Here is a 72,089-nt window from a genome sequence, read left to right as displayed (position 1 = left end):
TTTTTCTCCAGTGTGAATTCTCATGTGAGACTTAAGACTTACTTTAAAACGAAATTTCTTATCACACTCTTGACATTTGAAACTCTTTTCCTCTGAGTGAATTATAATGTGTCTGTTAAGGTGTTTTATGTCCCGGAAAGTCACACCACACTGATGACATGTAAAACAGTTCTCTTTGGAGTGCATTATCATGTGGGAAGTAAGAGTTTTCTTACGTTTTAAAAACTTTCCACATTGTTCACATTGGAACGGCTTAACTCCTGTGTGACTGTTCATGTGATACTTAAGGTTTACTTCTGCTGTAAAGCTTTTTTCGCACAGTTTGCAGGAGTAAGGCTTCTCTCCGGTGTGAATTCTCATGTGCCTGCTGAGGGTTCCTTTTTGAGTGAAACTTCTTCCACACTGTTGGCAGCTGAAAGGCTTCTCTCCATTGTGAATTCTCATGTGGGCTTTAAGGGTTGCGTTTTTACGAAAACCTTTTCCACACTGTTGACAGGTGTAAGGGCTCTCTCCATTATGAATTCTTATGTGGACTTTAAGGCCGCGATGTGGTTTCTTATACCAATCTTTGTCTTCCATTTCATTCAGTACCTCATTCTCCTCTTTTAGCATCATCAGGTCTAGGGTGAAGAGAGACAAATACAAGTTAAAATCTCAAACCCTGTTGACAAAATGGGCCAAATCAGACCTACTGGGAGATGTGACATGATTCCTAGAAAAAGAAAGAAATTAATTTGTCGCATTCATCGGGCATTTATACTTTTGTTAAATTTGCCAACCCGTTTCATTCTCAGGCTTTTCACAATCAATGCCTCCATCCATTCAGTCTTCTATGATGGACTTAGTCTTGGATTAACTTCTGCCACAAGTAGACAAGAGTTCATACAAATACATAAGAGTACACCTGCAACTGCCAACAAGTTGTTTTTAGGATAAATCTTTCAGACGTGGACCCATGGCAAACTACCAGCTATACTATATAAATATATCTCTTTCTTTTTATTATATCTTTGCTTGACAACAGTGTCCAGCAGATAACAATGGAATCATTAACCTCCAGTAAATTAATGGTAGCAACTGCTAAATGCCAAGTATGCCCAGTAGCCACAGTATGCAGGCCAATTTGAGGAAGAAGATCTGCACAATATATCGGATTGCATCCTATGAATTGCCCTCAGGAGCTTCAGTTGTCAGATACACAAGCTGTATGAAACAGAGAGGACAAAACAAGCTAAGAAGTTGGAGCTCATAGTGATGCTTAAAGTCACGCTTAATGTTGACTGCACTGACAGCAATGTCTGTGTCCGAAATAATACCAGGTTTCAGCCCCCCCCCCATAGCACAGAAACTGCACTTGTTAAAATTACAAATGACTTGCTTCTTGCGCCAGACCAAGCCTGCATCTTATTGCTAGTTTTACTTGATCTTAATGCTGCGTTCGACACCATAGATCATGACATACTCATAGATAGATTACAAAACTATACAGGTATCCAAGGGCAGGCTTTAAGATGGTTTAGATCCTACCTGTCCGATCGCTACCACTTTGTTTATTCAAATGGGGAGTCATCTCATTTATCACCAGTAAAATATGGAGTACCACAAGGATCTGTCCTGGGTCCTCTGCCATTTTCAATATACATGTTGGCCCTTGGTAATATCATTAGAAAATACGGGTTTAGTTTCCACTGTTGTGCTGATGATATTCAAATACACATCTCAACAAAACCAGATGAAACTTCTAAATTATCTAAGCTAACAGAGTGTGTTAAAAATATAAAAGATTGCATGACCAATAATTTTCTCCTATTAAATTTGGATAAGACAGAGATATTACTTATCAGACCAATAAACAGTAGACAAAATCTATTGGATTAAAATTTTAAACTAGACAGATGTACGGTTACTTCCTTTACAGTCAAAAATCTGGGTGTTATATTAGACAGTAATTTGTCTTTTAAAAATCATATTTCCCATGTTACAAAAACAGCATTCTTCCATCCTAGAAACATTGCCAAGCGACGAAACATGTTACCTGTTCCTGATGCAGAAAAGCTAGTTCATGCATTCATGACCTCTAGACTGGACTATTGTAATGCACTGCTAGGTGGTTGTCCTGCATCCTCAATAAACAAGCTACAGGTAGTCCAAAATGCAGCGGCTAGAGTCCTTACCAGGTCAAAGAAAATATGATCATATTACCCCAATTTTACAGTCTCTGCACTGGCTACCTATTAAGTTCCGTATCAGTTAAAAAATATTATTACTTACCTACAAGGCCCTTAATAATTTAGCTCCTGCGTACCTAACTAGTCTTCTACCACGCTACAACCCATCACGCTACCTAAGGTCTCAAAACTCTGAACTTTTGGTAGTACCTAGGACAGCAAAGTCCACTAAAGGAGGTAGAGCTTTGTCGCATTTGGCTCCCAAACTCTGGAATAGCCTTCCTGATAATGTTTGGGGTTCAGACACACTCTCTCAGTATAACTCTAGATTAAAAAACACATCTCGTTGGCCAAGCATTCAAATAATGCATCTCAATCTTGCACTGCAGTTATATCTGATCAGACACACATTATTATTCCTTAGCTTGGGTTAAACAAATTAATTTTACTTGGTTGGAACAGCAACTACGCTAATAATGTCTCTATTTGATTCTCTGTTTCTGCCACGTAACTAGGATTTACACAAGCTTCAGTCTGGATCCAGAACACCCGAAAAGAGATGATGCCAACCCCTCAGAGGACCTCGATGCCAACCCTGAAACAACATACAGAACTACCACATTTTGCTATAGGTTTGATTGTATCATATAATAATTGCTGTTAATAGTGTTCATCGTCTGTTTGATTACATCTTTAATTGATTTTTCCGTACATTTCTGCCATATGTACATAAACTGACAGTCACCACAAATAAGCTACTACTAAATATTGTAGAAAATACACTTTCTGTAAAGTTGCTTTGCAACGATCTGTATCGTAAAAAGCGTTATACAAATAAACTTGAATTCAGTTGAATTAATCAAACAACAAAAGACAATGAGATGATAGATCACTGCCCTTGACAGAATTTTTTGTAGCTTTAACAAGGATCAATCAATGTTATACCACATTTGATTACTCGATTTCTGTACAGAGAACCTAGCTGAAGAACTTATGTTTTTGTTCTATTGTATTTATTCGTGGGATCACTTGTAATTTTATTTGTTCTTATTTTATTACTGACTGTTCACTTGTCTTTAATAATGTTTGGATTTTATATTAATTAGGCCAGTAGAAAAACTTCGATCACAGATTAGATTAAATAAAACCAAAAGCAGAAGATTTTTGTGGTGTAGCGTTCATCAGTGTCTTCGCAAATATACACAAACACTACACTATGTGACAGACAGAGATTAACCTACTTCTTTTGTTTCTATACACAGAAAGACATTAGCATAGATCTGCAAACATAATCACCTCATTTTGTAATTGCGGCAAATTACATTTCCATTAGGTACCCAGTTTGCACTTCAGTAAAAAGTAAACAAACAGCTTACATTCACAAAATGAACTTACAATAGCATTTATGCATGCTATTATTTCCATATATTCTGTTCTAGTTTCAAATAATAATCTCAAACTGGATTTTACATGATACTTTTGTAGTGTGGGTTTGGTAAAGTGAACTAAAAACAAACATTTTCGTGTGTTTCCTCCAAACTGACCCACCACTTAATCAGTTTGTATTTAAATAAACTATTTCAGCAGTATTACTATTATTATTATCTTCATTTTCTTTGTAGATGTATGTTTTTTCAATTGAATGTGTATGTTATGATTCTTCACAAATATCATTCATATCTGTAGGGACATTGTTTTAATAAGGATCAAATCAGTTCACGTTTAAGAATGGAAACTAACCTGTTTGTTCCTCAGTATCTTCTTGTTTCACACTGAATACTTCTTCAATCTTCATGTCTTCACTTTCTTCTTTAATAAACGTCATCTTTGTAACAGATTTTCCTGTGTGTTTGAGACAAATAGAATAAGAAAAAAGGAGGAAAAATCTAACTAAATCTCTAAGTGAGTCTCAGTCAGCTCCCTAGTTCAGCAGCCAGTGCACCCCTTGTGGAAATTAACCATGGTTTTACTACAAATTAAACAAACTAAAAAAAACCTTGGTTACTATAGTTAAACTATGGTAACCAAAAATTAGCCAAGGTTTTGCTACATTAACCATAGTTTAACCATGGTATTTGTAGTAAAACTGTGGTTATACAAATGGTTATCAATATCCAAAAAAAAAAAAAAAACCTTGGTTACTACACTTTTACTACAATAAAACCATGGTTAATTTTCGTCTTAAATAGACTGATAAGCCAAGCCCACTTTGTTCAGCACGTGATGCTAGTGCTTCTAGTGAGCTATTTTGCGAAGTAATTAGTTCAGTTGACTCAAAAACCCCAGTTTCTCCCATCACTACTTATATAGAGTACTACACCTTTTCTGCAGACGAGCTTTAACGTTATTCATAAAAATAATGCTCCTTAGTGACAGATAAAACACTGCACTATTACATACAACAACTCCGTATTCCCTTCATTGTTACTGTAAAAACTGTAAAATGACCCGAATTGTTTGCATTGACTTATACTTTAAATGCTTATATACACAAACCTTCGGTCAACAAACGAACTAATGTTGCGCGGCGCAGCCTTATGTCATCACGTCGCCACACCAAAATAAAAGTCCTGTCCCGTTTTCACACACACAGATGGGCACGAATACACAAAAAAAAAATTTTACAAAAATCACACATATTCTCATAAAAAATATATAAAATATAAAAAAATATAAAAAAAAAAAAAAAAATAAAATATAAAAAAAAAAACAACAAAAAAAAAAGAAAGAAAATGGTTTTATCATAATAAAACAACTTAAAAGCTTCACACAGAGACCTAGTGCATTTTGCTTTACTAATTTTTAGACCAATTAGTGACTCTATATGTTTCATTTCTATTGTAAGTAAAGTTTGTTGAGTTTTCCTTCAGCCCATTTTTGTTTATGCATATTGTATTGTCCCATAATCAGACAGAGATTGACAATAAAGGCCACATTTGGTATTTGGTAAAAAGATAATAAATAAATAATTAAAAAAAAGTATACAGAATGCCCTCAAAGTCAATTTTGTTATAAATGCAGATAAGAATAAGTGGACAATATTCTCTGTTTCCAAACCACAGACATTTGGTACATTTGGTAAAAGTGCTTTGGTACACCAGATAAAGTATTTTAAAATGTATCTCTTATCTTGTTAGTTATACAGCACTTTTTAGGCTCAAACATGGATATTTCTTTCTGGAAAAATAACAGCAAACACTGCCACTACAACTAAACAAAGTCACTAACTTTGAGAAAATGTTGGAGAAATGGGTAAGTTGTTTACAATCGCTGGGAATCCACAGTTATAGAGATGTCCTTAACAAGGCCAGACATTGATTGAGTGAATGGACTGATTATACAAGTCTTTATGAGCTGCTATTTGTGAATGGGTAACAAGGTTTAATTTAAATAACAGACTCATTGTGCAGTGTAGAGAGCTTCATTGATTATAACAGAACTCAGTAACAGCTTTTTAGTGATTATAATGGAAGCACTCTTTGCTCACTTACAATCCATTCAGATTTCAAATAAAAGTTTTGTTTTATTTGAGCCTGTATTCTTTGTCTGTCTGTTTTCTGGCTGCCTTGTTTGACCTAGTTTTCCTTAGTTGCCCTGGTTAGTTAATTCTGTTCACCTGTGTCTTGTTAATTAAGTCATTTAGTCCCCCCAAGTTCTCCCCATTTCTGTTCAGTCCTAGCCGGTTATTGATTATGTGAGATGAAGTTATGTTGGTGTTTTTCTACCCCTTGTTCCTGGATTCCTTCTGTAGTGATGGCGAGATGAAGCATTATGAAGCATTGAAGCTTTTCATGCAAGAGGTTCACAAAAGGCTTCATTTGCTCACAATACCACCTGATGGCCAAAGAGTGTAAAACAAGCAAATACATTTCAAATGACCTGATGTGATACACTGTATTTTTGCGCCAGTTAAGGCTTAGAAATAATAGTGAAGGAAAAAAAATACATTTCCACATAGACTAATATGTTTATATGAATATAATGTGTATTTCATAATAAATTTTGTATAACATAATAACATAACTGTGTATTAAACGTACTGGCTTGAAATGAATGGGGCAATCAAATGTGTGTAAATCAGCTATTTGCTCATAATTGTTACGGTTGAGCTCTGTTGCAAACGAAGGAACGAGGAGACGAGGATAAACTTCACATAAACAGTCTTTTAATAATCCAAACTCAAAACTCCAGGGAGTTTTGGGACAGACAGAGACACACAGGAACACAACATTGGCGTTAATCGCAGACACTAGACTCAGGGAAACACAGGGCTTAAATAATCAAATGAAACAACACAACTGGATTCAAATCAACATAATCAGGACAGGAACAGGAAACTAACCAAATATGGGCATAAACACTTGGACACAGGGTACACATGGGGAAAAAAACACAACACAAGCCTGACATAACGCCCCCCCTCCAGAAGGCGTGTCCTCACGCCATACAACATCAAAGGGGTGGGAGGGTGGGCACCTTGGAGATTCCTCTGGATAGGCTTGAACGGGATGGGATGCCCCCAAGGCGGTCCCAGATCCAGGCACCATGGGGAGCAGGCAATTCAGGAGGCCATGGAGAATGACATAACGCCCCCCTCCTGTGGACAATACTTCCTTGTTCCTGTGGACAATACTTCAGGGGACATGACTCGACTCCGGTCTGGGACTAGAGCCATCTCTCGACTCTGGTCAGGAGCTAGAGCAGACACTGGCGCGGACTTTCGAGGAGCAGGCACTGGAGGGCACTACTGGAGGGTAAAAAGACAGTATAAGTCAACGGTCAAGTTTCCATCTGGTCCTAAACAAGAGGTTATTCAAACCAGTTTACACATATCAGGATACAGGCGCCCTGGACACACGAAGATCAGTACATAAACAGAAAAAAAAACTACCATTCAATTAGTATGTGACCATCTGTGCAAAATGACAACTTTTGTTGTAGCATGGCCTGGGAGTACACATGATTTTAGAATGTTAGCAGAAAGCAAAAATGGGAGAGATTTTGAAGCAAAAAAATATTTTGAAGCTAAGTTAAGTTGTAGGCTTAAGTGTAAAAGACTGCATACTTTCATCAGATCTAAATTTTTACAATGTAAGCGCACAAAAAATTAACTCGCATGCAATTCTTTCATGCACTAATTTACCTTCATATTATTTATCTTAAAGGGGTCATATGATGTGATTTAAATTTTTCCTTTCTCTTTGGAGTGTTACAAGCTCTTGGTGCATAAAGAAGATCTGTAAAGTTCCAAAGACTAAAGTCTCAAATCCAAAGAGATATTCTATATAAAAATTAGGAGTCAACCACACCTACCTAAATCGGCTCATTCTTACACCTCCCCACATGTCTACGCCACAATGTAGAAATACATGAAACATACCAAACAAACATTCAAACAAAGAAAGAATAAATAACATTCACTCCCTCCCCTCCCGCCCCATGTCACATGTCATACATAAGCTGTTTCGTTGTGTTTTAGTTGTATTATTACTCTTTTGTTAATATATGTATTATTATAATAACAAACACAACACTTTAAATCTCTAATAAAATATTATATTTATTCATCAATTGATGTGATTGTTATTTTGTGAAAGTGAAAGTCATGACATTTGCCAAGTATGGTAACCCATACTCAGAATTGGTGCTCTGAGAGAGCGCTGTTCATTCACTCCCTCCCACCTACAACTCCTGCCAGCACCGAGACTCGAACCTGCAACCTTCAGGTTACAAGTCCAGCTCTCTAACCATTAGGCCACAGCTGCCTAGTTTGCCACAGCTTTCACTTTGTATCTGCAAAAGTTTGTCTTTAAGAATTATGTTGTAAAGCTCTTGATTCTACTTCCAAATTAAGATGTTAATTCATTTGGATTAACTAAATTAACAAACAAACACAAAGACCATCACAAGCAGGAACAGTAATGGACAGTGATGCCCCTTTTTCGTCTTTTGGCTACATCAACTAGATAAACAAATAAACTCAAAAACCATCACAAGAAGGAACAGTAATGGACAGTGATTCCTTTTTTTGTGGTTTGGCTAAATTTGTTCTTTTAGGTACCTCCATGTTTCTTGATCTACCTGTAAAGTCCTTTTATTGAGGGCCTGTGGTTCTTTGTTCAGACACACTATCTGATTGTCAGCATACCAGCTGATATCTTTTCTTGAGCCCTGTGTCCTGACATTTTATCCTACCCGTCAGATTTTCCTACCAGTGTTTACTGCGCATGCGCACAGCAATATTGCGTCCTTTTTCTCATGCTAAACAACAAAATTTAATGTATGTGCATCGCTGTAAGGGTAGGTTTAGGGTTGGGGTAGGTTTAGACTTTAATAAAACACAATCTAATAGGTAGAAAAAATATATTTATTGTTGGTTTCCTGTAAATGTATACCTTCTAGCTTCAACCGCGAATATAACACATAATTACTGTATTTGCATTACTCTAAGGGTCGGTTTAGGGTTATGGTATGTGTAGATGTTAATAAACCATAATTTTATCGACAGCATTTTTTGTTGTCGAATTGTACTACCCGCTGTTTTAACGGGAGGTAGGAAAATCTGACAGCGTGGGACAAATCGACAGAACACCGGTCAGAAGAACTTATTGATTCCACTGCAATGCATGCAGTTGCCCTGTATGTTGTCATCCTCTACATTCATGATGATGCCAGGGTAGTGATCATCATCATATTTCACCATACACCACCTGCCAACATGGTTGATTGCCGGTCGGTTGCCATGAAGTTGTTGGAACCTTTGATTTTAAATTCAATCCCACATCAGCATAAAGGGTTGCCTCCATGAGACTGAAGCATGGACAGTCCATGACTCCCTGCTCTCTTTGGCAGAGACAGGTTATGTTTCCATACTGGATTTTCCCTGGCAAGGTACTAATCACCTGATGGATTTTCATGGTTCCCTTCACAGCAGTTAAGGGGGGCACCTACAAAAAACAAAAAATCATTTTCTGGTGAGTGTAGTTTTTTGTGTAATTTATTGTAATACTGTTCTTAGTTTGAATTAAAGCCAAATTACTGCGATAAAATTACACTTACCAACAACATTTCCTTCACTGTTTTGTCCACACTGTTCTTACTGACAAAGAACAGCTCCACAACCGATTCCTGGAGCTGAAGCTTGTTAAAACGCGCCTCTGCATCAGGGATGTCCTCTCCTAAGCACACTAGCAAGTCAGTTCACCGAACACCATCCGGTGCCCCTTTGCCATGATTCACCTTGAAGAAATTCCAATTGACATCAAAGCCTCTTTTAAAGGGCTCAGTGGAAAGAAGAGGGAAGCTCCCTTCTGTCTGTTCTGAGTTGCTGGCCTATCACTGAAGAAGTGTAGCCGAGCCACCTGGGGAAACCTTGACTGGACCATATCCAGGACTGGATCCAGGTGTGCCCAGATTGCCGGGGGATCATGTCTCCATGTAGGGGAAATGGAGCAGAATGTTATAGGATTCTGTGCTGCTGTATATAATACACCAGAGTGCAGGGTTGCCTGCTGATGGGATCCCCCCAAATGGACAGACTGCACTTCATTTGCATATTTGCACAAATAGTTTTCACTGAAGTCCACATGAATTAAACATTCATGGTCCTTGAGATCTTCTCTAACTGCCAACGTATGTTGAATAGATGTTGCTTGAATTTTACCATTTTTCCTGGAATTGATCAACAACTTCATCCTCAGTCTTGGTCAGTTCTTTTTCTTGACAGTTATTATCGCCGCCTTCTCCTTATCGGATGTGGATGTCTCGGTTGACCACTGATTGAGTAAAATGGCATTGTTGGAGGCAGGTCTCACCATGTTCACAGCAGTAGTGCGGCAACTTAAACAGTCGCTGTATGCACAGGCTTTTGAGTCAGGGTTGCACACTGTCGCATCAGCCATCTCTTCAAGGTTTTTGGATGATAAAAGCCCACATTTAAACAAGGTACTTGGCCATTAACCCGATATTTTCATGGGTTTTACTTTCAGTGGGGGTTACAACCCAAAATGGCCTAAGGGTACAGAAAAGAAGTTTTCAGAACAGAAGTTAACAGAAGTTTTCTGTGTGTGCTAAGATCAACAGAATGTGTCAAAATTTTGGCAAGTTGTGCACGAGCGGATTGGCTCTCACCATTGGTCTTTGTCTGACTCCATTGCCACCTCTTCTTGTATTTCTCTTTTTTTTTATTTTCCTTTAACAAGGGCCATTTTAAGCTTTTCAATTTCTCTTTGGAGTCTTTTTTTAATTTCTACTTTCCTGACGTTGACCTTGCTGTCTTTGCCTAAAACACAACAATACAACACAATATGTAATTAAAGTCTTTCGCCTCTCTTTTTTTTTCCCTCCATTTTTTTTGTCGGGCACACTTTTCACCCTCGCTAAGGTCTGCCACTCGTTTCTTTTTCCCTGTCTCTCTGTCTTGCTGCCATTTCTCTCTCTCTCTTTCTCCAGATACTTTTCTCTCCTTTCAGGATCTGCATCTCTCTTTGCTCTGTAGCGATGCTGCATCTCAGCTGTGGTGATGCCATTTTCTAACAAATATTTTTTTATACTGTAACAATTTCACAGTTACTCTACAAATAAATGTAGAAACAACTTAAAGACAGTATATTTTAAATATTTGTTTAATTGCAATTTTTTATGAATGAAGGCCAGTATCACTGATACTAATACTGCTACTGATTTTTCTATGAAAATAATGAAATATAATTTTTTACCATTATACACATTCACATTACAGTATAACTGTGATCAACTTCAACATTTATTAGGCTTTGAAAAAGAACTTTTAAGTTAAGAAAAAATGGTTCTAAACAGTACCAAATTAGGGTCTTTGGATTTTTGGTGCTGAATAGAGCCCTTTTTTTCTAAAAGAACAGTGCTTTGAAAGTTCTATGTAGGACCTAGTTTTACAAATACCATTTTACTGTCACGATGTCTGTTCTGTGTCTCCCTGGGTGGCCACTAGAGGTCTCACTTCCCCTTATTGTCACCCCCTTCAGAACTACATTTCCCACTAGCCTTATCTGTTCATCACTGTTCATTGGGTTCAGCTGTCACCACTTACCTTGTTTGCACCTGTCTTTAAATACTCTGGTTGTTCTGTCATTGTTACGGAGTCCTTGTTGAATGTCACCCTGCGTTTTCCTGGTTCCCTGGTTTTTCATGTTTCTGATGTTGTCTATGTTTCTTGTTTTGGACGGATTACCTGGATTTTGACCTTTGCCTGGCTGATAATGAGATTTGGATCACCCCAATAAAACACTGCTTTTGGATCTACCTGTCTGTGTGCGTGTCGTGACAGAAGGACTCCGTCATGCCTAGATCCAGCGGTATGTTTTTTTGAGGTTTTCTCCCCCAGCCATCGAGCGGGAGAGAAGGATAGAGTTTGAGGGAACCCGCCTGGTCATTTTTCGTGGGACCCGGGGAGGTCGCAGAGGAGTGAGTGGTCGAGAGGAGGCTCAGAATCGCTCTCAACCATGGCCCCCCTTCGATCCGGGGCTCGTGTGGGATGGATCAGAGCCACTGTCTCACCATGGCGGACGGAGAGGGGAGAAGAAGCGCACGTCCGCCATGGTGGCGCCACTGCCCATGATGCCACTGCCAGGGCCAGCGCCACGAGGCAAGATGGACGCCAGCTCAGCGCCACAGCACAAGGGGGTCACCAGTCCCACGCCACGAGGCCAGACGGCCGCCAGCCCCAGCGCCACTGTCCAAGATGGCCACTGAGACATTTTTGAATTACTTCTCCAGGTTGAACAAGATCCTAGAGGTTCCCAGGAGTGTTCACGTCACGGCTGCTGAGCCAGCGCCACAGTACAAGATGGCCGCCAGCCCGGCGCCACAGCACAAGATGGCCGCCAGCCCAGCGCCACAGCACAAGATGGCCGCCAGCCCAGCGCCACAGCACAAGATGGCCGCCAGCCCAGCGCCACAGCACAAGATGGCCGCCAGCCCAGCGCCACAGCACAAGATGGCCGCCAGCCCAGCACCACAGCACAAGATGGCCGCCAGCACCACAGCACAGGATGGTTGACTCAACGCCTAAGTCTTCCGTCAAGGAGCCACCGGCACGTCATCATAGAGGCCGCAGGAGGAGGAGACAGGCGTCAGCCTCTCCTCAAAGCCCGGAGGACGTTCCCGAGCAGGCCGCTGCCGTCCAGGAGGACGTTCCCGAGCAGGCCGCTGCCGTCCAGGAGGACGTTCCCGAGCAGGCCGCTGTCGTCCAGGTGGACGTGTCCAAGGTTCCCGATGCAATGCACGATGCCGAGGCGGTGCCCGGTGCCGAGGCGGTGCCCGATGCCGAGGCGGTGCCCGATGCAATGTCCGAGGCCGAGGCGGTTCCCGATGCAATGGCCGAGGCGGTGCCCGAGGCCGAGGCGGAGGTGGTGCCCGATGCAATGTCCGATGCCGAGGCGGTGCCCGATGCCGAGGCGGTGCCTGATGCGGTGGCCGAGGCGGTTCCCGATGCAATGTCCGATGCCGAGGCGGTGCCCGATGCCGAGGCGGTGCCCGATGCCGAGGCGGTGCCCGATGCGGTTCCCGAGGCGGTCCCCGATGCAATGACCGAGGCGGTGCCCGAGGCGGTGGTCGAGGCAGTTCCCCGATGCAATGCCCGAGGCCGAGGCGGTGCCCGATGCCGAGACGGTGTCCCCGATGCCGAGACAGTGCCCGATGCCGAGGCGGTGCCCGATGCGGTGCCAGAGACGGTGCCCGAGACGGTTCCCGATGTAATGCCCGAGACCGAGGCTGTTCCGGAGGTCGAGGCGGTGCCCGATGTTGTTTCCGATGCCGAGGCGGTGCCCGATGTTGTTTCCGATACCGAGGCTGTGCCCGATGCCGAGGCGGTGACCGATGCCGTTCCGGAGGTCGAGGCGGTGACCGATGCTGTTCCGCAGGTCGAGGCTGTGCCCGATGCCGAGGCGGTGCCCGATGCCGAGGCGGTGCCTGATGCTGTTCCGGAGTCCGAGGCGGTGCCCGATGCTGTTCCGGAGGCCGAGGCGGTGCCCGAGATGGTTCCAGAGACCGAGGCGGTGCCCGATGCGCAGGCCGAGGTCGTTCCCGAGGCGGTGCCCGATGCGCAGGCCAAGGTCGTTCCCGAGGCGGTGCCCGATGCAGAGGTCGTTCCCGAGGCGGTGCCCGAAGTCGAGCCCGAGGCCGAGCCCGAGGCCGTTCCCGAGGCGGTGTCCTTGTCCGAGGTCGAGCCCGAGGCCGTGCCCGAGGCCTACCCCGAGGTCGTGCCCGAGGCCGTTCCCGAGGCGGTGTCCTTGTCCAATGCCGTTCCTGAGGCCGTTCCTGAGGCGGTGTCCTTGTCCAATGCCGTTCCTGAGGCCGTTCCTGAGACCGTTCCCGAGGCGGTGCCCGATGCCGAGGTCGTTCCCGAGGCGGGGTCCTTGTCCGATGCCGTTCCTGAGGCCATTCCCGAGGCGGTGCCCGATGCTGTTCCGGAGGCCGATGCGGGGCCCGAGATGGTTCCGGAGGCGATACCCGTGTCCAAGGCCGTTCCTGAGGCGGTGCCCTTGGCTGAGGCCGTTCCCGATGCCTTTCCCAATGCCGTGACCTGGCCATCGCCACAGCCTGCTCCTTACTGGCTCCCCGATTGGCAGGTTCCGTTCGGGCCACTCAAATGGCGAATTCCTCCCTGGCCGTCTGCACAACGAGAATGGACTGATCCACCGTGGCCACCTGAACTGCCTGGTCCCTCGTGGTCCCCTGAACTTTCGGGTCCACCGTGGCCACCTGAACTGCCTGGTCCCTCGTGGTCCCCTGAACTTTCGGGTCCACCATGGCCCCCTGATCGGACCGAGCCACCTGGGCTACCAGGGGAGCCATCGCTGCCGGTCCCAGTTCCCCAACACGGGCCTGGCCCGCCATCCCTCCCCCTGTTCTGCCTCCACCAGTCCACCTCCCTCCTGGTCTCTTTGTTTTGTGTTTATTTTGTTCTGAGGAGCATCTGGAAGCTGCTCCTTAGAGGGGGGGTAGTGTCACGGTGTCTGTTCTGTGTCTCCCTGGGTGGCCACTAGAGGTCTCACTTCCCCTTATTGTCACCCCCTTCAGAACTACATTTCCCACTAGCCTTATCTGTTCATCACTGTTCATTGGGTTCAGCTGTCACCACTTACCTTGTTTGCACCTGTCTTTAAATACTCTGGTTGTTCTGTCATTGTTACGGAGTCCTTGTTGAATGTCACCCTGCGTTTTCCTGGTTCCCTGGTTTTTCGTGTTTCTGATGTTGTCTATGTTTCTTGTTTTGGACTGATTACCTGGATTTTGACCTCTTCCAAACTTATAATGAGATTTGGATCACCCAAACAAAAAAATAACATTTTATCTACATTAATGTGTGCGTGTCGTGACATTTCCCTTTTAAATAAAAATGTATTTTCATTAATCAGTATCTTTATATTATTTACAAATATTATTTTTTAACAAATTTAAAGAAATAAATAATTTACCTATTGAGAGTACGTTGACAGTCTGTCTTGAGCTCCAGAAAACCAGTAATGATGTGGCTTTGACAGTTACAGATTTGAAAACCAAAAAGGCAGGAAAAAATAACTTTAAACTCTAATGCAAAGAACCATCTCAGCATATGAGCTACATAAAGAACATTTAAAGAACCGTCTTTGACACTGAGTGTAGGAAAATATTTATTTAAATATGTATAATATAATATAAAATAAAATAATACATTTATACTATAATGTAAATATTTACATTTATTATAAATAAAGTATTCAGAAATAAAGTTATCAAACACTTTACAGTCTTAACTGCATAAATTATAAATTAAATATAGACTAACTTATATTATAGCTACAATTATCTCTGTTACCTTTGTTCTTTGATTTCTTGATTCCTTTGTTTGCTGCTGTGACTTTAAGACCTGCCCCTGCTGCACATGGTGCAGATCTGATGCGCATCTCATTTTCTCACAACTCTTTAACTTCATCTGAGATGTTATTTTACTCATTTAAGACTGCGCTGAGGAAACTCATCCTCAAGACAAACAAGAATGCGCTGTCTGTGAATGTCATGTTCTATGTCATATGTTCTGTGTTTAAAAGCATTTGCTTGAATAAGAGTGTCATCATATAATGTAACGCTAGACAAATTATGATGGAAAAAATGGATGCTGCGTTAATTGTATTAAATATTTTAATATTTCCCCGCTCAGCCTAGTGGGTGGTCTTTTTTTTACTTCCAAGCTCGAGTTCTCTACCAGTGGGTTCTGCACAGTGGAAAATTTTGAGCTAAGTTAGCCATAGCTCTTTGAGTGATCAACATTTAGCTAGCTAAACTTCTACAGATTAACAGAACTTTTATAACTATGTCAGATCCTCATTTTGTACATTTTTTTGATAGGACAAACATTCTCCATAATATAGCCTAAAAGGGTGGAATTAATGGTGGGACAAGCAGGATAACATTTCAAAAAATAAAAAAAAAGTTAGGAGTGAGAGTTGAAGCTTACCTCAGTTTGTACAGTTGAATTTCCAATGGGAAAAATAAATGATGTCACTTCTTGAAAATGGTCTCAATGAAATCGCATTTGGTTTTGGAAGACGAAAAAGTATGTACTAACAGGGTGGAAGATGACTTCAGGGACACTGTAATAGAAAAAAAATGTTTAAAAAAAATAACTATATTTTCACACGATTTATATGTATGATTAGAGGTACTTTAGCCAAGTCTATAAAATAATTACAAAATATTTTGAGTTTTTTTTATCATTTCATGGTTTATATTTCTTGTGGAAGTTGATTACTTTGCACTGAGAACACAATAAAATTGAATGCATATTTTTTTAATAAAAAGATGTGTAAAATACAAAATAGTATTTATAATGTCTATTATCTCTGTTATCTAAGTGATAAAGAAGACCTAGAAATACAATTTAAGCCATTTCTTATAAATATTTGACTCATTTTAGAGAAAATATGAGTAAATAAATCACTGAGACATAAAAGTCACTGTATAACAGGAATGACCCATACGGCAACAAATCATGCTTTACACTACATGGTGCGGTGAAGATAATACAAGAAGTGTAGAGCCTAGTAAGTTAGCCGTTTGGTTTCACGTGAACTAAGTTTATTTATACAGCATATAGAAACAATAGAATTTCATAATGGCAAAAAACTGGGTCACTGTCGTGAAATACTTAACTGTTTCCCTTTACTAAGGGAAGTGATTATATGCAACACCCTTAAGTCATTCCCTTAGGTAAGGGGAAATCATCTCATACTTAATGGAGAAACCTAAGATGGCACACCCCCCTGGCTGTATGTGTATTTTGTACATATTATTATTATTTTTTTTGTTTGTGTTTTATGCTTTCATGTGTATTATTGTGGTCCTAACTGTACTTTGATTGTGTTTATTTAAGTTTAATTTTAAAGTTTTTTTTTTATTGCACAGAATTACACAATCCATACAGTAACAATAACAATACAAAAAAGAATGCTTAGGGGGAAATGTAAACAAAATTATAGGAATACATTAAAAAGTGTACATGCTTGCAAAATTCGAATACCCTTTTGTTTCTTCGAGGGTAATATAGATTCAATATAGTATTTCACATAATTTTTAAACGTTATATATATATATTTTTTTTTTACCTGAAAATTTACATTTATGGATATGAAATTTAGCCATTAAAATAAAAAATATATATATAAAATAAATGCAGGTCTGTTTATCTTTGGAGTTTACAGTAACGCCTAAAAGAACATCTGGGGAAAAACTAAAGGTGCTTTATTTTGGTCCCGCGAAATGACGTCATAAGGCTGCGCGCGCTCCCGGTCTGTGATTCGACTGAAGGAAGGTCTGTGTGTTTGAGCTTTGAAAGTGTTTAAATATATGCGTACTTTTCAGGAAAAAATTTAGTTTTTACAATAACTGAAAACGAATTGTTTATCGTTTGAATGTCATATTGTAATGTTTTATCTAACCAATATTCGAACATTATTTTTTGTCCATTTCGCTCGCTCAGCCTGAGTGGGTGGTCTTTTTTTTACTTCCATACGCTCGAGTTCTCTACCAGTGACCTGGGAGCTTAAGGGTTCTGCACAGTGGAAAATTTGAGCTAAGTTGAGCCATAGCTCTTGAGTGATCAACATTTAGCTAGCTAACCTTCTACAGATTAACAGAACTTTTATAACTATGTCAGATTTGTTTTTAAAGTTTTTGATAGGACAAACATTCTCTATAATATAGCCTAAAAGGGTGGAATTAATGGTTGGGACAAGCAGGATAGCATTTCAAACAAATTAAAAAAAAAGTTTTTTTTTTTTTTGGAGCAGTGAGAGTTGAAGCCTTACCCTACAGTTTGTACAGTTGAATTTCCAATGGGAAAAAATAAATGATGTCACTTCTTGAAAATGTTCTCAATGAAATCGCATTTGGTTTTGGAAGACGAGAAAGTATGTACTAACAGGGTGGAAGATGACTTCAGGGACACTGTAATAGAAAAGAATTGTTATAAAAATAACAACTGAGTTTTTTTTTATCATTTCATGGTTTATATTTCTTGTGGAAGCTGATTACTTTGCACTGAGGAAAAAATATTCTGAGTTTTTTTTTATCATTTCATGGTTTATATTTCTTGTGGAAGCTGATTACTTTGCACTGAGAACACAATAAAATTGAATGCATATTTTTTTTAATAAAAAGATGTGTAAAAATACAAAATAGTATTTATAATGTCTATTATCTCTGTTTAAGTGATAAAGAAGACCTAGAAATACAATTTAAGCCATTTCTTATAAATTATGTGAATCATTTTAGAGAAAATATGAGTAAATAAATCACTGAGACATAAAAAACACAATATAACACAAAACACCCACACAACAACAATTTTGTCTTTACACTACATGGTGCGGTGAAGATAATACAAGAAGTGTAGAGCCTAGTAATTTAGCCGTTTGGTTTCACGTGAACTAAGTTTATTTATACTGTAGCATATAGAAACAATAGAATTTCATAATGGCAAGCAAAAATCTGGGTCGCTGTCATGAAATACTTAACTGTTTCCCTTTACTAAGGGAAGTGATTATATGCAGCACCCTTAAGTCATTCCCTTAGGTAAGGGGAAATCATCTCATACTTAATGGAGAAACCTAAGGGGTGGCACACACCCCGGCTGTATGTGTATTTTGTACATATTATTATTTTTTGTTTTGTGTTTTATCTTTTCATGTGTATTATTATGGTCCTAACTGTACTTTGATTGTGTTTATTTAAGTTTTTATTGCACAGAATTACACAATCCATACAGTAACAATAACAATACAAAAAAAGAATGCTTAGGGGGAGATGTAAACAAAATTATAGGAATACATAAAAAAAGTGTACATGCTTGCAAAATTCGAATAGCTTTTTATTTTCTTCGAGGGTAATATAGATTCAATATAGTATTTCACATAATTTTTAAAACGTTATATATATATATTTTTTTTTTTACCTGAAAATTTACATTTATGAATATGAAATTTAGCCATTAAAATAAAAAATATATATATAAAATAAATGCAGGTCTGTTTATCTTTGCAGTTTACAGTAACGCCTAAAAGAACATCTGGGAAAAAACTAAATGTGCTTTATTTTGGTCGCGCGAAATGACGTCATAAGGCTGCGCGCGCTCCCGTGTCTGTGATTCGACTGAAGGAAGGTTTGTGTGTTTGAGCTTTGAAAGTGTTTAAATATATGCGTACTTTTCAGGAAAAAATTTAGTTTTTACAATAACTGAAAACGAATTGTTTATCGTTGAATGTCATGTTTTAATGTTTTATCTAACAATATCGAACATTATTTTTGTCTCATTTCGCTCCCTATATCATGAATGCTGGCACTGGTAAATACCGATGGGGGAAACGGATCTTTCTCGAGTCAACTAAACGAACTGTCTCCCAAACGTATTTACTTGTGTATTATGTTGAAAGGTCGTATATTTGAGGCTGCCTCATTTCAGTAAAGATCATCGAGGCGCTCAAAACACGGCGCGCTGACGACATCTGCTGTTAAAAATGCTGTAATTGGAACAAGAACAACGGTCCATGTACTTCTGCGTTTATTCAAGACCTTAACTGGCGTATGTGCAAGAGAAGTGTGGTCACTATACTGGCCAGCGACGCGCTCGGAAACCCTTCATGTCAGACCTCCACAGTTATAGGCTTTAGCTTAGTGCAACCCAACTCATGCACCTAAACAATTTCTTCATATAAAGCAATATAAAACATAATATTTAACCACAAGCAATAACTTTAGTCATTCCACTCACCCTGAATTATTCTCATTTCTCAGCAGAGGGTTTACAATCCTTGTCAATAAATAGACACTAGAAGTTGAATTAAATTTAGCATTTTTATACATTTAAAAATCAAGTTGTTATTGATTCTGTTTTCTTTCTGTTGATTATTCTCATTTTAAACATGACAATGTCCAAACACACAGGGGGAAAACTCCTGGTGAAACAGTTGAGATCCTCATGCCTTATAAAGATGGCGCTTATGAAAGAGGAGAGTGAAGACGTGAGGATTGACGAAGCATTCAGATTCAAACAAGAAGATACTGAGGAAACAGGTTAGTTTTCATTCTTAAAGCTGACTCTAAATTTGGTCCTTATTAAAATGTTGACCTCTGTAGAAATTAATGAAATTTTATGACAGTGTCATATGAGTGGCCTAAAGCAGTTTTATTTGACACGGAACAGGTCACCCTCATTAGGACAGACATGTGAAGATCACATGACCTGCCAAATACTAATGCTGCTCTCAGATGCACCTGGGGAGCTCCTACTAGGTGAACTGAATTGTCCATAACTGATGAATTTTGCAACATCAACACTGTTATTCAACTGGACTAAATCAACAATGGACTAAGTCTTATTACCAGGGGTGCACATCATTTTTTCAGCCTGGTTCTCATATGTGGGAAGTCGTGGCCTAGTGGTTAGAGAGTTTGACTCCTAACCCTAAGGTTGTGGGTTCGAGTCTCGGGCCGGCAATACCACGACTGAGGTGCCCTTGAGCAAGGCACCGAACCCCCAACTGCTCCCCGGGTGCCGCACTGGCTGCCCACTGCTCCGGGTGTGTGTTCATGGTGTGTGTGTGTTCACTGCTGTGTGTGTGCACTTTGGATGGGTTAAATGCAGAGCACGAATTCTGAGTATGGGTCACCATACTTGGCTGTATGTCACATCCCTTTCACTTTCACTTTCATATGAGAACCTGGAGATTTGGTTTGGTCCTCACACGGCATTTGATAGTCTGACCCATCAAATATAACTATAAAAAAAATAAATTAATAATAGTGACAATATTATTGCCAATATTATTATATATAGCCTATAAAATAATAAACTAAATAATAAAGTGTGATAATACTATTTTATTTTCAGATAAAAAGGGATTATTAAATACAAATATAATTATTCTATAGTAAACTTAAAAATAAAATGATAATATTTTTATTATTATTATTATTTTAATTTGAACTTTCAACTTTTTTCAAACTGAAAATCAGCAAGCTTTTATTTTGGCGGGTTGCTGGCAATTAAGTATATGCGCTTCTGGGTTTAGCGCTGGCGACTGTAGAGCGTCAGTGAATGAAATGTCACAGTTTTGCATTGTGCTTTGAAAATGGTAGTGGGTAGCCTAGATTTATGCTTTCAGTTTGAATAGAAATCTTATACAGTACAGTTTGTCAATCTAAAATGGTAATTGTGCATTAACAGCAGTCAACCATGTCGGTATGCAAACGCGCTCTCTGAACTTATTTACACAACGCATTTCTTATTTTGGTCGCACATGCGGACCACTTATGTGCACCCCTGCTTATTACATTGTCATGCATTAAATTAGGAAAAATATCACTGACACCAATATTACTGATGTCTCTAGGAAATAGTTATTTTTCTTCCTAATATTTAACCATTGACTATAGCCGTTCAACATTTTATAGTATAATTGAGAGCTATCAATTTGAACATTAGACTTTAAAAAATAGCTCCTAATTTAAGTGAACTTAAAACGGTCATCACAAAAACCTATTATAATAAATGCCATATTTAGCTGTGCTCTTCAGCAAGTAGGAAATATACAGAAATTAAAGTTATCAAACACTAAATTCTAAATTAAATATAGATGAGTCCTTAAAGCCTCAAAAGTTACTGGTTTCCTTTTTTCTTTTGTTCTTTGATTAACAGACATCACAGCAGCTGGGTTATTAGGGTATTTGGCTGCTATAACTTTAAGAGCTGCTGATCTGACACGCATATTCATAGTTTAATTCACGCTTTAATTCACATTTTTTTTAGACGAGACGAGACAAGACTGGGTTCACGAGAACGAGACAAGATTTTAAGATTTTTTTAAAGAAATCCTCAATGATGAAATATATAGGGAAAAACTGTCAACCTGTCAACTGTGCATTTTGAAATCAAATTGTACTTTATGAAATTAAATATGTATTTTAATAAATTTTATGCAGGTATAAACAACATGTAAACACTGTAAAAGATTTTGCCACAAACTCAACTAACAGGCAAGTAATTGCACAAAATTATATAGTATACATAAAAAAAAATATCCCTTTAAAGTAGCAGTCAGTCAAGTTTATTATTTAGTAAACTGATTTCCACTTTAATAAAAAAAAATGTTGTTTTCCATTTAATTTTTCTCAACTCCTTTTTAATAGTATATATATTTTCACATCAATTTATTAAAAGTTTAACAAAAATTACATGTTTAGGGCCCTATGAAATGTTTTATTTTTTTCTCACCATATTATTTTTATTTTTTATTGTTACCAAATCATGTGTTTTAGCATGTCTAACTATTTGAATGCATAACACAACTTAATTTATTCATTTTTTTTTTTCTTAAAATAGCCTTATGAATTTTTCTGGTTATCAAATGAAGCCATAAAACATTAATTTTCATAATTTATCATTTAATTATTGAAAATTAAGCAAACTTTATTTTTTGGCAAACAAAGGGGATTTACTATTAAAATTAAAACATGGAAGGATTGTGTGATTATTCCTTTAAAATAATGTTTGTTTCATTTTAGTAGTAGTATTAGTAGTAGTAGTAGAATTTTATTGTTGTTATTTCAAACCGGACTTTTATTTTAACGGGTTGCCGTGAATACCTTTATAGTTCTGTTTATGTGATATGACCCTGTTTTTATACAGTCAATGGATATGATGCTAGTTTTACGCAAATCAAATGGTAAACTGCTCATGAAGTGGAGTCCTAATTTAATGATACAGCAGATGCTGAAATTACCGTGAGCGTCACGTGCACTTCCGTGTGTGTGTGTATAAACCGCGCGTCTGCGCCATTCATTAACAGAAATAGGCAGAACATGCAGGATTCATATTTAATTCATAGTGCCATGAGATCTCTTAACACCCCTAAAAAATAGTCTTTCTGTGGGTCTCACCTCCTGTGAGGACCCGTTACTCAGTTCCATCACTCCGTTCCAACACTTGTCTGAAGTTTTTATGTTGACCATGTGTCCTATGGAGAAGCACTGATCTAAACCAGCATTGCATTGATCTCATCCCAACCTTGGTCCTGAGCTGCATTCCACTTCACTTCAAGCATTTGAGAACTTCCCTGTACACATTTTCCTTTGGGGGAATGCGTGCCACCATTTTTGGAATTATGTTCCACTTTATTAAGTGGATTGAGCCTTAACTGCTCAATTTTGACCAAGGGGACAAGTCTACTCATATGCAGACTTCAGGCAGCTGTAAATCCCAAAATTATGCCGCATATAGCACTGACGTACTCCCCAGTTCCTCGATAAGTAAATTGATTATAGACCTCATTGATCTGAGCTTATGCTTATTTTGAGTGAACATTGCTAAAATTATCAGATTAATGAGGCCTACAACCAATCCGTTCCAAAAAGAAATACAAAACCTGTGCTAATTCAAAGCAAACAAGTTGACAAAGAATGAATGCAAGATTTGGTGATAATATAGCATAATGGGAGATAAGTGCAATCTTTTGATTGGTTGTTATTTTTATTAATTAATTTATTATTTTGCTTTGTGGACTACTGTGAAATTCAGTTTATTCAGGGAACTACTAAATAAAAAATGTGAAATGTTATGATCCCTCTTATTTTCTTAAAATTGTTAGCTTTCTGCAGATTCTGCAAGGTGTATGTCAACTTGTAACTTATATAAAAACAGGTATCATCAGCATAACAGTGAAATCTAATTATAATGTCTCTTGGGAGAGGTATACAAGGAGAAAAGCAGAGGACCTAATACTGAGCCCTGTGCCACTCCATACTTGTGTTTGATTAGATATCTCTTCATTTACATAAAGTGGTTGCAGTCATGTAAAAAGGACCCAACTGTGCTAATGTTTGTCCATAACTTCGAAAATATTTCTCAAGCTGTCCAAAAAATATCATGGTCAATGCTGTCTAATTATAAAGAAGAGAGATGTAGCCATAATGAACACTGTTCCTATGCAGTATTTCTTATATTCTAGACATTAATGTCAGATTTGATATCTATAAATGAGGTCAATAAATGACCAATTCCCCTGGGTCAAGCTGTGTGTTTTTATATGTAGTTTAATATCTGCCAGCTTGGCAAGGCCTAAAGAAAACAGAGTTAATATTACTGGGAAAGCCTCTTTCAGTATCTTATTTAGTTAATTTTTAAAGCTTTCTTTTCCCTATTGTTGCAAGTCAGTAACCTGAGAATAACTTGTATTTGTCTCTTTTCGTCTTAGACCTGATGCCACTAAAAGAAGAGTTACTAAATGAAAATGAAGCCAAAGAGGAGAAACATGATTTCACAACTGGAGAAAATTTTAGGTGCTCACAAACTGAAATTACTTCTTCACAAAAAAGAGCCCAAAAGACAGGAACTAGAAATTATTTCACCTGCTTTCATTGTGGAAAAAGTTTCAATCAACATGAAGAACTTAAAGCCCACATGAGAGTTCACAATGAAGAGAAGCCTTTCACCTGCCAGCAGTGTGGAAAAAAATTTAATGAAACAGGAGGCCTTAAAAGGCATGTGAGAGTTCACACTGGTGAGAAGCCTTACACATGCCAACAGTGTGGAAGCAGTTTCACTCAAAAAGGAAGTCTGAAGAGGCACATGAGAATTCATTCTGGAGAGAAGCTTTTCACCTGCAAACTGTGTGGAAAGACCTTCTTACACAAAGGAAATCTAAAGATTCACATGAGAGTTCACACTGGAGAGAAACCATTCACATGTGTTCAGTGTAAACAATGTTTTACACGTAAAGAAAGCCTTAAAAACCACATGAGGATTCACTCAAGAGCCAACTGTTTCGTGTGTCAACAGTGTGGTAGGAGTTTCCTAAACAGTAAACACCTGATAAGGCATGTAATAACTCACACTGGAGAAAACCCTTTCATGTGTCATCACTGTGGAAAGAGTTTCACTCTTAAAGGAAACCTCAAGACTCACATGAGAATTCACACTGGAGAGAAGCCTTTTGCATGCCAACATTGTGGAAAGAGTTTTAGACATAATGTAAGTCTTAAGATTCATATGAGACTTTACACTGGAGAGAAGCCTTTCACATGCCTTCAGTGTAAGAAGTGTTTCACATATCAAAGAGACCTGAAACGTCATTTGCAAACTCATTCCGGAATGAAATTGGACAGTTCTGAGTGTGACAAAAGGTTTAGAAAAAGGAGACATTTTAAAAATAACCTGTGCAGTCACTCTGGAAGAAGGCGATTTAATTGTGGTAAATGTAATAAAAAATGTATTGTGCCGTCACACTTAAAGATACACCTGAAAAGTCATGCAGATGTGAGACGCTACTCATGTCTTTGTGTGGAAAGGCTTTTAAATGGCTTGGCAATTTAAAATGGCACCAGAAAACACGTATCTGTGTGAAATTAAGGCTGCGTTCACACCACAAATAAAAATGAGCTGATTTTCTGCTAAAGTAAGATTTATTTATTTATTTTTTTGGTCAAGCTGTTGACATTAACTTTTAAATGCAGCCTGTATTAAATACAGTACATGTCTGAACAGGTGATGTTTTTACAATACTTCTCTTGTCTTTAATTTGCATCCTATACATACTAATTAAAAGATAAATAAAAGGACATTAACTGAATGAGGCAATGAAGACTGCATTGCTTATTTAATTCATATTTAGTTTTAAAGGGTTACTCCACCGCAAAATACAAATTTTTCACTTACATGTCGTTCAAAACCTGTACAAAAAGTATTCTCTTCGCTTCATAACGTTACGATTGAATCACTGATGGCAGATTGACTATTCTGACGATGCTTTTCATACTTTCCTAGACCTTGACACTGTTATTTGTTTGGCAGTCTATGGGACAGTCTTAATCCTCCCTGTTTTCATCAAAAAATATCTTAAAATGTGTTCCAAAGACGAACAAAGCTTTTACAGGTTTGGAACGACATGGGGGTAAGTGAATAATGACAAAATTTTCATTTTGGGATGGAATATCCCTTTAAAGAAGGTACAAGTAAACATATAAATATGGATTTGAATATGGCTACTGTTGGGGGTCATCTGATGACATCTAGTTGCTGGTTCCAGCTGCAGGTGTTTCATCTGCTGATCCTAGGTGTTTTTAGCTACCGTATTTTTCGTACGTTAACTGAATATATTTTACTACCTGCAATTTGTAATCTGCAGAATAGGATTTTCTTTTTGGGGGCATTTTGTTTGCATTCAGTCTTTCTCAGTTGTCTTTAAGTTAATATTTCAGTTAACAGTTTTCAGTTAATGTTTTCAGGGGTATGCAACAGGAGCACTGAGCAGCATAGAGCACCCTCTCACGGCTGTAGACGGTAATGTTTTCTCTTGGTTCATTTCTCTTGGTTCATGTCAAATTAATTTTGATAAATAAGTCGCACCTGACTACAAGTCGCAGGACCAGCCAAACTATGAAAAAAAGAGTGACTTATAGTCCGGAAAATGCGGTAATTGAATTAATCAAATTGATTTCATTTTCAAAATAGCTTTATAACAGGGCTCTGTATATTATTATATAATATATCCGAGGTATATTATTCCCCGATAACAACTGGTAAAAGCTAATAACACAGGCTCATCTTGGTAACTGCTATTCGCATACTGGGAACATTTTTTCTTTGTGGAAGCTTTGTTCTTTGTACAAATATTTAATCATGTCATCCTGGTATTGTGGACTAACTCTGTCATTTCATATAAATGCAGCTGCTGCCATTTTGCGATGTTTGTTTTGTACACTGTTATCATAGACAGTAAAAGAAATGGACACAGCGACCCCATTGGATTCAACGGAGACAAGTGAAGTCAATTAGAAGCACGCACTTCCTGGGAGTCGAGCGTACTGCGCAGACTCAAACTAAGCTTGATGACGTAGATGTGACGTGAGAAACCTGTCTGACAATTGTAAGTCTTCTAATAGCTGTTCCAAGAGAAATCTGAATCACCCACCAAATCTTTCAGAGACGGCGAGCATGAACAGGAGCAAATTTTGGTAAGTATTCTGATTAATTATTTTGTCATTTTGCATAATCACAATCCCCCCGATTGCCTCATAGACAGTAAAAGATTGCCTGCGAGCTTCTCCTCCTGTCCATACGGTAAATTCTCGACTGTGTGACAGAGAGTCGCAAGTTATGACACAATCGTTAACCTATTTTTACAAAAACTGCTTCTACGGGGCCATAACGTAAGATACAAGGTAATGAAGCCTTTTATGCATTTTCATGTTTCTTTAGAAATAATGAATGGACAAATGGAGTCTTTAACGCCTCAGATGTAAAGTTATTCGCTGTCAAAGTGACGCCAAAATGAATGGGAGTCAATGGAATGCTAACAGCAGGTGGGGGTCCGCTAATCAATGGCGGCCCCCAGGGATGCTTCAATAAAATATGAAACCCTGTCCCCCTGACTGTAATGGATTGTAAGATAACGGTTAAACTGGTAAGATTTTAAAAGAGTTTCATCTTAAATCAATATATTTTATCTTTACAAAACAACAGGTGTCAAGAATGCTGCACTGGTCTCTTCATGTAATCATTGGTGCTCTTTGGATATTTGAGATGAAATACTCCAAGGCACTCGTATAGTGAAAATAAAAAGCCTTTAATTTTAACTTTAGGCTAAGTCATTAAACCAGTTAAAAGTGCAGATCTATGCGTTTCAGATACACAGCTTTTTTTTTTTAAGCCTGTTCTTTATGCTGTGTGGCAGGAGAAGTTTGTGGATTAGTCTTATTATCGAGTCTAGGAGCAGTAAGAAGGTTGTGCCATTTTCTATGTTAAAACGTGTCTTATGTTGGTATAGTAAAGAGGTTTATGGGGGGTGTAGGGTGACCATATTGGGTTTGAACATTTATTAGTGTTAAAAAAAAAAAAAAAAAAGGACAGATGGGTGGGTCGGGGTTGGGTGGTGTTATTGGTTGGGGTTGAGTGGGGTTAACCTGTAGAGGGGTTACAGTCCCACATATGGGATTTAGACTGTTTACGTCACATAACTGCCAAATTCAAACTGCGCTTTCACACTTTGGCTGATGCTGAGACGCCACTACATTTGTCTTAAAAACACTGCATAGTTGTGATTATAACTAAATAATGTTTATTTTAGGTTTCAGATATTTAAATACACATGCTAGTAAAACAATACATTTAGAGTTAGTAAAATACAAATGGATGTTTATATGGAAGCAGCAACAATCCATTCAAATATAATTTGCAGACGTGTTTTATTAATATCAGATACACATAGTGTAAGTAACTATAAAATTCACTCTGTTCTTCTCCCAGTTCACCGGCCACTTACTTATATGTATTTTAGGAGAAACTGATACATTTATGTGCCGTAAATCTGACTGATAGGACTCATGGCAGTGTCACATTATAGATCACGATCAAGATCATTCAGAATGGTTTTTAAATGTCAAAACACTCATTTACACATTTTTGCAAAAAAAATATCAGATGAGATGGTAAGCAAGTTTATGAATATTTTGAATAAAAAAGGAAACACAAAATAAAAGCGATCCATCTGTCATACAGTGTTATTGTGGCCGGGGTGTGTCACAATAAGGGGAAAACGTTCTAAAATAACAGTCGCCTAAAAAAAATTAACTCTGGGGGACCATTTGAATATTTTAAACTCACTAGTGAAAGGGTTAAAGGTCCAACACACAGCATTATTCTATGAGGCGACAAAACTTCAACCAAAACACAAAAATAAAAAACTTACACACACAGCAACCACAATTACCGTAAACACATTTTGTCAATGTTTAGGAGCACACTGCCTTATATATAACCTTTAGACTAACGTATTGATACTAACACCCAAAAAACTTTCATTTTGATTTCATGGGGACTTTAAAGTAGCCCCCAAAGTAGTGCAATGACCATATTCCATATTAAAATTCAAACTATGACATTTCCATACCTAAAATACATATTTTATAGTCACCATTATGCAGATGGATCATAAACAAAAAACAAACACACAAAAGGCTTCCTACCACAGTGGCCATTCTTCACAAAACTTAACATTATCATACGTGGATTGCAAAATGTTTCAACACAAGCAGTTTAGTCAAATGTAATTTATGCAATAGCCTATTTCAAACCTTTAACCCACAGGAGAAAACCAACCTGCACTGATGGTTTAAAATCAGACCAATTCCATGGAAAAAATGCAGATTTGGTAACCCTACATGCAACACAAGCTGCATCCAAAGCGATTTAAATACTCCACATATTGATAGCGGCCCCCTGGTGCACGAGAATTATATTCATTTCAGAGTGTTTGCGGGAGCAGGCAGTAATGGTCAGAAATTCAGTGGGATTAAGAAAACAGTCCCACGCAAGGCTTTCTCATTTTGTTACAATTAATCTAAAATTGTTCACACGTAATATACTTTTCTAATGACTCAAATTTTTTATACTTTTTTTTTTTTTAGGTATTTGGGGCAGAGCTTCTTTGCAAACAAAATCATCCACTAACCTTGGTGCATTTGTCAAATAAAACGTCTAACTCCAGGTGCTCAGTTGATGTCCAAATAACCAGCTCGCAGCTCTGCAGCCCGGGCACATAATTGTTAGCTGGATCTTAAAGAATAAATGTAAAATAAAATGGCTTACGTTTTATTTTGATGATGGTTCAAAAGTATCTGTTGCATTAGTTCACGTATTAAAAATAACTATATTTTTCACCCACCTGGAGGTAGTGTCCACTTTGCCAATTGGGAAGGATGAGATACTTCCCATCACTTAAGCTTCTGGTGTCACCATTTGGCCGACCAAGAAACTCTTGAGTTCATATTTCCATCTGGGCTGGCTCCGAACCAGGTGTGGTCAGGATACACCACCAGGCCTCCACAAATTGCATATCAACAGTTGCAAACTGATAATACAAAACTCATTGAAAAAAAAAAAATCGAAAATCAAAACAAAAACGGCAGATGGGCTGAATGAAACACAAATTCACTCTCTGACAGCAGGTGGCACTTTTTACCTTCCAAAGAATTGCAGCTGCGTGGCTGCAGGATCGCCCTGGTCTAGCAACACATTAGCATCCTCCAACTGTTTGTATTTCACCTGACATTGAAACTAAAACCCATGCAGGCCGGGTGATGTGGGACTTTAAGACTCTGGCTAGGTTCTATGTCTGCTTTAAGGTAGACAAGATTGTGTCCCACCTCCTTTAACAAAAACGTGACCGACTTTATTACTGTGAAAGTAATGATGAGCCTCAGAGCTGTTCCGATTGTTCATCGCTTCACCGTCCATAGCAACGGAGTCACTAAAGTAGCTACATATACTAGGGTAAGTAATCTGAGGCCACTTCATCCTCCCATCCCTCGATAGTAGAAGGCAGAGGTATGATCACATTATTCCATTTGAGGTGTAACAGGTTGTGTTCCCAGGCACTCTAAGAAAAAGGAATGTTAATGATTATATTTTAATGATTACACGTTACAAAACGGATTCAAAACAACATCCCATATACTTTGAGTTTTCATAAACATTCCGTTGTATCTCTTATTCATGAAGACATACAGCCCTTGAAAACACAGTCTTAAGACAAAACAATAATGTAAATAATACATATATAATATAATATAAATGACTAATCAATTAATGAAACAATGAAATCCCTATATAAATGACTACAATTATAAATGATTATATGATTAAATGGAGTAAAAAAATTATTAAATGATAAATTATTATAAATGAATGAAGAATAAAGGAATTTAAAAAGTGAAAGTGATGTGACATACAGCCAAGTATGGTGACCCATACTCAGAATTCGTGCTCTGCATTTAACCCATCCAAAGTGCACACACACAGTATTGAACACACACCCGGAGCAGTGGGCAGCCATTTATGCTGTGGCGCCCGGGGAGCAGTTGGGGGTTCGATGCCTTGCTCAAGGGCACCTCAATCGTGGTATTACCGGCCCGAGACTTAAACCCACAACCTTAGGGTTAAGAGTCAAACTCTCTAACCACTAGACCACGACTTCCCCAAAAAGTGGCCATTTTGAATGTCAAAAGTAAAAGAAAGTAAAACACAAAACAAATGTATGGTTGCTCTATTGAAGCAAAACACACACAGTCTGCATTTGAGGATCCTCCAATCCTTCACAGTGTAGTGAAACCTTTCCTCCTTTGACATTCAGAATGGGCACTGGTCTTCTTCCCTGCATACCGCCAAAGCGGCAGTGTTAGCATTAGCCATTATGCTTTTTTGGCAAGGTTGCAGGCTGTGTTAATGAAGGAAAGAAAATAAAAGTCATATATTCTATTGTTAAGCAGAATTGCTTTTATGAAATTTATGAATTGCTGATGCATTTAGTCATCAAGAAACACATTTTCAACTGTACCCATTAAACACAGTGCATATTTCTCAAAATGCTATCCGTATATTCTTCATGTTACAAAATAAGCCAGTTATAGATATAAGAGTTAAAAATTTTATTTGTTAAGCCCAAAGTAGGCCAAAAGTAAATGCTATGATAAAATTGTTGATCAATGTTGGATGTAGAGATTAATTATTCTTAATTCTAATTCTAATTGTGAACTGCGTGGTATCATAAATTTTACTTTATAAAAGGAATGGTTAAATCAGTTCCAAAGTTTTTAAATTCATTGTTTTATTTTTGTGATTATTTTACTTTCTTTTATGTAAAGCACTTTGAATTACTATTGTGTACGAAATGTGCTATATATAAATAAACTTGCCTTGTCTTGCCTTTATACCATAGGAGCTTACATTGCTTTTATTAAATTCAAGAACTAATATGAAATAAGCTACTAAAGTTAAATTTTACTTTAACTTTACAATTGGAACAAATACATGTGCTGTATATATATATATATATATATATATATATATATATATATATGATGTCGTTTAGATATAAACAAACATCCACAATTAGTTCTTAAATACATCATAGTTTTAATTAAATCCGTAATTTTCAGTACGTCGCTGGAATAATTCAAATCACAATCTGAATACTGCTGTAATAGAGTACGTTTTATTTTTTGTTTCCATGTACTAGTTTGAGCGTGTGAACGCGACTTTTATTTTGGTCTGGCGATATGACATCATAAAGCCGCGTCGCACTGCTGCGTCTCTGCTTCAGCCAAAGAAAGGTCTGTGTTTATAAGCATTTAAGAGTGTTTAAATCGATAACTTTCAGACAAAATTATAGTTTTAGAAGAACTTTAAAATTGACGTTGTATTATTTAGTATATTATTATTATTATTATTATTATTATATGTAACGCAGTGTGTCGAAGGGCGTCCATACGAGTAAGTTAACCAGGAGTTTTGCAGGTTTTATGAAGGTAAATGTAGCCCAAGTCTTTTTTAATAAAGACCCCTGTTCAGATTTTATTCCTTAAACTGCTTCCTTAGTTTATTTTTTAAACTAAACTAAAATAAACGAATAGATTGAAGGGAACATAAAGTGCATATTTTCTTTATGTTAATGTCTAGGGAGCATACAATGAGTTGTATTAGCAACAAACAATTAAACTCATGTATTTTAAATACCACTCTCAACCGAACTCTATTAATATTTAATTAATTAATTAATTAATTAATTTAAATTGACATAAGCAAAATGACAAAATAAGTCGTGTTTTCTGTGAAACTTAACAAAATGAATTAGTTTGATTTAAAAAAAAGAACGAATATCTGCCAATGGGCTCAGAATCATCAATTAAAAGGGAAAAACAGGTTTTTGTGCCACTTTGACAGATAAATGTTCTTATTTTAAGCATGAACACACTTAATTTTATTAAGTTTATTAAGATGCTTCTGCTGTGGTTTAAGACCTTTTAATGTCTTAAATTTTGGAAAGGTGCATTAAGACCGTTATAAGGCCTGCAAAACCATGATAAAAGAAAAAATGGTGTGTCTCATTTTGCTCCTTTTATTGTGAATTCTAAACACAAATTCAAGTACTAAAGAGTGAAGCAGACATTTTCTGTTCAACTGAGTTAATTGCTTGCCAAAATGATTTTGTTTCCCTGTTTTATTATTCTACTCTTGACTGTCAGTCTTGCCAGGGCACTGACTACTTAACTAGGGAGCTAATTGAGATGCACCAAAATATTAAGTTTGGATTTTTCTTTTAATCTTCTGTTAATTATTGTTATATTAAACATGACAATGTATTCAAACACACAGAAAAAACCCTGGTGAAGCAACAGAGATCCACTTGATACACGCACTATTATAAAGATGGCGTTAATTAAGGAGGAGAGTGAAGACATCAGGATTGAAGAAGCATTCAGTGTGAAACAAGAAGATACTGAGGAACAAATAGGTTGGTTTCTATTCTCAAAACTGAACTCCTTATTAAAATGTTGACCTCAGTAGAAATTAATTATACTTTGAGTGGCCTTTGAGTTATATACTTTGCTTATAGCCTATCCTTTTTATATACTTTAGTCATAGCCAATACTTTCGAGTTAAATTATATATAATATACTATATAATATATTATCTACTTCTGAACTGAAATAACCATTAATTTCTATTGCCTAATTATGAAACATATCTAAACAAATTGTTTTGCACAGAGTAAACTGTGAAATGTGAGTGAACAACTTTATATTTGTTGTCTAATAAAAGGTTTTTTTTTCTTTGCATCTTCAAAAGTGCTCACTGTATCAAACTGGTGTCTTGTAAACAACTTAAAATGATGGTGCATTCAAGTTATGAAAGAAAGATTGTATTTACAAATTAAACACCAATTAAGTACACCACAAAATTTAAACAATAATTTTTTTAAAAGATTTCTTTTTGGCAACCCCAATTTTTTTGGGTGAACCCAAAACCCAGGACTCCCAAAACGCAACAGCAAACGCAACCCATCTGTAAATGTTAAAAAGCAATGGAAATATTTCCATTTTGCATGAGCTTTTGCTTTGCGATTCTCCACAAAACTCCACAGACTTCATTTAGAACGAGCGCCGCAGCGCGCATGCGCACCAAACAGACAGAGCTCAATGAAATGGGAGAGCAATAACTCTGACTAAAATATACATTTTGCTGAAATATTTGTAGTTGGACAATAAATGTGGCATATGCAGAATGTTAAACCTACAAGTAAGTGTATTTGTATAAGTGTAATGAGGTCATCAAAATAGCCTTTTTACTCAATTAGTCTGTGCTTTTTATTATTTTCATTTTTAGTTTAGTAACTTTAATTTTTTGTTTTAGATTGCAATGTTACAATGCAATGTGATTTAAACCCTAATATATGCCTACATGCTTACATTCACTTTATTTGTTTAATCCAAATACAAAATACCGAGATATATAGGCTACCGTATACCGCAAATCAACCAAAAAATACAGAGATATTAATTTTTGCTCATATCGCCCGCCCTATACAGAAGTGTACTGGAGTTTTTTTTTTTTTCTTTTTTATAATAGCATAAACAGTTACGGTAAACAGTAAAAAACAGTTAACAGTAAAACTGTAAACTGTTTACCCCCACTCCACCCAAACCAATACCCCCCGCCACCCCAGGCCCGCCGCGCTGATGGTACTCAAATTTTTTTTCCAAAGTTGGCAGGTCTGTTGTTAGCTTAATTATTTGAATGCATAAAAATTAGGAATCCAAACAAAATGAAACACTGGGCTGAAGGCTGAATACCGAACACAGTTTTTCATGTTTTTTTCCTTGTGTATTTTGCCTATTTTTTCCCCCATTGCATAAATAAATTACCCAAATTTGGCTTTTTACTGTTTTGTCTCGCTTTTCAATTAAAAAAAAAATCAATTGCAAAACAACAATTTAAAAATATTTACTTAACACTGAACATTCTAACAGACATACCAACAAAGCACAATTTAACTTAAAATTAGTAAGTTAGTAAAAAAAAAAAATTGGTAATTTTTGAGACCCTATTTTTGAATCAGGCATGTATTTCTTTTACTGTAAAAATAGATACAGCCTTGCTGAGCAGAAGATAATTCTTTTAAAACATTAGAAAATATTTCAGATTCCACAGATACAGATCTATTACAGGTTTGAACACTATGTGTGAATGTTATAATAAATGTATTAATATAGCTGTTGTAATTATTATTTTTGTTGTTGTTGTTGTCTTTTTTTATTTTATTTCACAGAACAACAGTAAAATTCCAATACTAACATTTATGAATGTTGATGGAGTTCTTGCTCAGCTTTTATTTTGGCAGAAACCCGCAGGAAGACCTCAGTGCTCGTTTTTGTTGACAACAGCAGATTTATAAATGATTCTCATTAAGAATTTGGGAAGAAGCTTGTTGCACGTATCACATTTTCACATACCTGCCTTTTAAAAAATCATAAAAATATTACTGAGCAACTGACGGGTAACACTTTTTCAGTGCAGATTTTCATCACGCTTTGGACTTTGAACCCTGGCTAACAAGCTGATAGTGCCTCGAGCTCTTGCAGTGCTATTTGAATATGTACAATTCGTGTGTGAATTAGAAAACATAACATTCTGCAGTTTATTTACTAATTGTTTAAGACCATTTCGCGATTTCAATCATAAAGTAACCAGCAACAACCACCCCTTCCACTTCTCAATGAGACATTAGATGCAGCACTAAGCAGTCTCTCGCTGTCTGTGCTTGTAATCATTTGTCATTAATGTGTTTTATATATATTTATATATATATATACATACATATATATATAGTATGTATATATATATATATATATATATATATCAGTATATACAGTGCCGTGAATATGTTTTTGCCCCCTTCCTGTTTTTTTTTTATATTTTGCATATTTGTAACACTTAAAAAAATTCAAATCATCAAACAAATTTTAATATTACACAAAGATAATGCAAGTAAATACAAAATGCAGTTTTTAAATGTTGATTTCATTTATTAAGGGAAAAAAGCTGTCCAAACCTACCTGGCCCTGCGTGAAAAATTAATTGCCCCCTCCTGTTAAATCATGAAAGAACTGTGATTAACCACATTATTTTAGAAAGCTGGGTTAAATTTTACTACCCACATCAAGGCCTGATTACTGCTAGGCCTGTTGAATCAAGAAATCACTTAAATAGAACATGTCTGACAAAGTGAAGTATGCTTAAAAAGCAAAACATCATGCCGTGATCTAAAGAAATTCAAGAACAAAATAGTTGACATGTATCAGTCTGGAAAGGGTTATAAAGCCATTTCTAAGGCTTTGGGACTCCAGCGAACCACTGTCAGAGCCATTATCCACAAATAGAGAAAACTTGGAACAGTGGTGAACCTTCCCAGGAGTGGCCAGCCTAACAAAATTACTTTAAGAGCACAACAACGAACACAGAACAACATCTAAAGAACTGCAGGCCTCACTTGCCTCAATTAAGGTCAGTGTTCATGATTCAACAAGAAAGAGACTGGGCAAAAACGGCATCCATGGGATAGTTCCAAGGCAAAAGCCATTGCTGACCAAAAACAACACAAAGATTCGTCTCACATTTGCCAAAAAATATCTTGATTATCCCCAAGACTTTTGGGCAAATATGCTGTGGACTGATGTGACAAAAGTTTAACCTTTTTGAAGGTGTGTCCCGTTACATCTGGCGTAAAACCAACACAGCATTTCATAAAAATAACATCATACCAACAGTCAAACATGGTGGTGTTAGTGTGATGGTCTGGGGCTGCTTTGCACCTTCAGGACCTGGACGACTTGCCATAATTGATGGAACCATGAATTCTGCACTCTTATCAGAAAATCTTGAAGGAGAATGTCCAGCCATCAGTTTATGACCTCAAGCTCAAGCACACTTGGGTTATGCAGCAGGACAGTGATCCCAAACACACCAGAAATTCCACCTCTGAATGGTTCAAGACAAACAAAATTAAGGTTTTGGAGGGGCCATGTCAAAGTCTGGACTTAAATCCGATTGAGATGCTGTGGCATGACCTTAAACAGTCCATTCATGCTCCAATGTGGCTGAATTAAAACAATTCTGCAAACAAGAGTGTGCCAAAATTCCTCCACAGCGATATGAAAGACTCATTGTCTTATTGTCCAGTTATTGCAAACACTTGATTGCGGTTGTTGCTTCAAAGGGTGGCACAACCAGTTGCCATTATTTTTTCACGTAGTGCCAGGCAGGTTTGGACAGCTTTTTTCCCTTAATAAATTAAATAATTATTAAATAATTATTTAAAAACTGCATTTTGTATTTACTCGGGTTATCTTTGGGTAATATTAAAGTTTGTTTGATTTAATAAATACATGTTTACAATGAGCACTTATTCACACGTACACAGGACAAAGTTTGAGGGTGCACAGAGCCATGATCGCTATATGGGAGAGAAAGCCCGCTGCAAGCTGAGAGATTCATGCTGGCACCCTCTCGCATAACAATAATGCACATGTCACGTTTGCCCCTAAAATAACACCAAAAACTGCCTCAAATGAACTATAAAAAATGAGAATGAAGTCATACAAGCTGCAATCCATTTCTTATTGGTTAAAATGAATGGAGACTATCTTCTGTCTTGGCTTGGGTTTGGCGCCTATGCTTGTAATGATTTTTGCATCTTTCTCTGAGAGTTTTAAAGGCTTCCACACTGCTGACATGTCTGCTGCATTAGTGTGTGCCTCTATTTGATCATGTCATTGTTTGGAACATTTTTGATGTTGTTGTTTTTTTGTTTTTTTTTCACCTATTCGGCCGAACACCGAAAGAGCTTTTTTTTTTTAAAAAAAATTTCGGCCGAATAATTTTGGTATGCCGCACATTCAGTGCATCCATACTTTCAGGTGTTTCTTAAGTTCTTAATGAATATATTCATGTAGCACAGTACTACTTATTTAAAGTGATAAAGAATCACCCATGAATGAGAAAATAAAGCATAGAATGCAAGTGTGCAAAAAGGTACATTAAGCCATGAAAAAAATAAAAACTCAGTGTGCTATTTGTGCTGATGCACCCAAAGTGCACACACAGAAAGCTGTCTCTGACAGCATACAATCCTAAATTCAGCAACCTGTGTCAACTCGCACCTGGCTCCGTGTTTAAAACAAGTGTAAATTCATCAGAGGCAGACAGAGTACACAGCTTCATTACTTGAGTAAAAGTACAGATACCCCTTGCTAAATTTTACTCAAGTACAAGTAAAAGTACTACAGTCAGATGTCTACTTAAGTAAAAGTACTGAAGTACTTGTTTTTAAAAGTACTTGAGTATCAAGAGTACATTTTCTAAATATTGCATTACTACTGCCACATTACATTTCTTACATTTATGTACAGAAACGTCCTACATGGAGTTATGAAAAATTTTAATGTTAATACCTTGGAGAATGTAAAAGGAATTGACAGTAAAATCAAGTCATTTTCATCTTTTTACCATGTTGCTTTATTTAACATTTCTCACTTGCGCACAATGGCAACGCTCTGACAAACCTCTGCTAGAGTTTCAATGGAATTTTTGCACCCACATTTGAACCTGACTGTGTTAAACACACCGCATACTCAAGAACAATGCTCAGCTTAAATTAATTTGTAATATCTGAAAAGAAAATTCAGCTAAGAATTGTGTGTACATGTGAGTTTCTCTGTTTTTTCATCAATCAAATCAATAAACCTAAATCAGCAAAGAAGACAATATAGCAATGTTCTGACACACCTCTGAACCTGACAAGAAAATCAGCTAATCAGCTGTGTTTAGGTCAGCGTACAAAGAAGGAAAAATAAAATTCAGCTAATTTGAGCACCTTCCTCTCACAGACATACAGGCAAAGGCAGGAGAAAATACTTTCAGCTGAATAACACCATTCTCACACACACAATCTATGTGTGACAACTGTGTGTGTGTGTGTGTGTGTGTGTGTACTGTACTTCAATTCAATCAAATGTCATGAAGGTGATTGCTGATAGGCTGTGTCCCAATCAGTGGCACCTGCACAAGCCAATCACGTTTGAGAGGGAAACAACAAATTTCCAAGATTTTTCTTTTTTTCCGTCGCACAAATTTTTTATCGGATAGGCGTTTCGTCCACACGGAATCCGGTGTTTTGGAAGAGTGAAACCGATGTAACCGGGTCCCAGACTGAATAAATTTGAAAACGCCGCCTTTGCGTTTTCATCTGGATGGCGAAATCCGTATATTTTCTGAAATGATGAAGTCATCAGCCCACGTCTCGCCCTAATCAGACACCGCTACGTCACGTAATAACAAAAACATGAACAAACACTGAACGATTGTCTTTTTATTAACTAACATTAACCGAGATTAATAAATGTATTGCTCCATGTTTGTTTGTGTACCACGCGCAAGGTTTATTAACATAGTCCAAGTCTTCTTCATTTCTAGTGTATCTCTGTGGCAGAATTACAGCGCCACATGCTGGTCTGGCATGTATACTACATCGTTTTGCGGTTTCATGTGGACGCGGATATTTCTTGAGACGAGGAAAAAAAAGATTGGATTGGGGTAAGCTCCGTGTGGACGGGGCCGAAGAAGTAACGGGTACTTACAGTTATGGATAGAAATGTAGCGGAGTAAAGAGTACAATATTTGCCTCCCAAATGTACTTGAGTAAAGTCATGAGTACTCCCCAAAAATGATACTCGAGTAAAGTACAGATCCCTCAAAATTGTACTTAAGTACTGTACTCAAGTAAATGAACTCCGTTACTGTCCGGCTCTGAAATTCATTAGCTTTGCTAATTTCACTTGGATGAAAGGAAACATTCAGCACATTTTCCACTTGATATTAAAATCCCAAATACTTAAAAATGAATAAATCGGCCTATATAACTTATGTAATAGGCCTACTTTAATAACTGACTAAAGTAATAGTTCTTTATATACACAAAATAAACTAATCTTTCCTGTGAAATTCAGTAATAAAGTAAATTCTGTAAATACCAATATCATTATAATATTTCCCTGCTCGAAAAACAAAACAATAGAACCCCTCCCAAAACACAATAGAAAATTTAATGGATTTAAGGGCTATAATGGGAATTATATTGGCTTTAATGTAAACTATAATGGTGTCTACTGGTATTTGATGGATTCTATTGGTGAGATGTAATCTGGCAGATGGGAAACAATAGAACAACAGTAATTCCTCTTGAAATAATGCCCAAAACACACTACAAAATTCCTTTTTGTAATTGTTTTAATGGAAACCATAAGAATGTCTGTGATGGTTCCTATGGTGTTTTTTTTTTTGTTGTTTGTTTTTTTCAGCAGGGTAATTATACCCATACTGTGCTGCACACTATTGACAATATTAATATTACTAATATTACTAATAATATTAATATTACTCCACTGCAAAATGAAAATTTTGTCATTAATCACTTACCTCCATATCGTTCCAAACCCGTAAAAGCTTTGTTCGTCTTCGGAATAACGACTTTATTCAACAATTCCTCTCCTCTGTGTCTCTCCAAATCAGCGTAGCGCCATTTTGGCAATTCTGAGCTGTACGCACCTGCGTAGAATAAAGTCGTTATTTTTGTTTTCTTCTTGTACAAAGTATTCTTGTCGCTTCATAACATTATGGTTGAATCACTGATGGCAGATGGAGTATTCTGACGTTGCTTTTCAACTTTCCTGGACCTTGACACTGTTATTTATTTAGCAGTCTATGGGACAGTCTCAAGCCTACCGGTTTTAATCCAAAATATCTTAAATTGTGTTCCGAAGATCAACGAAGTTTTTTTACAGGTTAGGAACGACATGGGGGTAAGTGAATAATGACAAAATTTTAATTTTGGGATGGAGTAACCCTTTAAGCTGAAGCTTGACTTTGCAAAATTAAAATCACAAATCAAATCGCAATATCAGTCAAAAAAAATTGCAATTAGATATTTTCCCCAAATCGCACAGCCCTAGTGTAGAGTATTCACGTAAACACAGTCATTTATGTCGTAATTGTACGTAAACAGCTCGGTAAAAACTGTGTTAGAATGCTAGATCCATGTTATAGGTCTTAAAGTGAGATATAAGTTATAGTTTTTGGGTTGATGGGTTTGACACACTGTTTTCCTAATTAATGTTGTTCAGTTGCTTTGACGCAATCTTTTTTGTTTGTAGCGCTATATAAATAAAGGTGACTTGACTTACTTGTAGCATACTCTCTGAGACTTTATACACATTTACTCAAGGATGTATATAAATAACAGTAACAAATATTTGTGGAAAGTCATGTGGCAGATATGAAGGGCACAACGATACTGACAGCAGTTAAGCATCTTGGGAACACAGTCTTTCTCTCAAAAGGACATTTTTACAGTATCTTTGATTTACATATAGAGTCCTCCATCTGGCATCTCTGTCAGAGGAACTTTATCGATCGGACACATACTTCTCTTTGCCCTTGTTTTCTGGAGGCCTGAATATACTTCAAACAAAATCAAAGAACGAACTAAAATTACATAATTTTGAACAAAATCAGGCCAAAACTAAGTTTGTTTTGGCAGTTCAAAACAGCTCCCCAAAGCCAATTTGATTATCATGAAACTTAATTTAACAAATTTATTAAGTTAATAACACAAATTACATGTTTAGGGTCCTATGAATTGTTTTATTTTTGCCAACCTTATGTTTTATTGTTACCAAATTCTGTGTTTTACCATGTCTAATTATTTATAAAGCATAAAAACAAGATTCATTTATTCTTACAATTGCCTTACGATTTTTTCCTCTCAGAAATTCAGTGTTGTGTATTTACATTTTTTAAGGCATAAAACATTCATTTAATTTATCTTTTTAAAGAAAATTAAACACATTTTATTTTTTTGAAAAATAAAAGGGATTTAATATTACAATTAAAACACTGAAGAAATATTGTATGATTATTCCTTACAAATAACAAACAAAATCGAAGAACGAACCAAAATGATATCATTTTGAACAAAATCAGGCACTTTTGAAGTTCGTTTTGAAATGGCTCCCCAAAGCCAATTTTTTGGGGGAGTTCGTTTTGGCTCCTAAACACCTTTGAGCTAAAAAGGTGTGGGTGTGTTCTGGAACTCTGCCTTCTTTTAACGTGAGATTTATTTTTTTCTTTCCCCGGTTCGTTTCTCATTCCACGGAGGTCAAAGAGAACAACACATCTCCACGACTATCTTGCTGGCTGTGCACGGTCCAATCTCGAATGTTTCAGCCACACTTTGTTGCGTGGCCCCACAAGCTATTACTCGGAGTGTCAAGGTGTCAAGTCCAAGTTTGGTAGACCTAGATCCGTTGGAGTTTCGTTGACCTGAGGGATATTCCACTACAGTAGAAATTCCCTACTGCCTGCGGATGTATGCAGTGTGCGTGCCATGAGCGCTACAGCTGACCTGAGAAACGTTTGCCCTGCAAATATTTCAGCAGTTATTATTTGCATTTACATTTATTCATTTAGCAGATGCTTTTATCCAAAGCAACTTCCAGTTGAAGAAAACAACAAGTGATTCATCATAAAGAGGCAAATAAACACAGGAAGTGCTCGTAATACAAAGTTTCAGGCATTGTTCAGATTATTACAAGCTAGATGGAGAGATTAAGGAAAGAGATAGCAAAGTTGTTTTTATTTTTTAATTAAGGATAAAATTACGGATGCACCGAAATGAAAATTCTTGTTCGAAGCCGAACAAAATGAAACACTGGGCCGAAGGGTGAATACCGAACACGGTTTTTCACACGTTCCGGTTTTTTCCGTTTTAATCTTTCTGGACTCCTTTTTAATGGTTAAATAAAATTGTATTAATCAAAAAGCATGTCTAATTAATTATAATCTAATTGATTATCATGAAACTTAATTTAACAAATTTATTAAGTTAATAACACAAATTACATGTTTAGGGTCCTATTAATTGTTTTATTTTTGTCAACCTTATGTTTTGTTACTAAATTCTGTGTTTTACAATGTCTAATTATTTATAAAGGATAAAAACAAGATTAATTTATTCTTACAATTGCCTTACGATTTTTTCCTCTCAGAAATTCAGTGTTGTGTATTTACATTTTTAAGGCATAAAACATTAATTTAATTTATCTTTTTAAAGAAAATTAAACACATTTTATTTTTTTGGAAAATAAAGGGGATTTAATATTACAATTAAAACACTGAAGAAATATTGTATGATTATTCCTTACAAATAACAAACAAAAACGAAGAACAAATTGAAATGACATCATTTTGAACAAAATCAGGCACTTTTGAAGTTTGTTTTGGCAGTTTGAAATGGCTCCCCAAAGCCAATTTTTTGGGGGAATTCGTTTTGGCTCCTAAACACCTTTGAGCTAAAAAGGTGTGGGTGTGTTCTGGAACTCCGCCTTCTTTTACGTGCAATTTTTTTTTTTTTTTTTTTTGGTTCGTTTCTCATTCCACGGAGGTCAGACAGAAGAACAAATCAGAAGAACACAGGTTTTAATAATTTTAGTAGTAGTAGTATCCTATTACGTACATTCTACAGAACAACAGTAATATATTTCTGCTGCAATGTCTTCAAGTTAAACCAAACTTTTATTTTGAAGGGTTGCCGTGAATACCTTTACATTTCTGTGTGTATGTGATATGAGGATAGTTTTACTCAAATGAAATGGTCAAATGCTCAAGAAGTGACTCTCAGAGCAGTTCTGAAAATGTTCATGTATTTGTGTCCTCATTAGTAAGATGGCAGACACTGAAATCATCTTGTAATTATACTACCGAAAGCATATGCTGATGGTCCGATCCGCAGACATGTTCCATAAATGCACAGTAGATCGGCTTGAACAGTAAACAAACATGTGGACAAACAATTGCCCACAGTTATTGCACATCTTTATATTCTTTTATCAATGGATTATACAGTTTCCAGTAGCAACGGGTTTCTTCACACAGCCTGCGCATGCACATTTGGTGATTTTGTAGCCTACTGACTGCATGGACACACGGATGTCCGCGCAGACTCTCTGATGACGATTTTTACGTCACCCATACCATAGTGGACCCTAGCGGACTTGCGAATGTGGAAAGTACAAACCCAATTCCAAAAAAGTTGGGACACTGTACAAATTGTGAATAAAAACAGAATGCAATGATGTGGAAGTTTCAAATTTCAATGTTTTATTCACAATACAACATAGATGACATATCAAATGTTTAAACTGAGAAAATGTATAATTTTAAGGGAAAAATAAGTTGATTTTAAATTTCATGGCTTCAACACATCTCAAAAAAGTTGGGACAAGGCCATGTTTACCACTGTGTGGCATCCGCTCTTCTTTTTATAACAGTCTGCAAACGTCTGGGGACTGAGGAGACAAGTTGCTCAAGTTTAAGAATAGGAATGTTGTCCCATTCTTGTGTAATACAGGCTTCTAGTTGCTCAACTGTCTTAGGTCTTCTTTGTTGCATCTTCCTCTTTATGATGCGCCAAATGTTTTCTATGGGTGAAAGATCTGGACTGCAGGCTGGCCATTTCAGTACCCGGATCCTTCTTCTATGCAGCCATGATGTTGTAATTGATGCAGTATGTGGTCTGGCATTGTCATGTTGGAAAAGGCAAGGTCTTCCCTGAAAGAGACGACGCCTGGATGGGAGCATATGTTGTTCTAGAACTTGGATATACCTTTCAGCATTGATGGTGCCTTTCCAGATGTGTAAGCTGCCCATGCCACACGCACTCATGCAACCCCATACCATCAGAGATGCAGGCTTCTGAACTGAGCGCTGATAACAACTTGGGTTGTCCTTGTCCTCTTTAGTCCGGAAGACATGGCTTCCCAGTTTTCCAAAAAGAACTTCAAATTTTGATTCGTCTGACCACAGAACAGTTTTCCACTTTGCCACAGTCCATTTTAAATGAGCCTTGGCCCAGAGAAAACGCCTGCGCTTCTGGAACATTTTAGATATGGCTTCTTTTTTGACCTATAGAGTTTTAGCTGGCAACAGCGAATGGCACGGTGGATTGTGTTCAACGACAATGTTTTGTGGAAGTACTCCTGAGCCCATGTTGTGATTTCCATTACAGTAGCATTCCTGTATGTGATGCAGTGCCATCTAAGGGCCCGAAGATCACGGGCATCCAGTATGGTTGCCTTGACCCTTACGCAGAGATTTTGGATTGTTCCAGATTCTCGGAATTTTTTGGATGATATTATGCACTGTAGATGATGATAACTTCAAACTCTTTGCAATTTTTCTCTGATAAACTCCTTTCTGAAATTGCTCCACTATTTTTCGCCGCAGCATTGGGGGAATTGGTGATCCTCTGCCAATCTTGACTTCTGAGAGACACTGCCACTCTGAGAGGCTCTTTTTATACCCAATCATGTTGCCAAATGACTTAATAAGTTGCAAATTGGTCCTCCAGCTGTTCCTTATATGTACATTTAACTTTTCCGGCCTCTTATTGCCACCTGTCCCAACTTTTTTGGAATGTGTAGCTCTCATGAAATCCAAAATGAGCCAATATTTGGCATGACATTTCAAAATGTCTCACTTTCAACATTTGATATGTTATCTATATTCTATTGTGAATAAAATATAAGTTTATGAGATTTGTAAATTATTCCATTCCTTTTTTACTCACAATTTGTACAGTGTCCCAACTTTTTTGGAATCGGGTTTGTATAACACAGGCTATACAGAGAGCGCAACCATGTAACGTAGAGACAGAAATGACATGCCATCGTGTAAATAAGATAAATAACATAAGGCTGGTTTTTGGGAGCGGGGATGGACGTTTTTACTGCATGATAAATATAAACAGCACGGCACAGCCATTTATATGCTCACCGTCACCAAGTTACGACAAGAAATTGCCAAATATTAATTCTGCTGTTTAAAACAAATAAAGAAACCGTTATTATACACAAACAGTGGGAAACTCTATATTTGTGCAATGTACGCATGTCAAAAGATTATATTCTATCAGAAGCTTGTGACATAAACACACAAATAAACACAATCGCTTTATTTAGTGTTCATGTAAACACTACATTCAGATTCATCAATCAGAATGAATTCAGTCCGATTGAAACAAAAGTTGTGCATGTAAACATGGCCACTGATCATTGGTTATTGTTGCCAGATCTTGCTAGAAAAATCAGCAAACGAGAACAAAACCATAAAAAAAACCAAGTAAATCCAAATGCTTTATGCTAAAAATAAGACCAAAATATAGTGACTTGTGTCTGCTCACTTTAATAACTCCATAAACCCGATCGCTTTAAGATCCTAGCTTAAACAAAAAGCGATTGAGTGATCATGGCAACACAGACAGCATGCACTCTGCGAGGCAGACTGAACAAGCGTAAACAAAACACAATGCCTTTGTCTACTGTACTTCGGCAAAACTGCTGAGCGTTTTGTCAATGTAATATTACTTTTGTCACAATAATGGATACTAAACTTCCGTGGGGAAGTCGTGGCCTAATGGTTAGAGAGTCGGACTTGCAATCCAAGGGTTGTGAGTTCGAGTCTCGGGCCGGCAGGAGTTGTAGGTGGGGGGAGTGAATGTACAGCGCTCTCTCCACCTTCAACACCACGACTGAGGTGCCCTTGAGCAAGGCACCGAACCCCCAACTGCTCCCTGGGCGCCGCAGCATAAATGGCTGCCCACTGCTCCAGGTGTGTGTGTGTGTTCACTGCTGTGTGTGTGCACTTTGGATGGGTTAAAAGCAGAGCACGAATTCTGAGTATGGGTCACCATACTTGGCTGTATGTCACGTCACTTTCACTAAACACGCGAGATGGCAAAATTATGCTATGGTTTCCAAGCTGTCAATCATTGCAGGTTCAAGAGTGTTCCGTACATACATTTAATGATAATTTAGGGGGATTCACCCCCGCATTTAAATGCGGTTATCACTCCTGAAACTTACAGTGTGTACGTGGCCTATATGATTGTGCTGCCTAATTGTGGCTACTAAAGGAGCGCAATAATCTCAGTTGTCTGAATTGACCACTGTTAGATGAAATAACCGTGATCAGGCGGTTATTTAATAATCGTGACAGGCCTAGTTTTAATATGCCTTTGGTCATAGAGCTTTTGGATAAATGCCGAGGCTTTTTAGGTTGGGAGAATCAGCCATACCTGACCCAGTTCATTTGCTGGCTTCCATAAGCTGTGTTTTCTGCCAACTGGCAACCCAGGCTGTTGAAATACAAGTGGGTAAATTGGCAGTGGGTGGAATCGCACAGACCAAACAAAAACAGATTTTCCAACACGGAATACAAACGTTGCAAAGTAGAACATCTGGCAGTAGCATTGTTTTTTGAAGACATGAATATATGAACTTAGCATGTTTCCTAAATATCTGCAAGCATATTTTGGTATTTTATGCTTTAGTACACTCAGAAAATTTCATACGTCTCCATAAATGTCTAAATGTTTTAATGTCTTTTGCTGTTGGTCAGTAAACTGGGCATAACTTGTATTTTTCTCTTTTCTCCTTAGACCCAATGTCACTAAAGAAGGAGAGTGAAGTACCAGCTGAAATGGAAGAGAAATATCAAAATGAGAAATGTGATTTCATAACTGGAGAAAAATCTTTGAGTTGCACAAAGACTGGAAAGACTTCCTCACAAAACAGAACTCAAAAGTCAGGAACTAGTTATTTCAGCTGCTTTCAGTGCGGAAAGAGTTTCAGTCAGCACGAAAACCTTAAAGCCCACATGAGAATTCACAATGGTGAGTGCCCTTTCACCTGCCAGCAGTGTGGAAAAAGTTTTACAGAAAAAGGAAGCCTTAAAAGACACATGAGAATTCACACTGGTGAGAAGCCTTTCACCTGCCAAGAATGTGGAAAAAGTTTCACTCAAAAAGGAACCTTGAAAAGGCACATGAGAATCCATACCGGAGAGAAGCCTTACTCCTGCAAACTGTGTGGAAAAAGTTTTAAAGCAGAACTAAACATCAGGTATCACATGAAAATCCACACTGGAGAGAAGCCTTTCATGTGCCATCAGTGTGGAAAGAGTTTCAGACATAATGTAAGCCTCAAGTCTCACATGAAAATTCACACAGGAGAGAAGCCTTTCATGTGCCATCAGTGTGGAAAGAGTTTCAGACATAATATAAGCCTCAGCACTCACATGCGAATTCACACTGGAGAGAAGCCGTTCACATGTGATCAGTGTGGAAAGAGTTTCAGATGTAAAGTAACCCTTAATTGCCACATGAAGATTCACTCAAGAGAGGACTGTTTTATATGTCAACAGTGTGGAATGAGTTTTACAAATCTAGAGCGTCTAAACAGCCATGAAATAATTCACTCTGGAGAGAATCCTTTCAAATGTCATGAATGTGAAAGGATTTTCCAGTTCAAAAAATCCCTTAAGTCTCACATGAGAATTCACACTGGAGAGAAGCCTTACACTTGCCCACAGTGTGGAAGGTGTTTTACATATAAAGCAACACTTGATTCCCACATGAGGAGTCACACTGGAGAAAGCCCTTATACTTGCAAACTGTGTGATAAAACCTTCTCACACAATGGAAATCTAAAGACTCACATGAGAGTTCACACTGGAGAGAAGCCATTTATATGTGTTGAGTGTGGAAAATGTTTCACACGTAAAGAAAGCCTTAATTACCACATGAGGATTCACTCAAGAGAGATCTGCTTTGTGTGTCATCAGTGTGGAAAGAGTTTTACAGACCAGAAACACCTTAAGAGGCATGTCATAATTCACGCCGGAGAAAACTCTTTAATGTGCCATCATTGTGGAAAGAGTTTCACACATAAAGGAAACCTAAAGACTCACATGAGAATTCACACTGGAGAGAAGCCCTTCATGTGCCATCAGTGTGGGAAAAGGTTCAGTCATAAAGTGAGCCTCAAGACCCACATGAGAATTCACACTGGAGAGAAGCCTTTCACATGCCATCAGTGTGGAAAAAGTTTCAGACATAATGTGAGCTTTAAGACTCACCTGAAAATTCACACTGGAGAGAAGCCATTCACATGCCATCACTGTGGAAAGTGTTTCATGTTTAAAGGAAACCTCAAGACTCACATGAGAGTTCATGTTGGAGAGAGGAGTGTTACATGTCAAAGAGACCTAAAACATCATTCACAAACTCATTCTGTAAATAAATTACAGTGTTCTGTGTGTAACAAGACATTTACAAAAAGGAGCAATTTTAAAAATCACCAGCGCATTCACCCTGAAGCAAGGCAGTTTAATTGTGAACAGTGTAATAAAAAATTTCTTTCATTATCACACTTGCATATACACTTGAAAAGTCATGTAGATGTGAGACGCTATCAGTGTTTTCTGTGTGGAAAGGGTTTTAAATGGCTTGGCAATTTAAAATGGCACCAGAAAAGACGTATCTGTGTAAAATTAAGGCTACGTTCACAACACAGTTAAATATGCTCAAATATATATATTTTTTGTGAGGCTCTTCACATGACATTTCAAATGTGTCTAGTATTAGATAAATGTCTGAATAGGTGATGTTTCTTAAACATTTTGCCATTTCTTTAATTTGCGTCCTTTACCTGATTACTTTGCCTTGAGACTGTTTATTAACTCAAGTGGCCACACCTGATATTTATTTTTAAATACTAAGCTGTTGCAGTAGATATCCTCTAATTGTGATTGTATAGAGGAAACCCCTCATTTATTTGATCGTTTAATATCTCAAATTATACAAATGTACATAAAAATGTCTTGCTGTTAAATGTTACAATGGGAACGAAAGATTATTAATAAAAGGATATAAACTGAATGAGATAATTAACACTGCATTGCATTATTTGATTCATCTTAGTTGCATGCACAGGTAAGCATATGGCTGTTGGGGCTCATCTGTTAGCTAGTGCCAGCTTCATATTTCTTATCGCTGATCTCTTGGCTGATGTTTCTCAACACCAGTGCTGGGACCCAACTCCCAGAATGTTTTAGATGTCTCACTAATAAAAACACCTGATTCAACTCTTTAGCTTGTTAATGCATTGAATAAGTAGATTTCTATAGCATTCAGGAGTTGAGAAACAATACAAATAATGATTTTCTTAGTAGTTTTGTCTTGTTTTCCATTACAAATATCTAAACATTTTAAAATCAAGACACAAAGTGTCGTTTGACAATAATAGCATAAATATACAGGTAAGCGTATATAAGATATTCAGTCAAAAGCAGTGAGTGATTTTCTCTTTTTCTTTTGTTGTTTCTTTGTTGTTGGACACAGCAGCATGATTATTAGGCAGCTGTCACTTTAAGTAAGTAGATATCTATATCTACTAGGAACTAGAACTAATTCTGGGAACTCTGTTTGGGGGAACTAAATTAGCTCCTACTTAAGAGTAGGGTCTTAAAAAGTTCTGTAGGAACTATCAGTGATGTAAGGGTATGCTGATTAGTCAAACGCATATGAAGCACTGGCTACCCGGCATTTTTAAAAAACCTTGTAAAAAAATTCTCCATGAACATGGAAAACGGTGATAACAGCATTTACCTGTTGTCTGCAGCGTTGTTTTCTTTTCTCAGCCTTGATGATAACACTGCAAGTTGTCAGAGAAGATTTAGTCAGATTTTCATGCTCTAACACACATATAAATACAGCACACTCATTCCATCTCCATTATCATGAATCCCACGACACGCAACAAAAACAGCTCTGATTACGGCATCCTCCAATCACCGATTGTTGTTGTTTGTTTGTAAATGCCAGACATCGCTGTCAGCTGCTTCGAAGTTCCTGCTGCCGATGCGAATGCAACAAGTAAAATGGCCTGAGGGATAAATTGGTTCCCTAGGAACCACCATGCTGGCTAGTTCCCAAAACTATTTGGCGCAAAAGCCCCTAAAGTCCTCTTTCTATTACTCACCTTGCCACTTACCTAGCCCTGCAGTGATCATATCAATCCCAATTTAGAAAGGGGTCTCTTGTTCGAACAAATTAGTTAACACATTTGGCATTGACTCTCCCATTTTAATTAGCCTTTCTGTTCTGCATGGTGATCCTCTATGTTCTAGACCAGGGATGGTTAACTGGCGACCTGCAGCATCTTCAAATACGGCCCGCTGAACCATATTATACCCTCGTCAATTTTGATACATTTGAGAAGCAAGATTAGGAAGCATGTTAATTCTAACCCAAACCAGGAGAGGTTGCTATAGTTCCCGCCAATCACTGTTATCATCACCATAATTACAGCATAGTTGGATGAGCGCACTAATTTGAACGATCACAAAAATGAGCAAAAAGAAAAATTGACTATGAAAATTGTTTTCCAGTCAAAATGGAAAACAGATTATCTTTTTACCACGATTAAGGGGACACGGATATGCTAGTTTGTCTGGAAACAAAGATTTTAATTTAAATCACCATTACACCATTGCTCACAAAGAGAAAAATACACCAGTGACGCCAGAGTTGCTCTCATCTCAGACTTAAAAGGTAAATTACATTGTCAGCTGATGAGAATGAAATTGTAAAGCAGTGCGTGACTGAGTTGGCTGAAGCATTTGGAGATGAGAAAAAGGCCAAGAACTTTGAATCTGTATCTAACACGCCAAACAGTAACACATTGAATTTTTTTTACAAGGTTTTTAAAAATGCTGGGTATCCAGTGCTTCATATGCGTTTGACCAATCAGCATACCCTTACATCACTGGTAGTTCCTACAGAACTTTTTCAGACCCTACTCTTAAGTAGGAGCTAATTTAGTTCCCCCAAACAGAGTTCCCAGAACTAGTTCTAGTTCCTAGTAGATATAGATATCTACTTACTTAAAGTGACAGCTGCCTAATAATCATGCTGCTGTGTCCAACAACAAAGAAACAACAAAAGAAAAAGAGAAAATCACTCACTGCTTTTGACTGAATATCTTATATACGCTTGTCAAATTCAAGAAAAGCTGAAAAACACAATTAACAATTGCAGATACTTTTCTCTCGCTCTGGATGAACGCACGATGTGAGTGATGTCAGTCAGCTCCTGATCTTTGCAAGAACGATAACTGAGAACTCTGATATTCAAGAGAATCTGTTAAACTTAGCTTTATTACATGGCACCACAAAGGGAGAGGAAGTTTTCAAAGCTGTTGAGAATACGGTAAACTCTCTGCTGTCGTTACTGATGGTGCACCATCAACGCTAGGAACAAAATCTGGATTCCAGTACTGCACTGCATAATACATCAGCTTAGTAGGCTTATTTTTATTTCATTGTAACATATATAAAATAAACTGTTATGTTACGTGATCATTAACATATTATTTGCAACAGGAGGCCCTGTGTGCAAAGACTCTGGACTTTGACCATGTCATGAATGTAATGACGAAAGTCACTAATATTATTCAAGGTCACTAATTCTATTCGCCCAAACTCTGGAACAATCTACCCAACACTGTTTGGGAGGTTTAAATCTAGTTTAAATCTAGATTAAAGACCCATCTCTTTTACCTGGCTTACACATAACACACTATTCCATTTCTGCAATTCAAATCTTTTAAAGGATTGTTAGGCAGCATTAATTAGGTTAACTGGACTCAGAAACACTTCCCATAACACCCGATGTACTTGTTATATCTTTAGAAGAATGGCATCCACGCTAATATTAGTCTATTTCTTATTCCGAGGTCACCATAACCACCCAGATTCAGACTGTATCCAGATCAGATGGTAACTGCAGTCACTCGGATCCAATCCGTGTCCAGTCCAGATGGTGGATCAGCACCTAGAGAGGACCTCGACAGCCCCGAATGTCAGTAGAGACCATGTCAACTAGATGAGCACCAGAGACAGATCCCTTTCAAAGACCTCGTCACTTAGAAGGCCATCGGGACTAGACCATGGGAACGAGATGAGTCCTCTGCACAATATGACTTTGTTGCAGCCTGGAATTAAACTGCTGGTTTCATCTGGCTAAAGGATAACGACACACTATTTACATGTTTAATACTGTAAAGCTGCTTTGACACAATCTGCATTGTAAAAAGCACTTAAAAATATAAAAAGATTTTGCCAGTACTGCCCCACAAGCACAAGGTCTGACTTTGCCAGTGCAGTATCACCTCTTTCTGTGTCTATTCTGTGCAGTGAGAGGCAAAAAACAGAGCATTCAGTTGGCCGTACCACGATTGACTCGTCAATAATTGAGTACAAAACAGTGGGCCTCATTCATCAATCTAACGTAGAAGTTCTCGTGTGATTCATGAAACATTAGTATGCTGCTAATCTCATCATACGAATGATGGCACGTTGATAAATGTGGCAGCAGAAAACAATCGTCATTTGAATATCACGCCCCTAAAAACACACCGGTTTAGAAGCCTTGCCCCTAGAGTTTACGACACGGAGAAATGAAACCCAGCCAAAAAGAGAAAGTATTCTCATGAAAGAGAAAATTATCTTACTCCAAAAACACCCGCTAACCTTGTAATTGCAAACAATTAGGCTACATTAATTTATGTAATTTATATGTATATTAAAAATACTGGTAAATATAAACATTATATCCTATTTAGTTCCCCCTCACTCTACAACAAATTATTTATTAAACTATAAAGTAAAACACAAATAAGGCTATAGTGGCATCCATTATAAACAGCATACAAATGTCAAGCAAAACTGAAACGGCATACCACAAGCATCCAAATGTTTCCATTTTTGCCATATTTGTAACATTTGGTTGCTAAACTATTATTTATTATGTAGCCTAAACATGGCTTTACACTTCACTCATGTTCCAATATCTGTGTACAAGCCTTAACATGCGCAAAAATGTTTGTTTGGGAACTGCACGTTGATTTTACAGTGGACCTTTAAAAATAAACTGTGTAAATTTTATGTTTGGTTGACTGCATTTTAGTTTTATTATTATCCCAGTGTTCACGTTCGTTATTTATAAGGTCGACATTTTCATTGTGATGAGTGTGTGGTTGATTTCAGCTGCACTGCACTGCACTGATATCACAGTCATATCAGTGGGCTTGTTCGACTTCTTGACTTCAACTTTATTAATCCCCGAAGGGAAATTTAGATGTCACAGCAGCACAACCATACAATGAATAAATTAAAACAACTTTAAAACAACATTCACAAACAACATAAAAACTTGTTCTCCAGTATCAAGTTGCAAAGCATTGTAATTATATTCAAAAACATAAATCCTAAAAAGTATGTCATCTTAAATAACACTGATTACCTAATTGCCATCGGGAAAAAAGACTTCCTATAACGCTCCCTGTAACAGCGTGGATGGATCAATCTTAAGCTGTGGGTACTCATAAAGTCACAAACTATTTCATTTAAAGGATGACAATCATGATTTATCATCGTATAGAGTTTCCCAATCATTCTATCCTGCATTATCACTTCAAAGGTGGGTAACACACTCCCTACGACAGAACTTGCCTTCTTTATTAGTTTATTTAACTTATTCTTCTCCTTTTCTAGCAGTCCCCCTCCCCAACTTGTGGCAGAGTACAATTTCACAGATGAGACCACAGAGTCATAGAAGGTCTTAAGTAGTACATGACTTACACCAAAGGACCTGTCACCTTAACAAATGAATACGACTTTGACCTTTCTTATAAACATGCATCGTGTTGTCAGACCAATTGAGCTTATTATTCAAATATACACCCAAATACTTGTACGTTTTTTACAATCTCAACTTCTGACTCTCTTATTTTTACTGGTACCACTTGCTGAGGAAAACTACTAAAATCAACTACAACTTCCTTTGTCTTACTTCCATTTAACCTAAGACCATTTTTCTCACACCAGTCCACAAAACTCTTTAGTAGCTCCCTATATTCACTCTCATCATGGTCCGTTATACAGCCAACAATTGCCGAGTCGTCAGAAAATTTCTGAAGGTGACATGATTTAGAATTGTACTGAAAATCTGACGTATAAAAAGTGAACAAAAATGGAGCTAAAAACGTTCCTTGAGGGACTCCAGTGCTGCACCTCACTACTTGAGAGACACAGTCCTGCATCCTCACATACTGTGGTCTATTTGAAAGATAGTCATTTATCCAATTTACCATACCATGATGTACTCCAGCATTTTCCATCTTACTTTGCAATAGTGAGGGCTGAATAGTATTAAATGCACTAGAGAAGTCAAAGAAAGTAATCCTGACAGAACTGTCCGGGGTCTCTAAATGACTTAAAGATTTATGCAAGAGGTATATAAGTGCATCGTCAACCCCAACACCAGTTTTATAAGCAAACTGAAGTTTATCCACAGCACCACACAATACTGACTTTAAGTAATCTAGTACTAATCTCTCAAACACCTTCATTAACTGTGACGTTAAAGATATTGGTCTATAATGTGAGAACTCCGCAAAGATTGGCTGCCGCCTGACAAAGCAATGTATTCTGGCTTGTGAGAAAAACAAACATTGGCTGTATGACACTTCCATGTAACTTAAGCAGAATATCACTGTGGAAAGATCGCTAAACTCCAGCTAAGGTATGTTTTAATACCATCAGCACTTGTTCCGCCATCAGTGAGTGTGCATAGGGTTGCCAGATTCCACAGATTAAGTAAAACACTGGGCAGAAAGTGTATCCTTAAAGGAGAAAAGCTCTGTTTGGGGACTAAAGCTCTTCACATCTGTCAACCACAAGCATGAATGCTATTGTAGTGAAGACTATATAGCAAAAAAATACAACCCAAACAACAAAAAAACAAGCAAAAAAAAAAAAAAAAAAAAAAAACGTTTTCAAGATAAATAACGAGCCGGCCAATATCGTGACAATTGTTTTAATTAATTGAAAAGGGTGGATATTGTTATCAAGATTAAAATATGATTAATCATACAGCCCTAATCTACGGCTGCTGAGACAGTTAGTTCCGAGTGAAATGCATTATGGGTATTGTAGTTTGGAGACATTTGCTCGTGCGATGTGTGCTCTCACTGTGCTGTGTAATTCAGAAATGGAGAAAGAACATCATCCAGGTCAGTCCACCCAGGGGTTTTTGCGCACTGTAACTTCGACAACTTTTGCTCTGCATGACAGAGTAAAATGGCATGCATCGGATAACTTTGTCCATCTCATCATTGAACAAATATGAATTAACAAGTTGTTATGCTGCTGCTGGGACTGATGAAGTGGAGAAAGTAACAGCAGTTATCAAATTACTAAATTATGATATTTGCTTAGATGGGTCCTGGGGTCATATCTATTGGATTGCAATGCATATCCATTTTGTTAATTAAACATTACACATAGTGTTCGTCTAATAGAGTTAAGCCTGTCGGTGTGGTAGCCCAGGCTCACATAGTTATAGCCCACTATTGTTAAGCCGGTTCGACATGGTAGGCAAGGCTAAGATAGTCATAAGCTACTAGCGTAAGTTGGTCGGCATGGTAGCCCAGGCACACATAGATAGTAATACATGTGGTTCTCATGGCTCTTTGGAGCAGCAGCAATACATATGTCTTGGCGACAGATCTGTTTGTTCACTGCAAATAATCTATGGAACATAATGCGCTTCCTCATCAGTGAACTTGATTCCACACTCCTTCAAAGTCAAACTCTTCTTAAGCAATGATATGTTTCCCATAACACCAGATAAGGCTTAAGCATATTGGCAATAACCAAATGACTGGCAAAAAGTAGGTTTCCAATAATAACAGAGCTTTCCCAACAGCATATTTACTAAAAAACAGCTTAGCCTTAACAACCTTGGGTGCAGTCGTGGCCTAATGGTTAAATAGTCAGACTTGTAACCCAAAGGTTGTAACCAGCACTTTTTTCCACCCTCAATACCATGACTGAGGTGAGACCATTGAGCAAGGCACAGATCCCCCAACTGCTCCCCAGGTGCTGCAGCAGAAATGGCTTCCCAATGCCCTGGGATTGTGTTTATGGTGTGTGTTTGTTAACTACTCACTGTTGTCTGTGTGCACTTGGGTTAAACGCAGAGCACAAATTCCAAGTATGGGACACCATACATCACTTTTACTTTTCACAACGATGAACAATCCAATGTTCAAAGTTCCAAAGATGAACATAAAATACCAGTAAACAGTAGTTCCAGTGGTGACTAAATAGCTTTTAAGCAACAGCAGTTTCCAAGCAAGCTATAGCCATTGTGATCAGGTGAGTTAAAGCGACAGCATGTAGGCCTACTGAACATTAAGCTTAGCAATAAGCATGTTGCCAATAATATTATAACTTTTAAGCATGAGTATGAAAAGAAACTTGCCTTAGCCTTATGAAGACGCATTCAGATGAATGGAGAGTGAAGTACATCCACATCTGAAAAGGATGCTCAATGTGCAACTCCTTCACGCAGGGAGGACCAATCTTGAGTGAATTGTTATGAAGTCGCTTTCAAATCAAGCTGCTTATACTGTGTTTAAAGACATAAACCTGAATCTGTAGCAAAATCTTTATGGTGAACAATCCCTTAATTAGAGGTCGACCAATATGGGGTTTTCTCTGGCCAATGCCGATATGTAGACATCAGGGTGGTGGATATATGATGCTGATTTTTTTGGCTGATATGTTTTTTTCCTTTATCTCATAAAAGAGAGTTGGAGTAAATGTTTATTGCAGGGGACAAGATATTAATAGTATTAGTTGTAGTCTAATTCATAGTAATAATACATGGCTCAAAATTGAAGCACCTTCTCAATACAGTTCTGAAGAATGCTTTTGTTTTGTTTTTTGTTTACAGACACCAGTTTTTCCTACAGACTTGCAAATGCAAATTCATTCTCTGCCAGCAGGAGGCACTGTTGGAGTGGGAGATATAACATTTTCCTCAGTAATGTCACGGTTATGGACTTCTGTTCTCCTGTTCTTTCTGAGTTTGCTTATTTGGTCATGTTCCTTTTCTTGTTTAGTTAATTGATTACTCCCCATCTGTTTCTGTTCTCCCTGATTACGTTCCATGTGTTTATAAGCCCTGTCTGTTTGGTTCTTCTTTGTTGGTTCTTAAGGTTATGTATGTGGTTTGTCTCCGTTGTTGTTATAATTAAATTTTACTTCTTTGGAATTCTGTGTGGTACTCTCTCCTTAGACACCTACCATTACAGAAGAACCAGGAGGGGCTCCCGATCCCCATCTCAGCCCAGGAGGGGCTTCTGTTCCCGAGTATAGCCTAGGAATGGCTCCAGATCCCCCGTTCAGCCCAGGAAGGACTTTAGATCCCAAGTTAAGCCCAGGAGGGGCTCCCGATCCCCAGTTAAGCCAAGGAGGAGCTCCCGATCCCCAGTTCAGCCCAGGAGGAGCTCCGGTTTCATGGTTAACCCCAGGGAGGGCTCCTGACCCCGAGTTAAGCCCAGGGAGGGCTCCTGATCCCGAGTTAAGCCCAAGGAGGGCTCCTGATCCCCCGTCAAGGACAGGGGGGACTCCTGACCCCCAGTTAAGCCCAGGAAGGGCTCCAGTTTCACCGTTCAGCCCAGGGAGGGCTATGGGTTCCCTGTTAAGCCCAGGGAGGGCTCCCGATCCCCAGTTCAGCCCAGAAGGAGCTCCGGTTTCATGGTTAAGCCCAGGGAGGGCTCCTGATACCCCATTAAGCCCAGGGAGGGCTCCTGATCCCGAGTTAAGCCCAAGGAGGGCTCCTGATCCCCTGTCAAGCACAGGGGGGGGGCTCCTGACCCCCAGTTAAGCCCAGGAAGGGCTCCTGACCCCCAGTTCAGCCCAGGAAGGGCTACGGGTTCCCTGTTAAGCTCAGGGAGGGCTCCTGACCCCCAGTTAAGTCCAGCCCCAGAGCTTGCTCCAGTGTCGGCTCCAGCCCCAGAGCTCGCTCCGGTTTCGGCTCCAGCCCCAGAGCTCGCTCCAGTGTCAGCTCCAGCCCCAGAGCTCGCTCCGGTTTCGGCTCCAGCCCCAGAGCTCGCTCCAGTGTCAGCTCCAGCCCCAGAGCTCGCGCCAGTGTCAGCTCCAGCCCCAGAGCTCGCTCCAGTGTCAGCTCCAGCCCCAGAGCTCGCTCCAGTGTATTCTCCAGGCCCCGAGTTGAGCCCCGTAAGTTCCCCCAAGTATTTTTTTTTGGGGGGGAGGTAATAGGGATCCAGGTGTAGAGGCTGCTCCGCCATGGCCCCCCGAGTCTCCAGATCCGCCATGGTTGCCCAAGTCTCCAGATCCACCATGGCCCCCCAAGTGTCAAGATCCGCCATGGCCCCCCGAACTGCCTGCTCCGCCATGGCCCCCCGAACTGCCTGCTCCGCCATTGCCATCCGAGTTCCCTCCACCGCCATGGCTCCCTGAGCTCCCTGCTCGGGACGAGCCTTCCGGGAGGGGGAAGTAATGTCAAGGTTATGGACTTCTGTTCTCCTGTTCTTTCTGAGTTTCCTTATTTGGTCATGTTCCTTTTCTTGTTTAGTTAATTGATTACTCCCCATCTGTTTCTGTTCTCCCAGATTACGTTCCATGTGTTTATAAGCCCTGTCTGTTTGGTTCTTCTTTGTCGGTTCTTAAAGTTATGTACGTGGTTTGTCTCCGTTGTTGTTATAATTAAATTCGATAACACTTTCTATGAAGCCCGTATTTATAATACATTATAAGGGTATTCTTAAGGCATCATAATGAATGCATTATAAAAAAAAACTTATATGTTGTATCATCTGAATATTCATAAGAACAGTTTTAATATATTATAATATTTACTTATTTGTTGTTATAGCTTTTAAGAGTATGATCATTTATAACACAATGAACGCATAATACATTATAACTATGAGAAGTATAATCCATTGTAAAAGTTGATGCAATAAGTCTCTCCTCTCAAAAATCCACAAAATCAAATTTAAAAAAAAATGCCAAACACAAATTACAAGCAGTTATAATAATAATAATAATAATTTTTTTTTTCTCTCAAACAGCCATAAGATCAGATATCAGATAAGTTGAATGTGTAATATGACACATTTGCTTTAAACTATTTTTATTGTAATATCAGTTTGATTATTTTGATGGTACCCTTTAGACAGCTGTTAAGTAACTCTGCAGCTACATATCAACTAGCAGTCATTAGAGTATAAATATGTCTGCTGCTGTAAATATATGCTAACACTTTATTTTGATGGTCAACCAACAGATAAACTGACATAATTGTCTTTGCACATACGTCAGCTTATTCTACCATACTAGATTCTACCATTCTTGAGCATACTAATACTCTAATGAGAGTTAGCTGGCATGTAGTTGCAAAGTTGCTTATAATCCATTGATTAAGGGGACCATCTAAATAAAATGTAACCATATAAAACATTGCATTTTTTTCAGTTGGAGTATTAAGCTCACATCAGTTAATTAACAATAACTCCACAGGAAACACTCAACAACGAACCACTTACAAGCTGTAGTAAGATACTCTGCAGATCTTAAATAAACAATGTCAAGATGTGATACAGTCCATTATACTGTAAATGAAGTAGATTTAATATGGTGTTCATTGTGTGTTATAAATAATCATACTCTTATACTTATAACCACAAATACATAAGTATTATGATGTATTATAATTGTTGTTATGATTATAAACTAGATTAAAAAACATAACATAACAACACTTATAATAAAACACACATAAATAAAAATCTTGCATGAAAACCACAAAAATGTATTATAAATACGGGCTTCATAGAAAGTGTTACCTTAAATTCTACTTCTTTGGAATTCCGTGTGGTACTCTCTCCTTAGACACGTACCGTTACAAGTAATAGCTGTAATCAAATAAGCGCTGCGCTCACAAACGCTACTTTATCAGGCATTAGAGGAAAGATGAAATTAAAATATCAAAGCTTTTCTGAAGAAAGTAATTTCTTTTCAAAGATACATTCATTTAAAAACACCCACGCTGAATTTTAATTTTGAAACCTGCAGTGCACAGTTTATTCAACCAAGTATAAGCCTTTTGGAAAATTTGTTTGTGGCAGTCAGTTTTGATATTGTCATGAGCCTCCACAAATAACTCAAGATATGGGAAACATTGGACTGCTGTAAGTCAGATGGTCATAGTGATAACAAACAAATCAAAGAGTTTTTATTACACAGCCTGCTGCTCATAACTGCTTAAGAGTGCGCTGGCCAAGAGCGATGACATCGCGGAGGCTATGGTCGGACCCACAGACACATTTAATGAGGAAAGTTAACGTGCATGTTATAATCAGCACAGAAGTTTCGTCTGAGTTGCACGTGTTTCTACTTTCATATGCTAATGACTTGTTGCACTTATGAATATGATAACTTTCCAGCGTCAATTCTAGTAGGGTAAAACGTAATTTAATTTTTGAAACGGTCTGTTTTTTCCTGCCATCATTAACTGAAGCTGTATGTGAACAAGGTGTGGGCAGCTGCAGAGTTTGAGCTGTGTATGGCTACAGTGAAGTTTTGATTCTTAGCATCTGTAGCCATCTAACTGCTTGATACCTTCCTGACCATGAGTAGGCTTCATGCTTGCAAAGAAGTCCTCTTCTTCACAGGCACTGGAACAATCTGGAAGCAGTCAGGCCTGGACTACATCAAGGATCATCGGGAGGAAGAGGCTTCAGATCAATCACCAGTTTCAATCACCAGTCAGATTGTTCCAGTGCCTGTGAAGAAGAGGACTTCTTTGAGCATGAGTAGCCTTCATGCTTGCAAAGGTATCAAGCAGTTAGATGGCTATCTTGTCCGCAAAGTTGATGACAAAGAAATTCTAAAGTCCTTCGCAGCAGTCTGTAAGTTGTCTTTGAAAGTCAACACTGCTTTATCTGCAGCTTGTGAATGTCTTTTCAGCACAGCAGGGCTTATTTTCAGTCCCAGGAGGCCAAGAATGGACTCAAAAAACTTTGAGAATCAACTCCTTCTCAAGCTGAATAAAAAAATGTTGTCACTTTAGTTAGTGTAATGGTAACCCAGTAATGGGCACCACAAATTTTGTAGCCAAATTAAACAGAGGCAGTATGAATACACAACTTCGAAATGTAAATAAATATTTATTTAAACTTACAAAAGGGCAATCATCCAAGCCCAATAATATAATTAAACATGAAAAAAAAAAAATAGAAGGAATGAAGTCTTAACCAAGAAGAAAAATCCAAATTAATTTCAAATGCAAAATAAAGTTTCCAAAAATAACTTCCTTAACAAAAAAGTCAATTTCAAAATAACTAAACAAAATGCCCAAAATACCTGCAACCCTCAGGCCACACTCTCCACTGCAGCAACAAACACAGACTGCCTTCCATCTCTCTCTCTCTCTCTCTCTGTTTTTATTGGCGGGTCGCAACCAACTTGTTCAGGTGCATACCGCCACCTACTGTACCGGGGTTTGCAACTTCAGGGCTTCACGTACTTACCATCTATATATATACCTATATACATACATATATACATATATACACATATATACATATACATATATATATACACACATATATATATATATATATATATATATATATATATATATATATATATATATATATATATATATATATATAAAAAAAACTTATATACTGTGCTCTAACCCTGTATATTTAAGAAAACTAAAGAGAGCTTTACTACATTCCCACATTTTCTCATCTGCCCCCAAAATCCCCTTCAAACTCCATTCTTGTTCCAACTTGTATATCTTATCTTGCAAGACCCTCCTTTCTGCATTATATTTTTTACACCTTCATAATGATATGCTCCACATTTTCTGTAACATTACAATCATCACAATTGTCTGATATGCATTTTCCCATTAAAAACAGGGTTGCTTTTAAACCAGTATGTCCAAGTCTTAATCTTGATAAAATCACTTCTCTTCTGCATTTCCCTTTAAAAACCTTGACATTAATCGATTTCTGAATATTATAATAATATCGTCCTTTGCTATCTATGTCCCACTTTTTCTGCCATGATTCTCTCACTTTTGTTTTAATTAATGATTTGGCCTCACCTTTACCAAATGGGACTTTCATTATTTCCTCGTCCTTTAATTTCAGTGCATTCTTTGCAGTCAGATCTGCAATCTCATTGCCCTCCACGCCAGTATGAGCTGGAACCCAACAAAACTGAAGATTAATTCCAATTCTCTCTATATTTAACATTATCATAGATATCTCTTTATGTAAATCCTCTCTTATTGTTTCAGTTGAATTCAAACTATTAAGAGCTGCAACAGAGTCCGAACAGATAATAACTCTTTGAGGTCTTACTTCTTCTACCCATTGCAATCCTAAAATTATGGCTACTACTTCAGCTGTAAAAACGGATAAATGATCATTAATTCTTTTGCATATTGTTACATCAAACTCTGGTATGTACACTCCTACTCCTACATGATCATTCCTCGTATCTTTAGATCCATCAGTGAATATTGGTATATACTGATAGTAGCTCTGCTTAACATATTCTTGAACCAAATATCCAATATTATCAGCATTCCTTTCAGTTCTTTAGTTTCTACCAGTAGCGCATTAGTAGGAGTTGTTTTAATAGCACCAATACTTAGCCTAAGAGCTCTGAACTGTATTCTGTCTAGTTTTTCCAAGACACTCTTAGCTGCCGCTCCATATACCATACACCCATAGTCTATACATGATCTTATTAAGGCCCTGTATATATCAAGTAATGACTGTTTATCTGCACCCCAATCATATCCCGAAACTGATCTCATAAGATTAAGTACTAAGTACTTTAATACATTTAGTTTCAATCTGTTTAACATGTGTTCTCCATAGACATTTCTCATCAAACCATAATCCTAAATATTTAAACTTTGTTACCCTTTCCATATTCTGACCATATAGTTTAAGCTGTATATTTCCTAACTTTCTTTTCCTGGTAAATAACATGTAACATGATTTAGCAACTGACATCTTAAATCCCCAGTCATATGTCCATCTTTCTATTTTAATTATAGCATTCTGAATATTATTAATCATGTGTCTAATATTTTTCCCTCTTTTCCATATTGCCCCATCATCTGCATATAATGAATACCCAATACCTGTACCAACATTCTCAAAGATGTCATTTATCATGATGTTAAATAGAATTGGGCTTATAGCACTACCTTGCGGAATACCATTTACTATTTCCAAATCATTTGAAACATCATCTCCAACTTTAACACGAAATGTCCGATTTGATAAGAAGTCTAAAATCCAGTTATACATCCTTCCACCAATACCCATATTATGTAATTTAATCAGTAGTCCTTCTCTCCACATAGAGTCATATGCTTTCTCTATATCAAAGTATACTATAACCATAACCTCTTTCATACTAATTGCTTTTTCAGCTTCATTTGTTGTGAACAGATCAACCCTTTTCTGTTCTAAATAATATGACAGTCTATGAACTATTACCTTTTCCATCCATTTACACAAGTGAGATGTTAACGCTATAGGCCTGTAATTCCCTGCATTGTCTGGGGTTTTACCAGGCTTACTAAAAGGCAATATCAGAGCACTTTTCCAATTATGAGGTAGTTTGCCTTCTCTCCATATCTTATTAAACAGCCTTTGTATAATTTCCATAAATTCATCTGGTAATTGCCTAAACATAGCATAACACAGTTGGTCTTGCCCTGGAGCCGTATAACCACTTTTCTCTAAAGCCATTTTCAACTCATGCATTGTGAATTCCATGTCTAGTGTTGATCCGTTAGTGTCCTTTTTCCTTAATACATCTGAACATTTCCTAATAATATCCTCTTTTCGTTGCTTATGCACTTCATCTAAGTGACTTCCACTATGAATACTTGCAAACTTCTTACCTAATAAATCAGCTTTCTCCTTATTTGCTATTGCCAAGTATTCTCCATCTACCAGCACAGGAATTTTAACAGATTTCCTTTTCCCAGTCATCTTTTGAATCATTGACCATACATCATTCAGATGTATTTCTCTACCAATAGCTGAACAGAACTGTCTCCATGCATTCTTCTTTGATGACTTAATTATTTTGCGTGCCTTGGCTTTTTTTTTTTGGTAATCAATCAAATTGTCTTGACTCAAATGCTTCCTAAGGACTCTAAATGCATGATTTCTTTCTTTTATTGCATTTTTACATTCATCATTCCACCATGGAACCATTTTTCTTTTTCCATTCACTATGCTTTTTGGTATACAATTTGATGCAGCATTAATAATTGAGCATGTCACGGCACTAGTACAGCTATCTACATCTCCTTCCATTGATATAGTTTCAGCAGATTCCTTGCAGCTTACTCTAAATTTCTCCCATTCTGCTTTAGAAAAACACCATCTCTCTATATTGTAACCTTCCTGTACATGTAGTTCAAAATTAATTGTGCATAATATCATATAGTGATCACTCCCAGTGTTAATGTTATTCAGTATTTTCCAATCACACGAGTTACTCATATTTCCAGAGACTAAAGTAAGGTCTAGGCATGATACTGAGTTTCTTGTAGCATCTACCCTAGTACCACTTCCATCATTAAGACAAACAAGTGACCTCTCATCCATTAATTCTTCAACTAATTCTCCATTTTTATCTGTGTGATTACTTCCCCATAGATTATTATGTGCATTAACATCTCCGCACCATATTTCTCTTCTGTTAACACTTGGTATAATGTCTTGAGATATTTGCATTGATAACTTCTTGCATGGGTTGTAAAAATTTACTAGTTTAATGTTTCCTCTGGGACTACATATATCTACAACTACACATTCATATTCATTTTGAACATTTATCCTTCTATATGCTAGAGTATCTTTAATGAATGTTACACATCCTCCACCTTGTGATCCAATTCTATCACATCTAACGGAACCATACCCTAGCAAAACAAAATCCAAGTGTGGTCTTAACCATGACTCTTGAATACAAATAATATCAGGCACAACATCCATGTCAGTTATGATTTTCTTGAACTCTTGCCCATTTGCAAGCAGACTTCTGGCATTCCATTGGAGGATATGAAATACCATGAATATGTTAATCACCTTGAGACAAACCATTATAATTAGTAGGGTTCAGCATCTCATGAATCATTTCAGCCTTAATATCTTTTATCCCTAACAGCTCTGTAGCTGCCTGTACTATTGTCTTAATTGTCACTTTTTCTTTGTTGCTGCATTGCCACATTCACAATCTTACAGATGAAAGTCACAAAGCTGATTTTATCCATAACTAGTGTATCCTCGTTAATATTTTTGCAACATGTGATTATTTCTGTTTGCTTTTGATTTTCTGTATGAGACAGAATCTCAGCTGACTGTCTTCCCACAGGCAGGTTTTGTGTTACTTGCTACACGAGTATCTTTAGATCTAGCTAGTTCACTTTCCTTAACCTTTTTAACTGCGTCGGCATATGAAACTTGATTTATTATCTTGTACTTCTGTACCTCTCTAGCTTGTCTTTGAACAGGACAACCTCCAAAAGCAGCACTATGTTCTCCTCCATAGTTACAGCATCTGGTTTTTGCATCTTTATCAGATTTGCCGTATTCATGTTCCCCCCCACATCTAGCACATCTTAATTTTCCTTTGCATTGTCCTGCAGTGTGTCCCATTCTTTGGCATTTAAAGCATCTCATAGGGGCTGGTATATACTCCCTAACATCGTAACTCAAGTAACCCATTCTTATTTTCTTTGGCATAGCACTTTCAAACTCAAGGAGAACTGACAGGCTATCCTTTTTCACCCCATTTCTTATCATTTGTAATCTTGTAGCTTTCATCACTTTACCTCCTTTCACTTCCTGTATTATCTCTTCGATTGTCATTGCCACAGGTACATCATAAATAACGCCTTTAAGCTTAGCTGCATTTCCTGGTATATGAACACTGATTCTCTCTCCATTCAGCGTTTCTGCACGGAGGAACTTATCTCTTTGTGGCTTATCTTTAGTAAAAATCAGTAACCTCCTGTTACTTAAGTATTTGGCAAAACTTTATTTTTCCCATTTCTTTTTCAATAGCTTTTGTCAACTTTAATGGATGAAAATGAACCCCTTCTCTTTTGAATGTTACCATTACTTTCCATTCCATTTCTTCATCCTCCCTCCTCAAGCTTGACTTTGCAGCCTTTGTTTTTTTTCCCCCGTCACTCACCTCCAACCCTAAACTTGAACTTCCAGAGCTATTACTCCTATCCTTTTTCCTTTTCCTTGACACATCCTGCCAATGCATACCCTCACTGTCTCCATCCGTACTTTCACCCATGATAGTTGCACCCACGGTACAGTTGTTGCTAATCCGTCGCCCAAAACAGTTTGAAATCAAGCGCCGTTCCGATCGATTCCGCCGTGACGTCACCAACCGTCCGTCCCCGACTGCCTTCCATTACAAAGTCATTCACATTTATACTGGTGGCCAGCACCATTACCCCATGGGGAGGGACAAACTCACATACAACACTTTACACATGTTCCCTTAAATACACAGAGTCTAAAAGAAACATATTGGCATGATGTTCTAATTAATAAATCTACTTTGATGTTATTAACCCTCTATGGTACGGAGTTGCCATATGGCAACAATTAATTTATACTAGAGCTTAGATCGGGCCCAACAAATCAAGCCCGACCCTACCCGAGCCCGAGCACGTTGTGTCCGAGCCCGGCCCGGCCCGACACGTTCACTGTAATTATGAGCCCGAGCCCGATATAAACCCGACCATTTTTAATATGTGGGCCGTTATAACCAGGGGCGGCGCCATGTTTTTTTTAACGCAGGTGCTGCTGCAATATTGGCCACTCAATATTAAATATTAAATTATTTTAATTATCATAATTAAAGTTTTAATTTTATTAAATTGAACAAGCACAACATTCAGCATTCAATTAAATATTCTTAAAGATTAATTATTATTAATAATGTTACTTCAACATATTGTTATTTCAACATAATATGTGTGTGAGCAACAAGCAAGATGTGCATTTGTAAATTCGGTGAGTTTTAAATGTGTATGTGTGACCGTGGCGCGCCGGCGCCTCCATGTCATTATTATATTGTCTGCTATATTGCTTTTTATGTATTAAATCCAGGCAATTGGTTGATGAAAAATGTATTAAAATTAAGATACAATTTATACTAAACGAAATTCACCTTAAAGAAAATCTTTCTTCAAAACAAAACTTAAACTTGAAACTAAATGTGCTTATTTAATGGTTAAAACACGTATGCTACTACAGACTCTTTTTGTACAAATTGCAGCACATTCATTTAATTCTGAATTTTGCACATGTAAGTTGAAAGGCATTTGTTTGTGCATAGTAAAATATCTGTAACATTTATCAAGTTCATAATTGTGCGTGCATTTTTTAATTATGATCTTAATGAATAATACGACAAGGAAGAAGCATGTAAACTGCGTTGTTTGTTTATTCAGATATAACTGAATGGATCGTAAATGGATCTGAAATTCCGAATGAAGAAACGTAAAAAATAAAAATAAAAAGATAAACAGTGAACAATGATGAACACAGAAAAAGATGGCCTAAGACCGTTTTTTTTTTTTTTTTTTTTTTTTGCTGTCATAGGCAAGCAGCGTGCCGCATTTTATGCACGAGACAAAGCCAACACATATGTTGTCACTCCCCACGACTAGTTTAAAATGTTTCCATACCTCCGATTTTCCCCCAAACTTGCTCAAAGTTAATTCTCCTGTTTTAATTTTTTTTCTTTGATTCTTCAAGCTCCATGTGGCACTTAAGCTACTGAATAGTACAGCACGCACAGCAGGTGTGATGCGTCACGCGTGCGAGACTGCGAATGCGAGTGGACGAGACGCTGCGCATGACACGTGATGTGCATTATCAAGGGCCCGACCCGACCCGGCCCGAGGACGGTTGCGGGAAATATCGGCCCGACCCGGCCCGCGGGTCGGGTCGGGTCGAGTCCGGGCTCGGGCTCGGGCTCGGGCAGAGAATCTAAGCTCTAATTTATACTCATTTCCTTGTTATTCTGAAAAAACTACGATATATCACATTATGGGAATTAAAAGGGTAGGCCTTAAGGTAGCCAATGATGTGCTGTTTTTAAGTCACATGACAACTGAATGTCCTCCCAAAACTCCTTTTCCCACTGTCACCCTCACACAGAAGACACCTGTTGAAGTGCTCCAGAAATTGCTCTATTAACCTAATTTCTAAACATCTTTTCTCAAGGGGGATTTTTTTGCAACATCTTTAGTAAGTAAATTAGATATTTTCAATCATAAATCAATTTTGTCTAACATAGTTTTACTGTAAATTAAGAAAATATCAAGGTTGCCATATGGCAACTCTGTACCACTATGGAAAAATAGGTGTGTTGCCATATGGCAACACTGTACCACAGTGGAATTGCAGTAATGTATTTCCCCATTGGGATTTTTTATAGATAGTAGCATCAATAAAATTATTACAGTTATTTAATGATTTGAAGTGTTTATTGTAGTATAGTTGTATTTACGTATAAATAACAAAATTATGTCTTAATTTCAGAAAATGAATACAGCTTTATTTTATGGAAAGGGCAATAGGAAGAGTGCAGACTTGGCCTGTCATGGAGAATAAAGGGAAGTGCAAATACCCTGGCTGCAGGGGGATCGTCCGCATGAAGTGCAGCAAATGTGACTTGCACCTTTGCATCACAGCTGAAAGGAACTGCTTTTTGCAGTTTCATGGGATGTCATGAAATGTGACTTGAGTTGGACTGAGACATGTGCACAGTGATGGACTGGGAAAAACCCACACTGAGGGGCAGCTGTGGCCTAAAAGTCAGAGTGTTGGACTAGTTACCCAAAGGTCACCGGTTTGAGTCTCGGTGCTGGTAGGAGTTGTCGTTGGGTGGAAAGTGAATGAACAGCGCTCTTTTCCACCCTCAATACCCATGGCTGAAGTACCCTTGAGCAAGGCACTGAACCCCTAGGTGCTCCCCGGGCGCTGGGTATATAGCTGCCCACTGCTCTGGGTGTGTGTTCACAGTGTGTCCACTTCTCACTGCTGTGTGTGTGCACTTGGATGGGTTTAAATGCAGAGCACCAATTCCAAATATGGGTTACCATACTTGGCAAATGTAACAACTTTCACGTTTCACTTTACTTCAGGGAGCCCCCTATCGTAATACCTGAATCTTATGTTTTCATGTTCTACATGGTATTAGTGCATGTTCCATGCTACCATACATTTACTTAAACTTGTATAAAATACTTTCAAAAAGACTTGTTTTTGTTGTTGGAATCTTTGTGGATGTAAAACAATAAAAAGTTGATGAATTTGATATGCATATATGGTACAAAAGCGAATTTTTTTGTCCGTTTGCAAGCATTATTATAATACTTTTAAGTACTATTTTGAAGGTTAAATGATAGGAACCTACTTACTTTTGGTTTGCATGAGTCCCAAGTATAAAAATCTATCAATATCTAAAAGAAATGTCAATTTAAATAGAAAAGATAATCATAGTTTAATAGAAAAACTACTTTTTTGGTCATTTTCCATTGTGGTACACTGTTGCCATATGGCAACGTTTTCCTAAATACCCCCCCAAAAAATTTTTTTACATTTTTTTTTTGGATTTGTATAATTGAAGCTATTTCATGTAATAAAAACTTATTTAAAAAAATATTTCATGGTCATAAAATAATAAGAACCAAATAGTCAAAATTCATTCACATTGAACAGGAAATAACAGCAACAACTCGGCCGCGTTGCCCCTGAAACCCCCACGCTCAATTAATACATGGTAGATTCCCACCCTAAGCGGAACCAATAATTCCTGCCATTGTTTCCTACCGGGACTCTAAAAATCACGGGACAAATGCTACACGGGAACAATACACATAAGCTGTGTCCCAAAGTTGAGTGTGCACACTTCGAAGGCCACGGACTTCGAAGACCAGACCTCCGAAGTGCACGAAGGGTCCTCCGAAGTGCGTGAGATGCTCCGCCTTCACAGGATTTCCTTATTCCGTCACCAGGTGTTTCCGATTAGCGCTCTGTCGCATAGCAACGGTGCGAGAAGAGCGCTGACGAGAGGACAGTCCTGCCAGGATAGGTGGAGCCAGAACTGCTCGTTTTTGTTTTTATGATTTACTCATAATGAAGGAGACTGTAATGAACCTCAGGCTTAACGAAGACCGAGGCCAGGTAAACTACACTGGTTTGCTGTGATCTTTGTCGGATTACAACTTTAAATGCAGGTACTGGCTTGAGCTTACTTGAATAATGTAATGATACATACGAAAAACTACAAAATACACACATAGCAGTTCAAATGCTGACTGACACACAACAAATTAACAAATTAATTAATCATAATATCATGACCATATGTAGACAGGTTTGCAACCCGTATTTTTTTAGGCAGTTAACCATAAAAATAAAACTGTATTTAAAAAATAGAGCATAGTACAGCTTAATGTCCAGCAACTTTAAATTTAATAACCTTGAACATATTTAGAAGTAAACTGCAACATACACAGAAGTGCAGCAGTATTATTAATGTAAAACCATCCTGACAAATTCTTTTATTCAAGACAATACTGCACATACCTTTACTTTTACTCTCAATACCTTAAGTATATTAGAGTATGCAAGATAATACTTTTGTCTAAAGGATAGTTCAGCCAAAAATGAAAAGTGTGTACTAGTTGCTCCAGGTTTGTAATTTATATTTTTGGGTGAACTATTCTTTCAGCTAAGGTTTTAAATAGTTTTTCCCCAATATGGTATTGGTAGTTTACTAAAGTATGTGAATATTTCTAGTAGTTTACTAAAGTATGTCAATATTTCTTCTACTAATTTCGTTGTCATAGCTCTAAACAATTTCTCTTTTCCTTCTTTCCCTAAATCAGACCAGACCCCTGTACTGCAGGATAAAGCTGAATGTGGCAGCGCTGGACAGGTGTTTAATGGTTTTGTTCTGAGCAGGGAGACCCTGACTGTGCTGCTGGATCTTCTGGGAAGTGAAGGGCAACAGTGATTGTGTGCCACGATCCAGACCCTGGTGTTTCTCTTCTGTCTGCCAGCGGTACATCATACAGATGGTCTCCAGTGTTTGACATGTGCCTCGTTCCACTGTCACTGCACTGTCCTCCGAGTCTCTGAGGAGGTGCTGGACATTCACCAAGAGATTGACCTCCTGAAGACCCCAGAACACATGGAGGCAGGGCCGGGCTCAAACTGATGCTGTTTTCTGATGTTAAACCTAAGATATGTTGTAAATGGTTGTAAAAAGTACTTTCTGTTATGTATAGAGCAATTTGTTTTAATGTGTAAAAAAGTATTTACAGGACAAACAAATAAACATATAAAAGAATGTTTTGTGAAAAAAATTATAAGCTACATTAAAAAAAGAACAATGTACATAAGAACTTTTCTTTTATTCACACGTGAATATGCAAAACAAAAATACAAAATGTACAGAAAGTACTCAGGCTTATATACGAATAAATTACACACAAAAAATGAATAATGTATACAATTTATGCATTTCATTTTTAACTTGCGTCACAAAAATAAACTACAGAAATTAGGTTGTTTCATTGACAATATAACATTTAAAAA

The 72,089-nt window shown here is 37.8% G+C and overlaps 3 protein-coding genes across 7 annotated transcripts in view; 2 read left to right on the top strand and 1 right to left on the bottom strand.

Annotated features, from left to right (window-relative positions):
• LOC109070549 (gastrula zinc finger protein XlCGF57.1-like) overlaps positions 1-4,721 on the bottom strand; it is a 5,950-nt gene extending 1,229 nt beyond the window's left edge. The window contains exons 1-3 of one of the 2 annotated variants that reach the window (XM_019087097.2): positions 4,665-4,721; positions 3,909-4,010; positions 1-620 (exon numbers count right to left, since the gene is read on the bottom strand). The exon at positions 1-620 is cut by the window's left edge and continues 1,229 nt beyond it. In XM_019087097.2, the coding sequence (XP_018942642.1) occupies positions 1-620; positions 3,909-3,993 (705 nt within the window). In that variant the 5' untranslated portion in view covers positions 3,994-4,010; positions 4,665-4,721. The other variant, XM_042763099.1, reaches the window with a different exon arrangement.
• A 12,256-nt stretch (positions 4,722-16,977) lies between these two features.
• On the top strand, positions 16,978-25,393 carry LOC109111433 (gastrula zinc finger protein XlCGF8.2DB-like). 4 transcript variants are annotated; one of them, XM_042763097.1, is made up of 3 exons: positions 16,978-16,995; positions 19,626-19,754; positions 23,933-25,392. In XM_042763097.1, the coding sequence occupies exons 2-3, from the start codon at positions 19,673-19,675 to the stop codon at positions 25,048-25,050; spliced, it is 1,200 nt and encodes a 399-aa protein (XP_042619031.1). In that variant the 5' UTR covers positions 16,978-16,995; positions 19,626-19,672; the 3' UTR covers positions 25,051-25,392. The 4 variants fall into 4 exon arrangements, with proteins under 4 accessions (XP_042619031.1, XP_018979918.2, XP_042619032.1 ...); XM_019124373.2 differs by lacking the exon at positions 16,978-16,995 and adding an exon at positions 18,786-18,843; XM_042763098.1 differs by lacking the exon at positions 16,978-16,995 and adding an exon at positions 19,885-19,973 and having other exon boundaries at positions 18,850-19,754; positions 23,933-25,393.
• Positions 25,394-31,745: 6,352 nt separating this feature from the next.
• LOC109111431 (gastrula zinc finger protein XlCGF26.1-like) lies at positions 31,746-49,415 on the top strand. Its single transcript, XM_042763095.1, has 3 exons — positions 31,746-31,844; positions 32,887-33,025; positions 47,120-49,415. The coding sequence occupies exons 2-3, from the start codon at positions 32,941-32,943 to the stop codon at positions 49,036-49,038; spliced, it is 2,004 nt and encodes a 667-aa protein (XP_042619029.1). The 5' UTR covers positions 31,746-31,844; positions 32,887-32,940; the 3' UTR covers positions 49,039-49,415.
• The last annotated feature ends 22,674 nt before the right edge of the window (positions 49,416-72,089 follow it).

This window comes from Cyprinus carpio, chromosome A9 (genome assembly GCF_018340385.1).
Source record: "Cyprinus carpio isolate SPL01 chromosome A9, ASM1834038v1, whole genome shotgun sequence".
Taxonomy (NCBI): domain Eukaryota; kingdom Metazoa; phylum Chordata; class Actinopteri; order Cypriniformes; family Cyprinidae; genus Cyprinus; species Cyprinus carpio.
The sequence above is the reverse complement of the archived record's forward strand: the minus strand, read 5'-3'. Positions and strand labels throughout refer to the sequence as shown.

Excerpts from the sequence above, each read along its gene's own strand:
- LOC109111433 (XM_042763096.1), top strand. The coding sequence starts at position 19,604 with ATGACAATGTCCAAACACACAGGGGGAAAACTCCTGGTGAAACAGTTG. Across the intron at positions 19,755-23,932 it reads AGAAGATACTGAGGAAACAG|ACCTGATGCCACTAAAAGAA; the intron begins GTTAGTTTTCAT and ends TTTTCGTCTTAG.
- LOC109111431 (XM_042763095.1), top strand. The coding sequence starts at position 32,941 with ATGGCGTTAATTAAGGAGGAGAGTGAAGACATCAGGATTGAAGAAGCA. Across the intron at positions 33,026-47,119 it reads AGATACTGAGGAACAAATAG|ACCCAATGTCACTAAAGAAG; the intron begins GTTGGTTTCTAT and ends TTTTCTCCTTAG.